Below are 72,089 nucleotides of genomic sequence, written 5' to 3'. Positions count from 1 at the left end.
GAACATAGACCGTCTCTATTCGCATTTCTCCACAAAACAAGCCACACCAAGGCACCCTCAAGCCCCCACTTTTTCACTGTCATCCTCTCTACCACCTCCAAGATGCCTCCTAGGTATACTTTAGCTTAGTATATTGCTTCAATGTTTAGATTATATGCATTTTTCTTGTATTTTTGTACTTATCTGCTTGTAAAAAAAAAATTAGAAAACAACGACATGCTACCCCTACTCCTAGTAATGCCCCATCTACTAACGACATATTCCCTACTTAGTGGCATAGGATAGATTTTACTAAGCATTCATATGTTCCATTAAAATGTAGATACTTGAGTAGACCCTTCTTTACTCAATTTTGTACCCCCATTACACAAGTTATTGAGCATTACTCGTTAGACAAGCTGGTTTATTGTAGTCATGTAGTAAATCATGATTTGTGTGCTTAATTTTATAATAACTTAGAAAAAATAGATGACATGACTTACTCCACTAGAGTTAGTGGAAAGGATTTTCAGTTTTACCCTATCCTATTATGTACCACCCTAGGACTCAGGTCATCTGCATGTCTATTTTTGTGTTAGCCTGGTAGGAATCTGCCATTTGGCGAGCCCTACTCTCATATTACATTAGATATCATCTATATGTATTTTTTAGGAGAGGAGAGACCACCTGTAGTGACTGACTTCAGGTCACTCTCTCTTAGGGTTCAGGACTATATCCTGTATCGAGTCCTGACTACCTGCATTTTGCCGATCACATCTCGCAACGTTGCAACGATGCTCCTTAACACTCTTTCTTTTTGTATACCCTATGTCAACATCTAGATATAGACATTGCATTACATATGTTCCATAATGTCATTCATGCATCCGGTCTTGTCACCAGACTTGAGGTCCACATGCCTTATTATCATATTTTGACATATCTCTTTTCGACCTTAAAGATAGACACGACCCAAGAGAGGATCACTTCCCTTAGTGCATATGACGAGATCGGTCGGCGTTAGCTAGCATTAGTACATATAGACATTACTGCTCAAGGGACCCTAGCTTGGAGAGGTGGGTCGCAGCCAGCTGCTCTAGTCGAGGATGAGTTTTTTGTTCCAACCGAGGGAGATGAGTGGCTAGAGTTCATGGCTGAGGAGATCTTTGGACATCCTCCCACTCCGGCACAACCCTCGACTTCGACCCAACCCTCGACTTCACTATCCATCGAGGATCGACTCGCTCGTCTTGAGGAGTCTTCCACGCAGATTCTATAGTCAATCTCGGATGGTTTCAGCACACTACGGCGGGAGATGACCTCCAGATTCACTTCTCTCCGAGATGACATGACCACTAGATTAGCTAAGATTCTTCAGACTCTGTGCACACCCGAGCAATCCCTACCTCCACCTCTAGCTGACGATGATCAGACTACATACATTACTATGCATTGTATATATTTGACTTGTTATTTATAGACAGTTCTTTTTTGGTCTATTTGATAAATTAGGAATGTGCTTAATAGACTAGGATTCTTAATTTCAAAATTGTTTTCAAATTTTTATTCAAAATTCTAGGATAAAACTTTTTATTTATATTTCTAAAAATTCCCTATTTTTAAAATTTTCAAAATTAGTTTTAGCCTTAGTATAGATCAAATCCTTAGAATGCATGCTCTTATAGACCTAGGACTTGAGCATCTCACCAACACATTAGGGCTACCTTGTTTGTGTATTGCTGAACTTAGAAGGGGGTGAGATGCATAGGCAGATTGTCTGGACTTAAAGATACTTATATCAGTGCATCAATACAAGTCTGGACGTTAAAACCCACACTAACAGAAATCAAGTTAAGTTTTTCAGCTTAGTCAAACACTAATTGAATAAATTAACTTAACATGATTAATCAAGTGAAAACTATTATTTTTTGATAGTCAGTAAGTAACTAATAGTTAGACAGTTAAGGACACTTTCTAGTTATTTTATTTTAAAATACTATCAGATTTAGGGGGAATATTAATATTTTAAATTTTGCAAACTGCTTGCATTTTTCTTTAAATATTTTGTAAAATTATTTTTGAAAACTGCTTTAAATTTTAAAGGGTTACTAAATTACTATCTTTAAACTTTTTGTTTACTTTTTTAACCTTAAAAGTTTTAAAGATAGTTTTTTAAAAATCAGTTTGACAAATGTCTAAATTTTTTAAAATGTCTTGACATTGTCTCCAAAAGGTTTTCTTACTTAAAATGTTATCATCTTATTTTTGAAAACCTTAAATTTTTTAGAAGACATTTTTTTGAAAACATCCCTTGTATCTTTTTCAAAATTCAATGCTTTTCAAAATGTTTTGAAAGTTATATTAAAATATTTTCAAAATTTAATTTTCAAAATGTTTTCCATTTTTTTTGTCATTTCTTTAATCATCTAACTTTGTTCTAGTATTTCCAAATTTCATATCTTTTGAAAATCTAATGAAAAGATAGTAAATTTTGTAAATTGTGCAGAATTTGAAAATTATTTCAACTTTATTTTTAGAAATTATGACATGAAGATTTAAGACATATTTGAAAATCTTTTTTTTTTAACTTCTTTATTGGATTTTTTTTTAACTTTGAAAATTTTGCAAACTTTATTTTTTATTGTAAGGTTAATTTCCCCCAGTAAACCTGCAAATTTTCTGTTGTTAAAATTTTATTTCCTTTACTTAACCACTTTTCCCAAACTTGTCTATGTTTATTATTTTTGATGGATGAGGGGGGTTAGGTGTATTAAGTTTGCAAAATACTAGATAAAACACCAAACTCAAACTAAATAAAAATCATCTCATTAGTCTAGTTATTTTTATATATTTTTCACTAACTTAACCCAAGTTGTCATTGCATCAAAAAGGGGAAGATTAGTGGTGCAGTTAGCACTAATGGTCTAATTGAGATTTTGATGAATAACAAAGTATGTTAATTTAGGTTCATTGTATTCTAACAATCTGATTGAGTGTGCAGGAGAAATCCAGCTAGGTCAACGAGCCGACCGAATAGCTGGTATGAAGCCCAGCTAGGTCGATGAACCGATCGGATAGCTGGCATGAAGTCTAACTAGGTCGACGGACCGACCGGATAGCTAGCACGAAGTCCAACTAAGTCGACGGGCCGACCGGATAGCTGGCATGAAGTCCAGATTGGTCGACGAGCTGACTGAATGTCTGGAAAAATGTAAGTAAAGGTAAGTCACTGGAGGAGAGTGACTGTGAGGACGTGCCCCAATTGAGGGGTAGTAGGCATCGATCTAGTTTAAGTCCATTTGAGATCCCTAAACTGAGACTTTGACTAGTTCCTAGTCCTGGGAAGACAAGAACTAATTACTCTATTTATTATATTTGTGCTAACACTTGTCTTACAGGGTATTTGGACTAACACATTTGCTGTTGGGCAAGAAAGCAAACAAAGAAGCAAAGTTGCTTTCGGGTGAACAGTACTCGAGGGCGCCTTCCATTGCTATGGAAGGCGCCTCGGTAATGTTCATAGAAGGCACCTTCCAAAACTATGGAAGGCGCCCTCCGAAGGATAATTTTTAGAATCGGTCGTAGATAAGTGCCGATTTTCTCAGGATAGGGTTTGCCTTATTGGAGGCACCTTCCATACTTATGGGAGGTGTCCTCCAAGCCCTTTATAAGACAGTCTCGAGTAGGCTCTTATACAACAACTACATACGAGCTACTGCGTGCACATTTGAGCCTCTGACTGCTCTCGGTTCCTGCTGCGGCTCTACTGCAAAGCTGCTAAGCCCGATGACTGCTCTGAGGAGTTCTGATCGCGCCTAATAGATAAGCATCAACACAAAGTGTCTCATTTCAATTCTAAAAAGTGTTGGTAAAATCTTGTTATTATAATTATTACTATAAAAGGACAAGTGCAGTGTGTTGCACTTGGCCTAACTTTTCTTGTACTCGATTCTCTCTTCCAGGGGTACCGAAAGAGGTTTTTAGTGGATTGCCCATCGATAGGTCCGCGGGACCTGGACCTTGGAGTAGGAGTCACCGAAGGCTCCGAATCAAGTAAAAATCGCTCATGTTTTTCTGGTATTTTCTTATTTACTTTTCGCTGCGTACTCGAGTTTTAAAAATCAAAAAAGAAGTATTTTGAAAACCATGTGATTCACCTCCCCCCCCCCTTTCACGTGCGCCACGATCCAACATTAGCAATTTGCTTGTTCCTTCTTGTCTTTAGTTTTCCTTGTTTATATTAGTTTATGTTTCTACTGCATAAACTAACATGTGTAGGAAGAGTGAACCATGGATTGGGGGCACCGACTATTCAACTCCCCTTCTAGCCGACCACCAATATCCAACAAGTGGTATCAGAGCGAGGTTGCACTTCACCGAACTAACCACCGAGAAGAGCAACTTCCAAGGATGGCCAGCTTGATTGTTGTGCTGAAGTATGAAGGAGGAGGCTTGTGGGACATCACCTATTAGATGATGAAGATGGAGGTCTTCTTTAAAATAGATTGGGACACCATGATGGTGGTCAAGGAGCCGTTCGAAGTCCCAAGAGACAAGAAAGGGAAAATACTCTGACGAAGATATTGAAATGAGGAGCAACAATCATGATCAAAGGTAAATGATAAGGTAATATCAATTTTAATAGATATTTTACCTTCTAACGTGATAAGTGATGTAGGAAAGTATGAGAATGCTCATAACTTATGGAGCAAAATAAAGTTGGGTCTAAAAGAAGAACCAAAGCCTACATAATAAGAAGAAAAATCTGAAGAAATGGATGAAGTGACCCAAGTGGAGGTGGAGCAACCAGAAGTTGTCTCACGTTCAACATCCGAGGAGGAGAAGGAAGAATGAGTGTCATCCACAAGTGTGGATGAGGAAACATCATCAAGGGTTGAAGAAGAATCCAAGACAAGTGAATTCCCAGCGGCCGCTCGGTGAGTTCCAGGCGGTAGTATCTACTTACTGCCAAAAAATCAAATTCCCGGTAGACGACTCGGTGGGCAAAGTCAAGGGCGATTAGCTGGCCACTCGACGATGCTACGTCGAGATGGTCAAGTCCGAGGTGAGAAGTGCTCGAAAGACTCCGCGACTGGAGGTAAACACGATCACTGAAAAATCGCCTACCTTGGTGTATGAAGAAAAAGAGGAGGTCCAGATCCACCCCAAGCGAGCGGAGGCAACAACCTTCATCACCGCCGACTTGGAGGAGGAGAAGAAGGCAGAGCTGGTCGCATGCCTTAAGTAAAATCATGATGTGTTCGCATGGTCGATACATGAGCTTCCCGGCATCTCCCTGAGCATAGCTCAGCACGAGCTTCATGTCCGACCAGACGCTCGGCTGGAGAAGCAGAGAAAAAGGGATTTCAGCACGGAGCAAAATGTGATCATTTGAGCGGAGATAGAGAAGTTGTTGGAGGCCGACCATATTATGGGAGTTTAATTCCCGAGCTGGATAGCCAATGCTGTGTTAGTCTCCAAGCCGGGCAACAAATGGCGAGTCTGCATCGACTTTCGTGATCTAAACAATTCCTGCCCAAAGGACTTCTATCCGTTGCCCAGGATAGACCAAATGATGGACTCAACAATGGGCTACGAGCTGATCTGCATGCTCAATGCGTACCAAGGATATCACCAGGTGTCGCTCGCCCGCGAAGACCAGGAGAAGGTCAGCTTCATTACGGCATGTTGGAACCCCAAGGTGTTTTGATATGATCAAACAAGTTAAGTTAGGTCCTGTTTAGTTTAACCCCTGTGTCTAAGTGTGCAGGAGTTTAGGAGTACAGGAAGTCGAGTGGAAGATGCAGCTAACAAGAAGGACAGCACGGGGAGAGAGCCGACGGGCTCAGTGCGTCTGAGGGACGAGATGCCGCGGAAGAGTACACTGGTGGACGAGAAGAGCGTACGCGACATTCGAGGGACGAGAAACTGGGGAGGAAGGCTGCTCGAGGAGAAGGCCGGAACTTGGGTTCGGGTGAGCCCTTTTCCAGATGGTCGAGATCACCCAAGCAAGCGGAGCCGGAGCGAAAGACTCGGATAGAGGTGGATTTTATCTAGATCACGGTCAAACGTGATCTATGCGAAAAGGGATAAAGTTTTATCCCCTCCTAGGCGCTTGGAATCCTTCCAGGCGCCCCCACCAAGGCTATAAATATAGCCTTGGTCCAAGAAGCTGAAAAGTAACTTGTAATCCATTTCTGTTTGTTCTACTTTTCTTTGTGTGCTGTTAACGCTGTAAGAGGCTACCCCCGCCCGAAGGAGATCTTCATATAGTGCGCTTCATTCTCCTTGGATTAGCAATCTTCTGATCGTAAACCAAGAAACTTCTTTGTGTCTATTTCATGTTTAATAAGTCTCTTTATTTTTAATTACAAGTATTCTTAATTTAGTTATAAGTCGAGAAAGGGTTGATTTATTTTTTCAGGGCAATTCACCCCTCCTCTCTTGCCGGCCTCCAAAGGGACCAACAAGTGGTATTATAGCGAGGACGCTTCAGAAGGACTAATCGCCGACCGAAGCAAAGCTAACAATGGTCGGACCAAGCATCGTTCCACCAAAATTCGTGGGAGACTTCGCACACTGGAAACGTTGTATGGAGGTATTTCTGAAAGAAGACTTTGAAATTCATTTAATAATAAAATATGATTTTGTAGCTCCTATGAATCAAAATGGAGAGGTAAAAGAAGAAAGTCTTTGGACAAAGAAAGAACAAAACGATTCCGTAGCAAATAACTGGGCAGAATATCGTTTGCTGAGCGTACTGCCGCCTCAAGAAGTCAACCGCATTGGAAGCTACTCGTCGGCCAAAGGACTCTGGGAAAAATTCCTGGAACTCCACGAAGGCACATCCTGTTAGAGTGTATACTAAAAGCCTAGCTTTTGTAAACATTTATTTGTTGAAATAAAAGAATCACATTGGTCAATATCTGCATTTATTTGTTAAATGTAATTGTTCAATTAATTTATATAGTAGACAACATGGAGTGTGGTGTCACACTCAGAAGATCATGTTATCGGTTCTCTATAAATTATAAATAAGTTGCTCATGACTAAAATGGAAAGGAATAAACCATCAAAATAGTCGTAGTGTAATTAAGTATTAGTTTATCTTGACTAATAAATTACACTGATACACTTTAAGTGTATTGAGTAGGATCATTTAGGTAAGTTCTTTTTGTACTGACTTAATAAAAGAACTAGACCTTAGTTATTATGGAAGTGTGTGCTCTTAATCCTAATATAATAACAAGCACATATATTTAATATTTATTTCTTTGACTTATCAATGGGTGAGGTTTAGCTCGATAAATCAATATACCCGATAAGTTGGGAAATGATATTACTTATAGTGTGTATTGTTGATTATAGAAGGAATCTGTGTCCCAGTTATCTAGGTTGAGAATGTCCCCAAGAGGAGCTCATAAGGATTATCATGTTAAACCCTGCAGGTGGACCTAGTCCGACATGACAATAAAGTTGAGTGGTACTACTCTTGGAGCTAGATATTAATTAAGTGAGTTGTCAATAACTTACTTAATTAGTGGACATTCGTAATCTTAAACACAGGGAGACTAACACACTCATGATAAGAAGGAGCCCATAATGTAATTTGGGATTGGTGCGGTAGTGTGGTAATAACTCTCTAGTGGAATGAGTTATTATCGATGAACTTGAGTTGTGTGTTCGGGGCGAACATGGGATACTCAAGCTCATCGAAAGGCCAAACCCAATTTCTCCTCTAGGTCCCTATCGTAGCCTCATTATAGCCTCAAGTCCATCCAAATGTAAGGCTCTTCTTGGTGTCCAAGAAGGGGGCCGGACCATTACTTGGTGACAAAGCAATGGCCGGCCACATCCTCTTATAGGGGCCGGCCCTATAGCTTGGTGACCAAGCTTGTAGGGGTCGGCCATAATAATTCAAAAAGGGAGGGTTGTTTTGAATTTTTAAAATCTTCTCTTTGTAGAAAACTATAAGTTTTAAAAGAGAGATTTTAATTTTTTAAAACTTTCCTTATTTGAATTAGGCCACATGTTTAAATAGAAAGTTTAAAAGATTTTAAAACTTTCCTTTTTTAACCATCCTCATGGTTTAAGAAAAAAAGGGAAAAGAAGTTTTAAAATTTAAATTTTCTATCACCATGTTAAAAAAGGAAATTTTATAAGAGAAGTTTTAAATTTTAAAACATGGTTTTAATTTTTAGAAACTTTCCTTTTTTAACTCCTACTTTAGGAAAGAGAGCTTGTAAAATTTTATAAGAGTTATTCTCTTGTAAAAATTTTTAAAAAAATTATTATTCCTTTCACATGGTGGCCGACCACCTTGCTTGGTGTCCAAGCAAGGGGCCAGCCAATCCCAATCCTAAACCAAATAGGATTGATCTCAACCATTGATTGGTGATTGATTCAATCAAGAGGAAAGAAAAGGAAAAATAAAAAGGGAAAAGGAAAAACTCTTGGATGATTTTATTTTTTGTAAAAGTTTTTCCTTATTTGCCTTGAGCAAGTAATATAAAAGAAGGGGTGAGGGGGCTTCATGAGACACAACTCTTATTCTTTTGCTTGGGTGATCTCTTGGTGTGGCCGGCCCTCTCCCTTCTTCCTCTCCCTTTGCTCTCTTCTCCTTGGTGGTGGTGGTGGCCGGATTTTAGAAGAAGGAGGAAGCTTTTGGGTGGTGTTCATCTTGGAGGATCGTCGCCCACACGACACCCAAGGCGAGGCGAGGAATACGGAAGAAGATCTCGAGGTCATTAGCATACAAAGAGAATGTATAATTAGCAATTATTTTCCGCATCATGCTAGTTTTTCTCTTTGTAAGAATTCTAAATACAAGAGGCAATTAGATCTAGTTTTTCGAGTTTGTGTTTTCTTCTTTTTCAAACTTGTGATTCGATTGTTCCTTTTGGTTAACCTAGAGTTATTTAAGGAAATAAATATTAGCTTTCCTTAAAAGTCTATGCCTAGGCGGTGGTGGTTGCTCCCATATCCAAGAAGGTCATGTGCCTCGCCATGCAGTCTTGGAAGCCAATTTTGGAAATTAATATTTATGGAATTAATAATCTAGGTAAATTTAAATCAATAGTGTTAAGTTCCGCTTGCGATTCAAATCTAAACCATTAAGAACAGATAAGTTAAATTTGGAATCAATGATGTTAAGTTCCGTCTGCGATTCCTGATTTAACTTCTAAAGAACACAATAGGTTATTTAAGGAAAGGTTCGACACTTGTACAAAAAATTTTGTACAGTGAAACCGGTACATTTTCCTAGGATTAACCAACACATCCGAAGCCAAACTTGCAAGGAGAGATATACTTCGGAACAAATTGATAAATATCCGTCTGGAAAAAGGTGAGAAGGTAGCCGATCTACATGCAAAGGTAAAAGAACTAATCACCGGACTCAAAAACCTCAGAGAAACTGTAACCAACCGGGACACGATACGCTACGCACTCAATGCCTTTCCCAGGACTCCAGATTGAACCTCAATAATCGACGTCTACTACATCTCAAAGGACCTGGAGGTAAGTACCCTAGAGGAACTTTTTTCTACTTTAAAATTACATGAAACCAGATGTGCAGGAACAACAAAAGAATCAAGTCAGATTATGGTGCTAATTGCAACCAACAAGGATGAACCTGAGTCAGACTCAGAAGAAGATCAAGAAGCTTATATGGTAAGGAATTTCAAAAAATTCTTTAGATCTAATAAATTTTAAAAAAAATATAGAATAAGAAAAATCCAAGAAATAGAAGAAGAGTTCATTGCAACCAGTGTCAAAAGGAAGGACACTTAAAAGAGGATTGCCCAGAACTCAAGAAGGATAAAATTAAGATACCCAAGAAGCACAAGAATCTGAAAGCTACCTGGGACGGTAGTTCATCATTTGAGTCCGAAATACAAGAATATGTTGGATTAGCACTGATGGCGAGCTATAAAGGACAAAGTACATCAGAAGCCAGCATCGATGAAGGGGGAGCGACTTCAGATGAATGCAGTGAAGTAGGGGGAGAGTCAGGCTTCAAATCTGATATGGTAAGTGAGGTATGCCTCTTACCTTCTGATAAGCTTTATTATGGTATTAAATCTATGACAAAATCTATGTACAAATTTAAAAGTAAAAAATTATAAATTAAAGAATGAAAACTTAGAAATAAAAAGAATTTTAGCAAAATCATGTCTGATAGAAGATTTTGATAAAGTAAGACTTGAAAATGATAAATTAAAAGAAGAAATAGAAAACTTGAGAAATTCTACTTATTTAAATATTTCTGCTTTTAGAAACTATAGAGGATTAAACTAGTACTATAGGTTTTACAAAAGTCAGATCAAAAAAATATCAAAAGCTTATGTACCTAGAAAATACCTAATTAACCCTGTCGAAAGAAACCTCTATTGGATTCCAAAAATGTGTTTAAATTAAAAGAATAATTAAAACTTAGGGCTTTCAGGTAGAAAATTGAATATTTAAATTCATTAAAAGATTTTGTCTAGAAGTGGTTGATGATCCAATAACCAAGAAGGCCTAGTGTCTCGCCACAGCTTGGAAGCTAATTTTTGAATTAAATATTTAATTGACAAACTGATAAGCATAAATTAGATAATTGCCTTCAATATTTGTCAATGGTTTAACACTTATTAAAATTTCTTATAAAAATTTCATTTAGAAAAATTCAATATTTAAATTATTTCTATTAAAAATATTTTTTAAATTATTTATTCCATTGCACAAAATTTTAATTTTTAACTTAGAAAATTAAATTGTTCTTACTTAGAAATTTTCTTAATTAGAAATTTTTCTATCTGAAAATTTTCTCACTTAAAATTTTTTTTAAAAAAATTCTAATTTATTGCAATTTTTTTTTTAAGTTAACCTTAGACTTGTTAAGAAACCCCATTTTTTTTATGTGATCAAAGGGAGAGAAGGATATTAAGTCTAGAGGGAGGTATGGTATAATCTAATTTTTTAAACTGAAAAATCTTTTTGCACTTATTTGCAAAATTAATTATTTTTACATTGCATTTGTTTACCCTAGCTTAACTTGGGTTGCTCACATCAAAAAGCGGGAGATTGTTGCAACTCCAAGGTATTTTGATGTGATCAAACAAGTTAAGTTAGGTCATGTTTGATTTAACCCTTGTGTCTAAGTGTGCAGGAGCTTAGGAGCATAGAAAGTCGAACGGAAGACGCGACTAGCGAGAAGGACGGCACGGGGAGAGAGCCGACAGGCTCGGTGCGTCTGAGGGACGAGGTGCCGCAGAAGAGTATACCGGTGGACGAGAAGAACGTACGCAACGTTCGAAGGACGAGAAACTGGGGAGGAAGGCTGCTCGAGGAGAAGGCCGGAACTTGAATTTGGGTGAGCCCTTTTTTGGATGGCCGAGATCACCCAAGAAAATGGAGCCGAAGCGGAAGACCCGGATCGAGGCAACCTAAACCGAAGCAGAGGGCCCGGACTGAAAAAGTCAACATTGTTGATTTTCTTGGTCCGGGCGACCGGAACCAGTCCGGGCGCTCGAAACCAGTCCATGCACCCGGAGTAGTCCGGGGTGCCCAGAACCCTTCTGGGCGCCTGGACCTATATTTTATCTAGATCGCGGTCAAACATGATCTATGCGAAAAGGGATAAAGTTTTATCCTCTCCCAGGCACCTGGAATCCTTCCAGGCGCCCCCACCAAGGCTATAAATATAGTCTTGGTCTAAGAAGCTGAAAAATAACTTGTAATCCATTTCTGTTTGTGCTACTTTTATTTGTGTGTTGTTAACGTTGTAAGAGACTACTCCGCCCGAAGGAGATCTTCAGATAGTGCGTTTCATTTTCCTTAGATTAGCAATATTCTGATTGCAAACCAAGTAACTCCTTTGTGTCTATTTCATGTTTAATTATTCTCTTTATTTTTAATTACAAGTATTCTTAATTTAGTTATAAGTCAAGAAAGGGTTGATTTATTTTTCAGGGCAATTCACCACTCCCCTCTTGTCGGCCTCCAAAGGGACCAACACGGCCGACAGAACATACTGCTACAATGTCATGCCGTTCGAACTCAAGAACGTCGGAGCCACCTACCAGAGGCTGATGAATAAGGTGTTCCGACGATAGATCGGTCGTAATATGGAGGTATACGTTAACGACATATTAATAAAATCCCTTCAAGCTACTGACCTATGCGCAGATATCAACGAGACTTGTCGGACATTGAGGACTTATGGGATAAAATTGAACCCCGGCAAGTGTCTGTTCAGCGTGAAGAGTGGTCGCTTCCTGGACTATATCATCACTGAGTGGGGCATTGAAGCCAATCTGAGCAAGGTCAAAGCTTTGCAAGACATGTCGCCACCTTGGAACTTAAAGGAAGCTCAACAGTTGTCCGGTCGGAGCACGACACTGTCCAGATTCATATCCAAATCGTCCGACCGGAGTCTGCCATTCTTCAAGGTGCTTCGCTGAGCCACAAAATTCCAGTGGGATGCTGAAAAAGATGGAGATGAGGAAACACAGAAGTCGAAAGATGCGAAATTAAAAGGTCGACAAAGGGAGCTTACTGAAAGTGGATCGTCGGTGACTGACTGAGTGTCAGAGGGCTAATGTGGAGACCCCTTCCCTGGCTTGGCATTGATGTAGTCTATGTTGTAGGTCCGCGCAGAGTCCATAGGAGGTCAGCGTGAGTACCACATCTCCATCTTTCCATCTCTTCGACTTTCAGATAGGATCATATAGTATTTTCAAGGATCCTACTAGACCCTTGGTTGCTATATCCTGTCAACCATTGTCTCTCATTCGTGGTTGAGAGAGTTGACAACAACCCTTGGTATATCATATCGACCATTGTCTCCCATTCGTGGTTGAGAGAGTCGTCAACGACTATTAGTATATCCTGTCTCCCCCGCGTAGTTGAGAGAATCGTTGGTGACCATTGGTATATACCCTATCTGCCCACGGGGCCATCTATGGTAGATCGTTCTCCCGTAAATAGTGACTAGTTATTTACCCTGTAGGTTGTTCATTTGACCTATAGGTTTTCCGGTCATCCTTTCCCTCTCTTCCTCTTGTGGTGGCCGAACCCCTCTATTCCCTTGGAGCATTGTTGGAGTGTATACTGAAAGCCTAAGCTTTGTAAACATTCATTATGAATAAAGAATCACATTTGATCAAATTGTCTACATTTTGTAGTTGTTCATTTAATTTATATTGTAGATAACATAGTATGTGGTGTCACATGCAGAAGATGATGTTATCAGTACCTTATAAATTATAAACAGTAGCTCACGACCAAAATGGAAAGGAACAAACCATTAGAAGGTCGTAGTGTAATTAGGTATTAGTTTATCTTGACTATATAATTACACTAGTACACTCAGAGTGTATTGAGTAGGACCATTTGAGGTCGTTTCTTTTATACTGACTTTATAAAGGAACAAAGACCTCGGTTATTATGGAAGTGTGTACTCTTAATCCTAATATAATAACAAGCATATATATTTGATGTTTATTTCTTTAATTTATCAATGGGTGAGATTTAGTTCGATGAATCAATAAGCCCGATAAGTTGGGAAATGATATCACTTATAGTGTGTGTTGTTGATTATAGAAGAAACTGTGTCCTAGAGATACTAGGTTGATAATGTCCCCAAGAGGAGCTCATAAGGATTGTCATGTTAAACCCTGCAGGTGGACTTAGTCCGACATGATGATAAGGTTGAGTGGTACTACTCTTGGACTTAGATATTAATTAAATGAGTTGTCAGTAACTCACTTAATTAGTGGACATTCGATATCTTAAACACAGGGAGACTAACACACTCATAATAAGAAGGAGCCCAAAAATGTAATTTGGGATTGGTGCGGTAGTTCAATAATAGTTCTCTAGTGGAATGAATTATTATTGATAAAATTAAGTTGTGTGTTCGGGGCGAACATGGGATGCTTAATTTTATCGGGAAACCAAAACCAATTCCTCCTCTCGGTCCCTATCGTAGCCTCTTATTTATATAGTACTATACCCACCTATACCCACCTTCTATACCCACCAATAAGGGGTCGGCCAAGCTAGCTTGGGAACCAAGCTAGGGTCGGCCTAGGTATAAGATTGGGTGGCCGGCCCTAGCTTGAACCCAAGCTAGTGGGGGCCGGCCAAATTAAATTAAAAAGGGATTTTAATTTTAATTTTTATTATGTGGAAGAAATAATTTATTAAAGAGAATTAAAATTAAAATATCTCTCTTGTAAAAGATTTACAAAAGATTAAAGAAAGAGATTAGATCTCTTTCCTAATTTGTAGATTGGTGAGATATTTTATTTTCTCTTTAAAATTATCCACATGTTGATAAAATTAAAATTATAGAAATTTTCTTTTATCAACCATGAAGAGATTTTTAAAGAGAAATTTTATTTTTTAAAATTTCCGCAAACAAATTAGGAAGTTTTAATTGTTGATTAAAACTTGTCTAATTTTTTCCTTCATTGATGTGGCCGGCCATTGGAGTTTGATTTGGGAAATTTTATTTTATTTTTCTCAATTAAATCATGCCAAGGAAATTAAGGAAATTTTATTATAATTAAATTTCCTAATTTGCCTAGGACAAGGAATATAAAAGAAGGGGTAGGTGTGCCTTCATGAGACACAACCTCTATTATTTTCTCTCCCTCTTTTGTTCCTTGGTGTGGCCGGCCATCATCATCATCATCTCCCTCTCTTCCTCTTGTGGTGGCCGACCCTCTCTCAAAGGCTTGGAGCTCTTGTGGTGGTCGGATACTACTTGGAGAAGAAGAAGAAGAAGGAGAGGAAGCTAGCATCTCTTGGAGCTTGGTTAGTGTTTTGATTTTCTTCCTTGGTGAAGCTTCTTTCTTTGTGGCCGAACCTAGCTAGGAGGAGAAGAAGGTGGTTGGTGGTTTCTCATCTCGGAAGATCGTTGCCCACACAACGTCCGAGGTTAGAAGAGGAATACGGTAGAAGATCAAGAGGTTTTTTTCTACAAGGTATAACTAGTAATTTTTCTTTCCGCATCATACTAGTTATTTATGGAAATAATACCAAATACAAGAGGCTTACATTCTAGAATTTCGAATATATTTTTCGATGTTGTGTTCTTTTATTTTTTCTTTTCCTTGTGATTTGATTGTTCTCTTTGGTTAACCTAAAGTTATTTTAGGAAATTAAATATTATATTTCTATAAAAGGTTTTGTCTAGTCGATGGTGGTTGCTCCCATATCCAAGAAGGCCATGTGCCTCGCCACGTCAGTACTGGGAACCAATTATGGAAATTAATATTTAATGGAATTAATAACTTAAGGAGACTTGGGTCAAACGTGTTAAGTTCCGCAGGAGATCTAAGTCAAAACCTAAAAGAACAAATAGATTAAGTTTTGGATCAAACGTGTTAAGTTCCGCAGGCGATCCAAAATTTAATTTAAAAGAACACATGGTAGATAGGAAAAGGTTCAGACCTTTGTACAAAATTTTTATACAGTGGAACCTATAGGTTTTCTGAGTAGCAACCAACAATTGGTATCAGAGCTAGGGTTTTACCTCTGTGTATTTGGTATTAGGTTAATTATGCACATGTCATACATAATTTAGGCAGGTTAATAGTAGGATGTGCTAACTTTGTGGATGCAGGATCCAACTATTATGGCTTTTAGTTATTATGTGTGTGATTGGACCCTTGGACATGTCAAGGGCATTTATATGTGTGTGCATGATTGTATTAAAATACAGCAGGAGCTGTATTTAGTTTTATTAGGATTTTATTTTTGATCTAGATACATGTACATTCCTTTTATGGAATATAGGATAAAAATGTAAAATTCTATTTATGTCGCGGATCGAATCTTGCAAAGCGTGGAACCTTCTAAGGACCAGAGGCGCTGCGGAACAAGGAGCAAGATGGATGCGACAGCTAGACCCGGTAGCGGTGGCCAAATATGGTAGCAGCTTGGGATGACAACACACGGAGGACAACTAGAGATAAAAGCCATAATAGTTGAAAATTAGATTTTCTATTTATTGCTTTTATATTGTGCTATGTGTGCATGATAGTTTACAAGTTTAGTAGGCTAGCATAGTTAAAATTCCTCATTTATAAATAACTAAGTGGGAGAGGGATTTTTAAGTAAATCTCATGGTCTCCATTACTGGTTTGTAAGTGATGCAAACAAGCTTGCGCGTTGGCTCTGAGTGCCTTCCTCCATAACGGATGAGCTTGTCTGCGAATCACTAGAACAGACTTCCATTTTTGGATGACTATAGGAAGTTAATTAAGAGCGTGTGATCTTCCCCAACGGAAGGGGCATAATCTTATTAATGGACTTAGTGTCAAGTAATGGTATACACTTAGACACATCTAATAGTATCCTCCCCATCGGAGTCACTGCTATTATTTGTGTGACCAAATAATACCAACTATTAATTTTATTTGTCAAAAGTTAGGTTGACAAGATAATAAAATTAATGGGTTAAAACCCTCCTTTTACAAATGTTGAATTTGTATACGTCCACACTAACGTGGCATACAAAATTCACGGTGTTATGAGGTGTTGGTTAATTTAAAATAGTATTGTTTGAGGAATCAATATTATTCTAAATTTAGAGTTCGACCAAAGTTATTTGTGATTCTTAGGATGACTTTCAACCCCATCCATCATACTTCAACAAAATAGACTTCTGGACCTAATTACATAGATTGGAAAAGGAACACGGACATTGTTCTTACTTATAAATTTGTCTGTGTTGAACCTTGTCTGATGCACCTGGGTGAATCTACCCAGAGGAGATTGAATATCATAAGAGATGGGTAAAGGCGGATGAGATGACGTGGTGTTACATTTTGGCTTCAATGTCAAATGTATTGCAACATCAACATCAAGATTTACCAACGTTATGATATTATGAACAATCTCAAGGAACTCTTTGGTCATCAGGATAGGGCTTCTAGACAAGAAGCTATGAGAAAGATAATGGCAGTCACATGCGAGAGGGTACTCTGTAAGGGATCATATCCTAAAGATGATGGCTTATCGGAGCGAGATCAGATCCTTGGAGGAGAAATTGATGGGGAAACCCGGATCGATATGATCCTCAAACGCTACCTAAGTTTTGAGCAGTTTCGCATGAACTATAATATGAATAAAAGTTTTATTCATTAGGGGAACTGACAGAACTTGAAGCGCGAAGGATTATTTCGTCACAATTCTCAATTCACTATCTTGAAAATGGTTCTACTTCTAAACGAAAGGAAGAAGAAGAAGAAACAAAGCGGCTCGACAAAGAAAGTGAATAAATCTCTAAAGCTGGGTGAAGATTCCGAAGGGCAAGTGCTTCATGCAAGCAGACAGGACATTGGCGGACTGTCCTCGTAGGAACAAAACAAAGGTATATCTCATGCTCTAGTTGTTGAAACATGTTTAGCGGTGTTATCTACCGACACTTGGTGGATACGGGAGCCCTTGATCATGTCTGCAATTCCTGCAGGGGTTCGAAAACCGGCGACTATCTGAAGGAGAGATTACAGTCTACATGGGCAATGCTACTAAATTGGCAGCAGTGGGAGGCGTCTACTTATCTTTTAGTAGAAATAGAAATTTGATTTTAAGAAATTGTCTTTATGTACCAGTTTTAGAAAGAATTTAATTTCAGTTTCTAAAGTTTTTAGATGGATATTCGGTTTCCTTTAATAACGATGTAGTTATTAAAAGAAATAAAGTGATTATCTATTCGGTGCATTAGTTGGCAATTTGTATACTTTAAATCTAATTTCTTCCACAAAGCATAACATGGAAATTTATAACTCATCTTCTAATTCTAATAAGAAAAGAACCCGAAATGAACCAAGCATATCTTTGGCATCTAAGGCTTGGTCGTATTAACTAGTAGGATTGGCTTATAGCCGATGGACTTTGAGTTCATTAGAGTTGGAAAATTTTCCAACTTGTGAATCTGCTTAGAAGGAAAAATGACCAAGAGGCCGTTCAAGCAAGGGGTATAGAGCAAAGAAGTGTTAGAATTGGTTCACTCTGATTTGTGTCCTATGTCTATCCAAGCAAGAGGAGGTTTGAATATTTTCTCTCATAGGCGATTATTCAAGATACGGATACATTTACATAATGCAGCAAGTGCTTTCATAAGTTCAAGAATACAAGGCTGATGTGGAGAAATGATTAGGTAAAGTATCAAGACACTACGATCTGATCGTGGTGGCGAATACCTCTTAGGAGAGTTTAGGAATTACTTATCGGAAGTCAGGATCCAATCTATGCACTGGAACACCCAGCAGAATGGTGTGGCGAGCGAAGGAATAGGACTCTTATGGAGATTGTTAGATCGATGATGAGTTATTGAATTACCAAATTCATTTTGGGGATATGCTCTGAAAACGATATCGTTACGAACTTAGTACCTTCTAAATCGTTCTTCTACTCCCATAGAATTGTGGAATGGGCGAAAACCCAGTCTAAGACATATTCGGATTTGGGGTAGTCCAGCACATGTGCTGAAACCAGATGCTGATAAGTTAGAATCTCGTACAGAAGTTCGCGTGTTTGTAGGATATCCCAAAGGAACAAAAGGTGGTTTATCTTATAGTCCTAAAGACCAGAAGGTCATTGTTAGCACCAATGCCCAGTTTTTAGAAGAAGACTATATAATGGATCACAAGCCCAGTAGCAAAGTTGTTTTAGAAGAACTTAGAGAGGACACGTCTACTTCAGTACCAACAGTACAAGATGAAGTACCACAAGAGACTGCAACACGTGTCACACATGATACATAACCACAGACTGTGCCTCGTCGTAGTGGGAGGGTTGTAAGGCAGCCTGAAAGATTCATGTTTTTGGGAGAGTCTTCGGACTTGATCCCGGGTAAACATGAACCTGATCCACGAACATATGACGAAGCACTCCAAGATATAGATGCAGCATCTTGGCAAAAGGCAATGAATTCTGAAATAGAGTCTATGTACTGAGTGTACCCTTTCGCAACAAGCCTAGCTTTGAAGGTTTCTACCTTCCCGTCTGTCCCTCTTTTCCTTTTGTAGATCCACTTGCATCCAACGGCTTTTACACCATCAGGTGGTTCTACAAGCTCCCAGACCTTATTAGAGTACATAGACTCTATTTCAGAATTCATTGCCTTTTGCCAAGATGCTGCATCTATATCTTGGAGTGCTTCGTCATATGTTCGTGGATCAGGTTCATGTTTACCCGGGATCAAGTCCGAAGACTCTCCCAAAAACATGAATCTCTCAGGTTACCTTACAACCCTCCCACTACGAAGAGGCATTGTCTGTGGTTGTGTATCATGTGTGACACGTGTTGCAGTCTCTTATGGTACTTCATCTTGTACTATTGGTACTGAAGTAGACGTGTCCTCTCTAAGTTCTTCTAAAACAACTCTGCTACTGGGCTTGTGATCCATTATATAGTCTTCTTCTAAAAACTGGGCATTGGTTCTAACAATGACCTTTTGATCTATAAAATAAACCACCTTTTGTTCCTTTGGGATATCCTACAAACACGCGAACTTCTGTACGAGATTCTAACTTATCAGCATCTGGTTTTAGTACATGTGCTGGACTACCCCAAATCCGAATATGTCTTAGACTGGGTTTTCGCCCATTCCACAATTCTATGGGAGTAGAAGAAACTGATTTAGAAGGTACTAAGTTCAGAACGTATACTGCTGTTTCCAGAGCATATCCCCAAAACGAATTTGGTAATTCTGAATAACTCATCATCGATCTAACAATCTCCATAAGAGTCCTATTCCTTCGTTCTGTTTGAATCTTGGTCTCTGATAAGTAATTCCTAAACTCTCCTAAGAGGTATTCGCCACCACGATCAGACCGTAGTGTCTTGATACTTTTACCTAGTCATTTCTCCACATCAGCCTTGTATTCTTTGAACTTATCAAAGCACTCGGACTTGCGGCGCATTAGGTAAATGTATCTGTATCTTGAATAATCGTCTATAAAAGAGACAAAATATTCAAAACCTCCTCTTGCTTGGACAGACATAGGACCACACAAATCAGAGTGAACCAATTCTAACACTTCTTTGGCTCTATACCCCTTGGCCTTGAACGACCTTTTGGTCATTTTACCTTCTAAGCAGGATTCACAAGTTGGAAAATTTTCCAACTCTAATGAACTCAAAAGTCCATCGGCTATAAGCCTCTGAATCCTACTTAAGTTAATATGACCAAGCCTTAGATGCCAAAGATATGCTTGGTTCATTTCCGAAGGTTCTTTTCTCTTATTAGAATTAGAAGATGAGTTATAAATTTCCATGTTATGCTTTGTGGAAGAAATTGGATTTAAAGTATACAAATTGCCAACTAATGCACCAGAACAGATAATCACTTTATTTCTTTTAATAACTACATCGTTACTAAAGGAAACTGAATATCCATCTAAAAACAGTTTAGAAACTGAAATTAAATTCTTTCTAAAACTGGGTACATAAAGACAATTTCTTAAAATCAAATTTCTATTTCTACTAAAAAATAAGTAGACGTCTCCCACTGCAAGAGCTGCCACTTTAGTAGCATTACCAATGTTGACGGTAATCTCTCCTTCAGATAGTCGTCGGGTTTCCTGGAACCCTGGAATTGCGAGACATGATCGATGGCTCCGTATCTACACGGTCTTTGTAGATAACACCGCTAAACATGTTTCAACAACTAGAGAATAAGATATACCTTTGTTTTGGTTCCTACGAGGAGACGACCCAATGTCCTGCTCCTTGCAGATGAAGCACTTGCCCTGGGATTCTTCACTCCGACTTTAAATCCGTACTCTGAGATTTATTCACTTTGCTGAGTCGACTTGTTTCTTCTTCTTCTTTCCTTCGGTTTAGAAGTAGAACCATTTTCAGCATAGTGAGAATTATGATGAAATAATCCTTCTGCTGATTGAATCGGTAGTTCCCCTAATGAATAAATCCTTTTATTCATATTATAGTTCAGTCGGAACTGCAAAACTTCAGGTAGCGTTTGGAGGATCATATCGATCTGGGTTTCCCATCAATTTCTCCTCCAGGATCTGTATCTCGTTCGGATAAGCCATCATCTTTAGGATATGATCCCTCACAGGAGTACCCTTGCATGGTGGCTGTCATTATCTCTTTCTCATAGCTTCTTGTTTAGAAGCCCTATCGATGACGAAGAGTTCCTTGAGATTGTTCATAATATCATAAGTCGTTGGTAAATCTTGATCTTGATGTTGCAATACATTTGACATTGAAGCCAAATGTAACACGCGCCATCTCATCTACCTTTACACATCTTATGATATTCAATCTCCTCTTGGGTAGATTCACCGATGGGTACATCAGGACAAGGTTCAGTCAAGATAAATTTATAGCTTTCAGCAGTCAGAACAATGTCCAGGTTCCTTCTCCAATCTATGTAATTAGGTCCAGTAAGTCTATTTTGTTGAAGTATGATGGACAGTGGGTTGAATGTCATCCTAAGAATCACAAATAACTTTTGGTCAGAACTCTAAATTTAGAATAATATTGATTTCTCAAACAATACTATTTTAAATTAACCAACACCTCATAACACTGTGACTTTTGTATGCCACGTTAGTGTGGACGTATACAAATTCAACATTTGTAAAAGGAGGGTTTTAACCCATTAATTTTATTATCTTGTTAACCTAACTTTTGACAAATAAAATTAATAGTTGATATTATTTGGTCACACAAATAATAGCAGTGACTCCGATGGGGAGGATACTATTAGATGTGTCTAAGTGTATACCATTACTTGACACTAAGTTCATTAATAAGATTATGCCCCTTCCGTTGGGGAAGATCATACGCTCTTAATTAACTTCCTATAGTCATCCAAAAATGGAAGTCTGTTCTAGTGATCCGCAAACAAGCTCATCCGTTATGGAGGAAGGCACTCAGAGCCAACGCGCAAGCTTGTTTGCATCACTTACAAACCAGTAATGGAGACCATGGGACTTACTTAAAAATCCCTCTCCCACTTAGTTATTTATAAATGAGGAATTTTAACTATGCTAGCCTACTAAACATGTAAACTAACATGCACACATAGCACAATATAAAAGCAATAAATAGAAAATCTAATTTTCAACTATTATGGCTTTTATCTCTAGTTGTCCTCCGTGTGTTGTCATCCCAAGCTGCTGCCATATTTGGCCACCGCTACCGGGTCTAGCTGTCGCATCCATCTTGCTCCTTGTTCCGCTGCACCTCTGGTCCTTAGAAGGTTCCACGCTTTGCAAGATTCAATCTGCGACATAGAATTTTACATTTTTGATCCTATATTCCATAAAACGAATGTACATATATCTAGATCAAAAATAAAATCCTAATAAAACTAAATACAGCTCCTGCTGTATTTTAATACAATCATGCACACACATATAAATGCCCTTGACATGTCCAAGAGTCCAATCACACACATAATAACTAAAAGCCATAATAGTTGGATCCTGCATCCACAAAGTTAGCACATCCTACTATTAACCTGCCTAAATTATGTATGACATGTGCATAATTAACCTAATACCAAATACACAGAGGCAAAACCCTAGCTCTGATACCAATTGTTGGTTGCTACTCGGAAAACCTATAGGTTCCACTGTATAAAAATTTTGTACAAAGGTCTGAACCTTTTCCTAGCTACCATGTGTTCTTTTAAATTAAATTTTGGATCGCCTGCGGAACTTAACACGTTTGATCCAAAACTTAATCTATTTGTTCTTTTAGGTTTTGACTTGGATCTCCTGCGGAACTTAACACGTTCGACCCAAGTCTCCTTAAGTTATTAATTCCATTAAATATTAATTTCCATAATTGGTTCCCAGTACTGACGTGGCGAGGCACATGGCCTTCTTGGATATGGGAGCAACCACCACCGACTAGACAAAACCTTTTATAGAAATCTAATATTTAATTTCCTAAAATAACTTTAGGTTAACCAAATAGAACAATCAAATCACAAGGAAAAGAAAAAACAAAAGAACACAACATCGAAAAACATATTCGAAATTCTAGAACGTAAGCCTTTTGTATTTGGTATTATTTCCATAAATAACTAGTATGATGCGGAAAGAAAAATTACTAGTTATACCTTGTAAAAAAACCTCTTGATCTTCTATCGTATTCCTCTTCTAACCTCGGACGTTGTGTGGGCAACGATCTTCCGAGATGAGAAACCACCAACCACCTTCTTCTCCTCCTAGCTAGGTTTGGCCAATAAAGAAGCTTTATCAAGGAAGAAAATCAAAACACCAACCAAGCTCCAAGAGACGCTAGCTTCCTCTCCTTCTTCTTCTTCTTCTCCAAGTAGTATCCGACCACCACAAGAGCTCCAAGGAAAGAGAGGGGTTCGGCCACCACAAGAGGAAGAGAGGGAAAGGATGGTCGGCCACACCAAGGAACAAAAGAGGGAGAGAAAATAATAGAGGTTGTGTCTCATGAAGACACCCTCACCCCTTCTTTTATATTCCTGGGCCTAGGCAAATTAGAAAATTTAATTACAATAAAATTTCCTTAATTTCTTTGACATGATTTAATTGAGAAAAATAAAATAAAATTTCCCCAATTGAATTCAAGTGACCGGCCACATCATGAAGAACAAATTGGACAAGTTTCAATCAACAATTAAAACTTCCTAATTTGTTTCCGGAAATTTTAAAAAATAAAATTTCTCTTCAAAAATCTCTTCATGGTTGATAAAAGGAAATTTCTATAATTTTAATTTTATCAACATGTGAATAATTTTAAAGAGAAAATAAAATATCTCACCAATCTACAAATAAGGAAAGATATCTAATCTCTTTCTTTAATCTTTTGTAGATCTTTTATAAGAGAGATATTTTAATTTAAATTCTCTTTAATAAATTATTTCTTCAACATAATAAAAATTAAAATTAAAATTCCTTTTTAATTTAATTTGGCCGGCCCCCACTAGCTTGGGTTCAAGCTAGGGCCGGCCACCCAATTTTATACCTAGGCCGGCCCTAGCTTGGTTCCCAAGCTAGCTTGGCCGGCCCCCTATTAGTGGGTATAGAAGGTGGGTATAGGTGGGTATAGAACTCTATAAATAAGAGGCTACGATAGGGACCGAGAGGAGGAATTGGTTTTGGTCTCCCGATAAAATTAAGCATCCCGTGTTCGCCCCGAACACACAACTTAATTATAATAATTCATTCCACTAGAGAACTATTATTGAACTACCGCACCAATCCCAAATTACATTTTTGGGCTCCTTCTTATTATGAGCATGTTAGTCTCCCTGTGTTTAAGATATCGAATGTCCACTAATTAAGTGAGTTATTGACAACTCATTTAATTAATATCTAAGTCCAAGAGTAGTACCACTCAACCTTATCGTCATGTCGGACTAAGTCCACCTGTAGGGTTTAACATGACAATCCTTATGAGCTCCTCTTGGGGGCATTATCAACCTAGTATCTCTAGGACACAGTTTCCTTCTATAATCAACAACACACACTATAAGTGATATCATTTCCCAACTTATCGGGCTTATTGATTCATCGAACTAAATCTCACCCATTGATAAATTAAAGAAATAAATATCAAATATATATGCTTGTTATTATATTAAGATTAAGAGCACACACATCCATAATAACTGAGGTTTTTGTTCCTTTATAAAGTCAGTATAAAAGAAACGACCTCAAATGGTCCTACTCAATACACTCTAAGTGTACTAGTGTAATTATACAGTCAAGATAAACTGATACCTAATTACACTACGACCTTCTAATGATTTGTTCCTTTCCATTTTGGTCGTGAGCTACTGTTTATAATTTATAAGGTACTGATAACATTATCTTCTGCATGTGACACCACATGCTATGTTATCTACAATATAAATTAATTGAACAACTACAAACAAATGTAGATAATTTGATCAAATGTGATTCTTTATTCAAAACAAATGTTTACAAAAGCTTAGGCTTTCAGTATACACTCCAACAGTCCATCCCCAGGACCATCCATGGTAGAGCGTTCTCCCATAGATAGTGACTAGTCATTTACCCTGACTATCCACAGGACCATCCGTAGTAGAGCGTTCTCCTGCAGTCAGTATTGGTTATGTGGTTGCTATATGGCGGTCATATATGTTAGGACCCTTGGCGGCTGGCTAGAGGGGGGTGGGTGAATAGCCCCTGCACAAGTTAAACAAAACAAATACCTTTCTCGGACTTATAACTTAGAATAAAATACTTGCATAAACAAAACAAGAAATAAACTCAAAAGATAGAGACACAGAGAATTTTACTTAGTTACAACCAAGGAGGTTGTTAATCCAAGGAATAAAGTCGCGCTAATTTCTCCTTTAAGTGGAGAAGCCTCTTTACAGCAATGAAGCACAAAAAGATGAAACTAAAACAAACAAAGAAGCGTGTACAAGTGTTTCTTGCATAATTCTTGTTGTACTTTAGTTTTGGGAGCAGGGCTGCTTATATAGCCCTGCACGGGGCACCTAGAAGGGTTTCAAGCGCCTGGAGAGGGATAAAATTTTATCCCCTTCCCAACGGATCACGGTCAAACGTAATTCGGATAAAATCCTATTCCGGGCACCCGGAAGGATTCCGGGCGCCCGAACCAGGAAAGTCAACCAAGTTGAAGTTTTTCAATCCGGGTCTTCCGCTCCGGTTTCGCTCGCCTCAGTCTGGGTCTTCTGCTTCAGTTCCTCTTGCTTGGGTGATCTTGGCCATCTGGAATAAGGCTCACGCGAACCCAACTTTCGACCTTCTCGAGCAAGCTTCCGCTCCTGACTTCTCGTCCCTCGGAAACGCCGCGCGCCTCCGTCTCATTGGCCCGCGTACTCTTCTGCAGCACCTCATCCCTCAGACGCACCAAGCCTATCGGCTCTCTCCCGTGCAGTCCTTCTCGCTAGCTGCGTCTTTTGCTCGACATCCTGTGCTCTTAAGTTCCTGCACACTTAGACACGGGATTAAACACAACAGGACCTAACCAACTTATTTGATCACATCAAAACAACCTTGGGGTACCAACAATCTCTCCCTTTTTGATATGAGCAACCTAGGTTAAGTTAGGGTAAACTAACATAAAGTAAAAGAAATAAATTTACAATTTAAAGTGCAAAAATTTAAAACAGTTTAAAGTATCTCCCCTAGACTTAATCTTCCCTTCTCCCCCTTTGATTACATAAAAAATGGGGTACTAAAAAAAATCTAAGGGTAATAAAAATGTTTTTAGTTTTTATAAAACTCTGATTTTCAAACAATTTTGAAAAACTTATCAAGTTTTTTGAAAATTATTTTGATATCATGTAGAAAATTTTGTAGTAATTTTAGAAACTTTAAGTTTTGCAAAAAAAAAAAATCTAAGTAAAAGTTTTCCAAGAAGAAAAAAAAAATCTTAGTTAAAAACACTACAAAATGTTTAAGTAACTATTTAAAGCATTATTTAGTTACATTTAAATGCTTTATCAGTTAGTCAATTAAACATTTTATTTCATTAATTGGCTTCCAAGCAATGGCGAGGCACTAGGCCTTCTTGGTTATTGGAGCAACAATCACTTTCTAGATAAAGTCTCTTAAGGAAATCAAACATTTAATCTACTCTCTGAAAGCCCTAAGTCCAATTAAACTTTTTAATTTATACAAGTTTTTGGAACCCAATATATGTTCCTTCTTACATGATTAATTAGAAATTTTGGGGACATATAACTTTTGGAAAATTTTCTAATTTAACCCCTGTGAAATCTAAGATACCAGCTTAGTCTTTTAAAATTTTGAGTTTGAACAATTTAACATGTATGGTTTTTCAAGTTTTCTACTTGTGTCTTCAATTTATCATTTTTCAATTTTAATTTTTCAAAATCTTCTAATAAGCAAGATTTGGCTAGAATTATTTTTAATTCTTTATTTTCTTTTTCTAATTTGTAACAGTCTTTAGATAATAATAGGGGTGTCAAAAATGAACCCGACCCGACGACCCAACCCAAGTCGACCCGAAAAAAATCGGGTTCGGGTTGGGCATTTTCGGGTTCTAGTCGGGTTCGGGTTGGGCATTTTCGGGTTCGGGTTGGAGGGTTGGAGGGTTGGAGAGTAAAAAAATTTCGGGTTGGGTCGGGTCGGGTTCGGGTTGACCCGGGTTGGCTTAAATATAAGGTTTTGTGGGTTTTTTTGGGGTTAAATCAAATTTTATTTTAAAATTTTAGATGTTTTTATGTATATTAATATCATGTTTGTATGATAAAGATGGAATATTGAGATAAAAGTGAAGAATTATAGGAAAAATAACCCAAAAAAGTCGTTTTAAATCGAATTTTCGGGTTATATGGGTCGGGTTCGGGTTGATCGGGTTGGTCGGGTTCGGGTTGAGGTGTTTTGGGTTGAACTCGGGTTCGGGTCGGGTTCGGGTTGGGTTGGGTTAAAAAAAAAAAAAACTCAACTCAACCCGACCCAACCCGACCCGACCCACCCGAATTGACACCCCTAGATAATAACTTAACAAATTTAAATAACTTATCGGGAGGAAGAGATTGTACCTAACTTACCTTGTTAATCTCGTTATTCGTAGCTCCCCCTGAACTGCTACTTTCTTCTGATGTCGCTCCCCCTTCATCGATGCTCATTTCGGAGGAGGTTTCTTTATTTTCATCATCTTGATGACTCGCCATTAACGCAAGTCTAGAAAAAGCCTTAATCTTTGATTCGATCAATGTTTCGTCCTATGTCGCCTTCATGTTTTTGTTCTTGTTCATTTGGATGGGCTTCTTGTTCTTACCCTTGTCCTTGTTCTTCAATTTAGGGTAGTTATCTTTAACGTGTCCTTCTTCATTACAATGGTAGCATCTGATTATTATTTTTTTTCTACCATGCAAATGGTCATTAGCATTTCATCGTCGTCGAGAGAAGATTCTGAATCCTGTTTATCCATCTTTGCCTTATGGACAATGTTGTGCTTCGACTCCTTCGCATCTTCATATCTCGTTTCATGGACTTCAAATGTTTAAAACATTTCTTCTAAGGTAATAGATTCTAATTCTTTAGATATATAGTAAGCATCTACTAATGATGTCCACTCGGTAGTTCTAGGAAATGCATTAAATGCATACCTTAACGAATCTCGGTTGCTTAACTTTTCTCCGAGATTCGTGAGTCCGGTGATCAGTTCCTTCATTCTCGAGTGAAGATGTGTAACAATTTCTTCTGCTTCCAGTTTTATGTTGCTTAACTGATTCCTTAGCATATCCCGTCTTGCGAGCTTGGCTTCGGACGTCCCTTTGTGTAGCTCAAAAAACTTCTCTCAAAACTCCTTTATGAGTCATAGGCGCCGATCCGGTTGACTTCTTGTGGTGATAGGATGCTCAGCAGATGAAACTCTGCTTTGTCGTTTGCCACGAAGTTGGCCTACTCCTTCATCCACTAGTATTCTTCGTTGCCTCCGAGTGCTAAAAAACTGAATTTCATTATTAAAAGTAATTCAAAATTGATTTTAAAGAATACATCCATTTTCTTTTTCCATCTCATGAATTCCCCCTCGAACTTCAATGGATAGATGCTTGGTCCGGTCATCTCGTGTCCTTCATTCAGTGATTAGTCCTCCTGAAGCGTCCTGGCTCTGATAACTAACACTTGTTGGAACAGCCAGCTAGAGGGGGTGAATAACCTCTGCATAAATTAAACAAAACAAATATCTTTCTCAGACTTATAACTTAGAATAAATCACTTGCATAGATAAAATAAGAAATAAACTAAAAAGACAAAGATACAGAGGATTTTACTTGGTTACAATTAGGGAGGTTGTTAATCCAAGGAATAAAGTCGTGCTAATTTCTCCTTCAGGCGGAGAAGCCTCTTTATAGCAATGAAGCGCAGAAAGATGAAGCTAAAACAAACAAAGAAGCATGTACAAGTGTTGTTTAAATAATTCTTATTGTACTTTAGCTTTGGGAGCAGGGCTGCTTATATAGCCCTGCTCGGGGCACCTGGAAGGGTTCCAGGCACCTGGAAGAGAATAAAACGTTATCCCCTTTGCAACGGATTGTGGTCAAACGCAATCTGGATAAAATCTTGTTCCGGGCCCCCGGAAGGATTTCGAGCGCCCGAACCAGGAAAGTCAACCAAGTTGACTTTTTTCGGTCCAGGCCTTCCACTCCGGTTTCGCTCGTCTCGGTTCGGGTCTTTCGCTTCAATTCCTCTTGCTTGGGTGATCTCGACTATCCGGAATAAAGCTCACCCGAACCCAACTTCCGGCCTTCTCAAGCAAGCTTCCGCTCCTGGCTTCTCGTCCCTCGGAAACGCTGCGCACCTCCTTCTTGTCCGCCAGCGTACTCTTCCGCAGCACCTCATCCCTCTGACACACCAACACGGTCGGCTCTTCTCCCGTGTCGTCCTTCTCGCTAGCTGCGTCTTTTGTTCCACATCATGTACTCATAAGTTCCTGTACACTTAGACATAGAATTAAACACAACAAGACCTAACCTAACTTGTTTGATCACATCAAAACAACCTTAGGGTACCAACAATATATTTGTGTGTGCAGATTTGGACGTACTGTATATACTCCCGATTTATGTTATTAATTATACTTTGGGTTAGCTGGTGATTATGTTGGGATACCTATGTTGGTTAATAAGTATTTTACATGAGCCTGCATCCTTTGATCTCTTGACAGTATATTATTTATGTGTTATTTTCTTCTACCCGCTGAGTTATTGTACTCACTATCCCCTTGCTTTTTTTTTTACTTTCAGGTTAACAGATAAAGGGGGTGTTGTGTCGCTCAGAGGTCCTAGCTGCCAGTCCCACTTGAGTTGGATTTCTGTTTCAGTTGTTTGAGTTGTTTTATTCTTCTGTTCTGCTGTCACTATCTATGTTTTCTTTACTTTGCCGAATCGATGAAATTTTATTAAAATGGTATAACTGTTTTGGTTAGTTTAATATGATTCACATGTTCATGGATGCATACACGCATTGCTATTTGTGACTTGATGTTATTATATTTCATTGGTGTTTTATGTTCGCTTGACTTAGTTCGATATCATATTTCCTATATTGTCACTAGGGGGTACCGTCTAATTTGGTGGACAAGTATACCCTCGGGGCGTGACATTGTCAAAAGGGTTATTTTACCAATTTTAACTAATGGTGAAAATGAAAATGGAAAAAAAAAAATTCAATGAGAAAAATTTGGAGGGAAGCGTATAAATAATTTTTTGTTTCCCAAAAGGTCCTCGATTGATGGTTTTACCAATTCAGAGCAGTCTTGTTTTGATACCAATTATAGGATCATTGCGTTAGAGGGAGTGAATAGTGCTCGTGACTTTCACATCCGTTTAAAATAATCGAAGAGCAATTGAGAGAAAGCACAACGGATTTAAGAAAAGGGAAACAAGACAATGCTAACATTTTGATTTACCTGATTCGGAGTATGTGACAACTCTTAATTTATAGTGTATATATATATATATATATAAGATTAAAATGAGAGAAAAATTAAAAGGTAAATGAGTGCTCTATATTTTTCTTTTGTCAACACTTATCATTTTAGTTATTTAATACCAAATACGGATTATGATAAAGGATTGTTCTGAGTTATAGCCTAGCCCAGCCCTGTTTTAATTCTGGATCAGTCCAATGGCCAGTCGTATAAAAGAGGTGAATTAGGAAATGGAAATGGGACTTTGACGACGCACTCTTTTAATTTTCTCTCTCTACTAATCTCCATCGTCGAAATCTCACTTAACCATCGGAGCTCTGCCAAATATTATCTTAATACTCCATTTTCAACCAAAAATTATCTTTAAATATTTTTCAAGGAAATTTTCATAAAATATCCTTGTTGGATTCATCTTACAATGTAAATATTTTGTCTTGGGCATCCAACAGAATTGGCAAAAGGGAGAGCGAGTTTAGCAGAACTACTGGTGATTGGGCTTAGCTTGATCAAATTGACAAAGACCTCTACTGAATGAGCCTAGTTCCATTGAGTTGCGAATAGGACATCTCTAATGCAAGATTTGTAGTGAGCAGTCTAAAATCAAAAATTGAAAAAAAAAAAAAAAAAAAAAAAACAAAACCGCTCGAATCAATATGAGAATGAGAATTGAGATTTTTTAATTTAAGAATAGTAGTAAAAATTCAAAATTATTTTTTTCTCTTAAAATTAACTATGTTGATGAGACTAGTAATTAATTAATAATAAAGTTTGAGATTGGTAAGATGATTCTTTTTTAAATATAGAGATAGTTTATATTAATATTAATGTTTAAGTAGGAAAAACAAAAGGTTTGGAAGGGCTTTACCATCGTAATCTCGATGTCTCAGGATTTTTGTGTCAAACGTCGATGTTTCTCTGTCAGCCTATCACCAGCCACCACATAGAGGGTCCCAATAAAGACATCAACTTTTTCATCCACCAGAAAAGCGAATCGTACTGTATGGAAGAAGGTACAAATATGGGTGAGAAGTTGTTGGTTTCGGTAGCGTCGAGAGCTCTGCGATTACCTTTATGTTGTGACCGGTACGGGACGCGATAGCCACGTCGGCAATCTCACATTCACACTACGGCGTGAGTCGTCGCGAGACGACTTCACCGCCCGCCCAAATAAAAGGAAGCTCGTCACCTCCCCGACTTCACACTATCGGTGGATTTTGAAATGGAAAGATGGGCGAAGGATCGGTCAGTCGACGGTCACCGGAGCCGGTCCTTTTCCGCAACGCTGCTCGCCGCCATCGACCGGTCCATCGATGTGTCCGACGGAGGCGGAGATCCCGACTCCTCCACCGCTCCGGCCTACCGATCCACCGCGAAGCTGAAGCGCGATCCGGCGAGCTTACCCGGTAGATCCGACTGCGGCGGTCGCTCGTTCTCCTCTTCGTCCTACGATCTGGATTTGATGGCGATAAGGCCAATCCGAACCGCGGCCTCCCTTCCGCCTACGCCGCGGGGCACCTCGACGGCGGCGCCCCACAGGCAGGAGGCGAAGAAATTGATCTCGACCCAGAGTAAGGTTCCAAACTCGGGGCGACGGAAGGAGCCATCATCGCCAGGGGCACGCCTGGCCGGCTTCCTGAACTTCCTCTTCGCCGATTCCGCCACAGGGAAGCCGAGGAAACCAAAATCCAAGAGTGTATCCGGCGACGGCGAAGCGCCGACCTGCTCCTGTGCGTCGTCGTCTTTCTCCCGGAGGTGCCAGGCCAAGACGTCGTCGACGGGGGGACAGCCGGCATCAGTTGGCATTACGCTGGACGGCCGGCGGAGAGGGAGCGAGGGCGATAAAGCCTCATGGGTGACGTCGGCGGAGGAGGCGAAGGGGAAGGGGAAAGTGAGAGAGGCGGTGCGGAAGAAGGTGGAGGAGCTCTTGAGGAGGGAAGCAAAGGAAGAGGAGGCAACGAGCGACTCGAGCTCTGATCTGTTTGAGCTGGAGGATCTGACGGTTACCAGAGGAAGAGGCCACGACAAGGAGTGTGCCAGATGACTCAACTCATCACTAAGCGCGCCATTTCTTCTCCCGTAATCAATTAATTATTTTTACAAATTTCAAAAGCAAGCATCTGTGTTTTTTTTTTTCTTGCGAATTAATAAAACATGCTATGATATGAACTAGATTGATCATTTTATATTCTTATGTTTTAATTTGTACAAATATTAATTAAAAATAATAATACCCTATTTCATTTGAATATAATATAGTTGGAGTCATTGAATTCATTATGAATCTATTCTTTCTTGTTTTTGGTTGCTTAGTCTGTTCATTCTATTGAATACACAGACTTTGTAGGAGAACATAAAGTTTACGGAGCTCATGTGTGAATTGTGACACGGAAGAGTAGAAATAGATGTTCATATTTTCAAGAGTCAAGAGAGCATGTGCACCGAACAGATTGAAGACTTTTATCTCTCTCAAAATTCTATACTCTCCTCTATCCAACTAATTAATGTGTCAGAAAATCCATGTGCTCCATTTTGTATCAAAATTTGGCCGAACTTCAGAATGAAACAATTCGATCAATATTCAACCTACAAAATATATATATATAATCTGTGCGTGGAAATTAAATAGGAAAAGGAATGCAATGATTGTAATCCCATCGGTAGCTTCCAGTTTGACATTAGCAGAGTAGATATGATTTCTTTGTCATCTTCTTTAGTCATTATCTACCAACCTCCTGCCATGCTCGGCCGGACACAGCAACCACTAATTATTATCCACTTGATCGAGCTCATCTTCTCCCAATTCTTCTGGCCAACGCCGGATGATCTTGAGGGTCTATCTAATTGCAACTGACGATAGCAACCCCGAATCCACTAAATCAAAAGTACACAATCCAGCTCTATCATCTATGGGTGGAATAACCTTCTCTAGCAGTACTGTAGGAAAACGATCAGGAAACTTTGTATATAATAAAGTAGTGAATAGAAAGGTCTAAAATTAGTTTAGTCCGGATCAATTCTAGTTGCTCCCTTGTGAAATCGGTGAAGCTATCCATCTCTGACCACAAGGGGACCATGAAGCGAGGGAGTCCAAAGTTTCAAGTTAGTCTGTCACGTCACAAAAGACAAGGGGAGAAAGAAACGTTAATAGACGGGCCAAGGATGAATTCCCGCTGCAGTTATTCTGACGCTCAAGTTAGTTTGAGGCTAAATCCAAGTAATTGTGAAAATAATAATGATGAACAATAAAAACGTTGGAGAGCTTACCTGCACGTGGAGAAGGGACTCATTATATAGCACCTTTGCCCTTGACCTATGTAACGAGGCGTCTCATCATGATAATGTAACCCCTAATGTAATTTGTCTTATCCCCTGCCTAAATGGTACTTGGTAGTCCTATCGTAGGGATGGTAGGAATGATCCAACATGGGTTGCAAAGATATATTTCAAGGATTTTTTGATAAAGTTCTGTGTGAGCATGCTACGCGAGTTATAAGTGAGCATGCTCTCACGCCTCCAGACTCTCGTCCTAGTGCGAGTTATAAATAAGTTTGCTCTCACAGCCAATGATCTCTTGATCGGGTTTCTAGGCTCTCACGACCAATGATCCCTCGGTCAGAATTTCGAACTCTCGCCCTCGCACCTCAACGCGAGCTATAAGCAAACACGCTACCACGCTTCATAACTGGCGGATCAGCCTTTCACACTCTCATCCCGAGCAAGTTATTAGCAAACGAAGAAGTGCCAGGAAAGCAAGGAAAAAGAAACAAAGATTGAAGGCTGACCATATTTACATTTATTTAATGGAGTACAGAGAACACCCCTCAAAATCATATTTCAACATTAGCAACATTCAGCAATCATGATTCAGTTCCGATGTCGGTAGCCAGTAGGCAGCTTGAGCAAGGGTGTTTTGCTTGGCCCGCCTGCTTCAAGTAAGAGCGCATCCGAGTCAACTCTGCCTTGGTGGACTGGATAATGTGACATTGCTAAGCCACGGTTTCATCTTTAAGCTGGTTTTCTTCTTGAAGAAGGGTTATAGAAGCAGCATGTTTCTCTTTCAAATAGATTATGAATTGTGCCTAGCTCTCCAGATCCGCATAAGCATTCTCTTTCAACGCTACTTCAGCCTGGACCCGAGATTTAGCGGTTAACCAAAGTTTCTCAATGTCTTGGCGGAGAGAAGACTGAAGATCCCTATTTTGTGTCATCACAACTAAAGTAGTATCCTTCTGGGCAAGTAACTTAATAAGATGAGCTAGTTGTTAGCGTAGGGAGGACACCTCATCAGACTTAGAGATAGATTCCATGATTAGAAAATTCAGTAAGAAAAGCATAATGGTGTAAGTGGACTCAACCCCTTTTAAAGAGGAGGATGTGAAGAGTCAGCCTCTAAAGGTCTATGAGGTTCTTCCCCCAAGGATGATGGGGTAATTAAACAAGTTACACATTCGAGGATCTGGGAAAAGGAGCAACATTTAAGGAAGTCATGGTGGAATAGGAAACCAGAGCCTGAGTCCAGTCAGTCGGACCTGAGCCTCCTTCAACTAGACTTGGGGGGAGGCTTGTGATATAGTGCATAATGGTGGGGGCCGATAACATAGGGCAGTCAAAAGTCAAGGGGACATGGCGGTCAGAAGTCAAGGAAACGTGACAGTCAGAAGTCAAGGGGACGAGACAGTCAATAGGTAAGGGAAGAGGAAGTAAGACCGGGTGATAACGTCAACAACCTGATTCTCGGTCGGGCTCTCACAGATCGAAACTCCATATCTGAGACACCTAGGTAGACAGTCGGGGTGATACCTAACCTGGATTTGACGGGTTGAGCTCTCATGGCCTAGTTGGACTTAGGCCTAGTGCTCTCAATAAGCTAAAAGACTCACGGTTAGATAACTTTCGGTCAGGTAATTCCCGGTCAGCTCTTGGATGAGCTTTCCACGACCCTCGGCCTCCCAAGATTTATGTTAGGTGTTGTACCTGGCTGATCATCTTGAGCTGTCCTACTCATTCTCGGTCAGGACAAAAGGCTACATGACAACAAGGTCAGGGAATCGTAACCGCCTGTCAGAGAATAACTATTAAATGTTGAGAATATTCCAACGGTCTGCAGCCACATGCGAATGAAACCTTCCTTCAGTCTACAGGAGGATGTCACGTGTCCTCCATCACCCGACAAGTCCTGACTCCCGACATTCTCTGACATCAGTCAGGCTCTGGACCTGCGCACTGTCATATAAAAAAAGATGTCCTCTCCCTCACACAGGTACGCTCTCTCGCACATTCGCACTTATCTTCTACTTTTCTTTCTCCTTCGTACACTGTTCTTCTGGGGAAAAAGTACCTGACTTGAGCATCGGAGGGTCTGCTCCGGGGACTTTTTCCCTGATTTTTGGCCTCTAACGTTCGTGTGCTTGTCCGAGTGTGCGCAGAGCTCAGGTACCATCGGCTCAGCCATCATCGTCATCAGCTCCACGTGGGGGTCCATCAGCGGAAGCGCATACGAGAAAGGTGTCTCGGTCACCCCTCCGTCAACGCCAGCAACAGCTCAACCGACCTTCATCTGACTCAGATTCCGACAGGATCACTTACTATTTATAGAGCCAACATGTGAATCATCAATCTGACTTAATTCCCCCAAATAATTGATTGTTCCATTAATCTCGAAATCCTATCCGCAATGAGGATTTCTCAACTAGACAACTCTAGTCTGCTATCAATCGACTAGTGTGTCATAAGTTGACGTAGACACCTTCCAATCAACTCTACTAGGTCTATCATTAACTTGGTCTTCTTGTCGGTCCAATCACATCTTTAAACGGTTTTGATATTTGGACAAAGGTTTAAGTTAGAATATGTTACATTTAATAATGTGGTGTGTCAAGTGTGTAGATACAATTTACTTGACATGAGTATTGCAGGTGCAATATAAGAAGTACCATAAGGTCAAGGTTAATCAGAATTGTGGCAAATAAATGTCTTGTCAATGTCGGGACCATAGAAAAATGACTGGAGCAGCTAGAGGGAGATAAATAGTGATTGTCCCTAAATTTAAACTTTATTCATTGGCTTATTTGCTTGAGTCGGCAACCTAGTCGACTTAGCCTTTATCAGTCAACTATGCCCAAGTCCCAACCTCAAGTTGGTCCAAACCTCAAATCCCAAATACCCTAAATGGAGTTTGGATTTACCAGTGGATATACTTAACTCACTAAGAGCTATACATGTGGCTTGAAGTCATCTGGCATCCAGCTACTCATTCCTTAAATGCACGCAAACACTCGGCTTGCTTTTCTTATCATCCTTCATGCTTTTGTCTATATAGCCTACCTCCTTGGCTTAGTCATACTCTGATGTTCCTTGTCATGTTGTCCTTTGTATGCTTCACTCCATCCTTTTTCTATCTCCACAAACCTTGAGCTATCGACCAACCCTGGTTGCACCAAGTTATCTCCATGTGTATTTTTATCTAAGCTCTGCACAACTCAAATATACAAATCAAATATCAACATAATCCTAACTTAAATACTTTTTCCTAAATATTAAAACCCAATGACTACTCCCAATCATCAAAGTGTTGATTACACCAACAAACATATAAAGGGTGACTAAATGGTTGGTAGACGAGGAAGACATACACAAAAGTTATTAGGATCAGTGTAGATGGTGGACAAAGTAGATAGGTGGGGAAATTGGCACTTGAAAAATTTTCTAAGAACTTAGAAAGGTTAATTCAATACAATTATGTAACAAAAATAAAATATGAGAACAAAACATGCTAACAATTGATTTAATGTAGTACACTACCTCATTCATACTCCGCGATTTATGATGCGTTAGTGAATCATTCCATAATGAACCACTATGTTGAAGAAACCTCTGACAAGTACTTGGATTGATTACTATGAAGCTCAAGTATTATAGAAGGGAGTGTAGAATTAAGGTTCAAAATCTCAGCAATTATGTATTGGAATGTTGCCCTTAAAATGTGCTCCTTGACTTATTTTTATAGCCTTCATTCAACTTCACTTGTTCTTGATTGCCCTTCTATGCTAACATTGACCAGTCAATTGCATTCCACCGTTTTTCAACTGATCTATTGTAGCCATTAGGTCATTTAACCATTGTGCGTAGCTTTTTTATATCAACAACTCTCTTCAACTATTTTTCTGTAGCATCAATGACTCCCTAGTCGAAATTCAACCATGAACAGAAATATTATGTTCTTTGTCTGATTTTCTAGAGTCCATTACTTGGTCAATTCAACCACTTAAGAGTTTACCTTTCCTTAAGGTCATGTCTCAACATGCTACCCTTCCCTCATATGCATTCAAGTCCACTGGTCACTCCATGTGTGATCCATCGCTCCTTCACCAACAAAATTCACCTTCTCTAACTCATCTTCACTTTGATGCTCCTCGTTCTATGTCGCTCAGGGGTTCCATAATATCTTTCTTCGATCTCCATGGACCACAAGCCATTGATCTTATCAAAACCTTAGTCTTGCCAAGTCTCTATGTATATCTTGATAAAGTCTTGTATGGCTTCACACACATATCAAAAATACAAATATGATCCTAACTCAAATTCTTTATCCAAACATCAAAACATGTGATTGATGCTAATCACGAGCATGAATGCACTAACAAAAGCAAGGTTTCATGGCATATGAAGTCTTAGAGGATTCTGTTAACAATATTTTGTAAAATTTAGAGTTGAGTGCAATTGTAAAAAGGGTTAACCTTGGGCTAGGTTTAGGCAAGGACTAAACCTTAGAAGTAATTTAGTTATTGATGTTGAATCATTGAGAGGTTAGATGGCGGTGAATAGTTGATCACTCATTCTCTTGCTTGTGTCTATAATCGTGTTAGTACATAACGGAATATCTAATAGAGAAAGAAAACCACAAATGCAATGTGAACAATTGTCGATGAGTCACTCCTAGAATCTCTATACTTTTTCATTCTATGATACCTTACGGAGGTAAAGAAACATCTTATAACCTTGCTTAAAATCAAGAAACTAAGATAAGATAAGACAATGAATTAGAGCATCTACAACGCCATTAACGCGTGACGCGTTAATGGCAATATATATATATATATATATATATATATATATATATATATATATATATATATATATATAATTTTTCAACGCTGTAGCCATTTTAACCTGTTCAATTCATTGAACGCGTTAATGCTACAGTGCGTAAACAGTACAACCACGTAATGCTATAGTACGTGAACAATACAGCCACGTAGATATTAACGCTGAAGCTTTAACAGCATTGCAGATGTTCTTACAACAATAAGAAATGATTACATTATTGGAGCATCTCTTTGGCCAGTTTACACTTGTTATTATTTGCTTTCTACCTCTTTTAAATAATCAAGAATGTTGCCCAAATCAGCTCTTGAACCTCTTCTTACAGACATCTTGTTTCCAATAGCTACTTCTTGTAATCCGCCAATCAATCAATCAATCAATTGTTAAGTTACCCCAATTAAATGATTGCATCAATTGAGTTAACTCAACCTTCATTTGATCGACTACTTGGCTCCCAAGGGATGTTTGAGTTGACTGATCCTATCAAATCAATGGCTCCTTTCTTGGATTTTTTGGTGTTCTTGCAATCGATTGATCTTTTCAATCAACTGATATTGCCTCAATTGAATGCCTAATTAAGCCAGTCAATTACTTGATTGAAACCTCCCTTCAGTCATCTAAAATGTTAACTTTGACTAACTATAGTACTGAGTTCTCACCTACATCAAGTCTACCCGAAACTCAAACTACAGATCACTCTTAGCTACTTGTTGTAATTCGCCCAATCAATCAATCATTCAATCGTTAAGTTACCTCAGTCAAATGATTACATCAATTGAGTCAACTCAACCTTTATTTGATCAACAACTTGGCTCCCAACGGATGCTTGAGTTGACTAATTCTATCAAATAAATAGCTCCTTTCTTGGATTCTTGGTGTTCTAGCAATCGATTGAACTTTTCAATCGACTGATATTGCCTCAATTGAATGCCTAAGCTAGTCTAAGTTAGTCGACTCAACCATTACTCGATTGAAACCTCCCTTCTTGGAGGATCAATGCTCTAGCTGGATCTACACTACTCTTGCTTTTGATAACAAGGTCACATATAATTAGCACAATGAAAATGAAAAGAACGTGTAATCAAACACTTACAAGCACACACATCAATGTAATGTGGTTCGGTATCCTCAGACTCCTACTCCATAATCTATAATCCGTCAGTGGATCACTTTCAGAAAGTGCACTAACTTTTTCCTTCTTGGTCAGTAGTAGAGATGAAGAAACCTCTTATGATGTGAGATTACACTAAGGAAATACAAAACGAATGGAGCAAGAAAGATTAAGGGGGTGTTTGATTGATAGGTTTGGAAATGAGGGAATGGAATGATAGTAAAAGATAGTGTTTGGATTGTGAATTTGGGAATGATATTTTGGGAATGATTACTAGATTTATGGGAATCAATCAAACTCATATAACTTGATGGGTTTCATTTTTATTCTTATTCTCATTCCACTCTACTATCAAACCCATATTCATAGTCATTCCCATCATTTAACCAAACGCCCCCTGATAATTCTATTAGGCTTGACCAGCTCTAATCCATCAACCTTCAATGTCTCTTAAAGCTCTCCTTTTATAGCATTTAAAATCTACTATAAGTTATGTCCACCACCCAACAGTCGACATCTATCACCATTGATTGACTACTCCTCATAATGTAATTGCTCAAAATGGATCCACTCATAGGTGGGTCAGGTTTGAGTTAGATCCAATACAAAATCGTATCCAAGTCAATGAACAATTACTCATTGACTTAGTCCAATGGGTCGGAATCGCAACAAACTCAGATAGAGATAGAATGGTTGTCGTTGCTGTCCAAGTTTAAGAATGGACTGGTGGTTTAAATTGCCAATTATTTTTTTTTTTTGGAAATGATGGTTGGAATTACTAATTAACTAATCATAGATTTGTTGAACGATCTGGATTATTTGATTATTTTGCATCAATAACTATGATTAATTAGCTAATAGTATTTAAACTCTATAAATTGAGGTGTCTTTGTTTCCATGTCAACCATCCTAATGCTCCAAATGTGTTTGCTGCTCAATTCTCAGGCTTTTACTTAGTATTTATCTATTGTAGCTTCTGACATTTGTTTATATAATATTTTTTATTTCTCAATGTGTGTGAGATGTAAACGTTGATGCAATTGTTGTTGATATATGTATTATTATTAACGGTAATTTACCAAAAGGTATATGTAAATTTATCAAAAAATGTATGTTATTTTGTTATTTATCAAAGGGCATATTTTTTACATTATTTTTTTCATTCTACTCTCTTGATAAATTTGACTACTTTTCTTTTTATTTTCTCTGTCATTTTTCTTTCCATGCAATATCTATTCTCTTTCCTCCGCTCTTTTGTCTTTCCTCTATTTTACACGTCAATTCTTCTAAAAATATTTTAACACTCCCGAGAAGCTAAAATAAATAATGGATAGCATATTTTTCCTTGCAGCCCTAGAAATCTACAGTAACTGAAATGGGTGCAATCGAAACCTTTTTGGTTTATATGTGGGTTTTGACCAAAATTCACTTATAGACCTAAAGAGCTCCGATTTCATCCATTTCAGTTCCTATGGATTTCTGATGTTGCAAAAAGTTCAAATATGATATCCATTATTTATTTCGATTTTATAGAGGAGTTAAAATGTAATAAGGAAGAATCGTCAAAATTCTTCATATTGGGCCTGTTATGGAATCATATCAGGCATAACATGGAGAATTTTGATCATTCTTTCTTATTATATTTTAACACTCTCGAGAAGTTAAAATAAACAATGGATAACATATTTGAACTCCTTACAACCCCAGAAATTCACAGGAACTGAAATAGGTGCAATCGAAGTTCTATAAGTATATTAGTGAATTTTGGTCAAAATCCACTGATGAATCTAGAGAACTTCAATTGCAACCATTTCAGTTCCTATAGATAGTAGTGGATCTAGGAATTTAATCATGGAGGGGCGGCCGCGTTCTGAGCACGGCGAATTTTTTTTGAACAGTTAATAACTTCTATGTAATTAAAAAATATTTTTTAAATAACTTGCATACAAGAGAAAAAGGTACAATATTATGAAAAGAAACTCGTACAATAATATTAAAATATTAAAACAGTCTACTAACAAATACATGACAATTGCATTCTTCGAGATTCCATGTTCTGAAAACGTTGTAAAATTGGCTCATTGTCGACAGTATTAAAAACATCTTTCTCGATATAGACTACCAAACTATCATTCATCCATTCATCTCCAATCCTGTTTCGCAAATCTGTTTTGACAATATTCATTACCGAAAACACTCTTTCAACGATTGCAGTAGCAACTGGAAGAAGTAAGGTTAGCTCAATCATCCGATAAACCAAAGGAAATACACGGTTCTTCATTGTTTCAATCATTTTCTTTGCAAGAGCTCCCAAATCTGAAATGCCTTCAAATCGTTCATCTGATCTGACGTCATCAATATATGTTTCAAGCTCTTGTTCAACCAACATACGCTCATTCCAAGAAAAATCATCCTCATAAAAATGAGCTAGACGCACTAACTTCTGTACATCAAATCTAGAGAACGAGTTCCTAGGATCAAGGCATGACATATAAATCAACAAATCTGTAGTTGTTTCAGAGAAACAACTATCCATCTCCTGTAGAATAATATCGATAACCTACAATTTAAAAATCAAACAACAAAAGTAAAAATTAATAAATATGTTACTGTTTAAAAGAATTTAATTGACGGTAAATAAAAAAAAATTAAGAAGTTACCTCACAAAAGATTTCAACATGGAAGTAGTGATAAAAATTAACATTTTTTCCATCTCTCTTCAAACGACTACGACTGTTGATGTTATCTGTCATATTAATTATTTCAATGGAATGAGTGTTACAAAACTTCTTCATATCCTCAAGTAAAATATCCCATCCAGAATCTCTCAACTTTTGTAATTTGCATTTCACATTATTGATCAAACGCATCGCATTCACAATATTTTGATCTTTCTCTTGTAGAACGGTTGACAAATGATTTGTGATTGCCAATATATGTTTCATCAATAGTAGAATAAACACAAATTCATACCTCTCCATTCTTTCAACCAAAGTTCTACTTAAACCCTTAGAAGAATGATCACCATCATCAATCAAATTTTGAAGAACCTCTATAACAGATTGCCACATTTGTTCAATACGACATAAAGTTGAATGATGAGACCCCCATCGTGTATCTCCAGGTCTAGCTAGACTAGTTTCTTGGTTTAGTCCTCTACCAGAACTAATCTCTCCTCTTTCAAGAAGTTTAACTTTTCTGTCATGTTCAAGTTGTCGAAGTTTGTCGGCCCTTTTGCAAGATGATGCAGATGTGTTTACAATCGAACCAACAATCCACATGAAATCACAAACATATTGATTTGCTTGAGCAACAGCTACAACCACTAGCTGGAGTTGATGAGCAAAACAATGAACATACAATGCATACGAATTTTCTTTCATTATCAGTGACTTTAAGCCATTAAATTCTCCAGACATATTTGAAGCACCATCATATCCTTGACCCCTCAATCTCGCCACTGACAAATCATACTTAGCAAATAAAGAGTCGATTGTCTCCTTTAAACAAGCAGCTGTAGTTGTTGCAACATAAACTACAACCATAAATCGTTCAATCACCTCTCCATGTTTGTTCACATATCTAATAACAACTGTCATTTGCTCTTTCACTGAACAGTCACGAGCCTCATCAAGTAGTAAAGTGAACCACCTATCTCCAAGATAAGCTAGAATAGCATTTGTGGTCTCAACTGCACAAGCATTCACCAATTGCTTTTGAATTTTTGGGGCAATCATTTGATTATTTCCAGGTGCATTCATTCCAACAACTGCCGCAACTTCTGGACACTCTGAGCTATACCATTTGAGCAATTCTAAAAAATTGCCTCTATTGGATGATGTCGAAGACTCATCATGTCCCCGAAAAGGCAATCCTTGTAACAACAAAAATCGAATTACTTTTAAAATGGAAGTCAAGCGTTTGCGATAAGCAACTTCAAGCTCATGTTTCCCCGATGAAAATGAATACTCTACACTTTGTCTTTGATTCTTGAAACCCTCAAACTGTATTCTTGCCTCATTGTGTGCACTACCAACTCCACCTACATGCTCATTGAATTTTTCAATTGCTTTTTTCCAATTAATAAAACCAGATCTCGTAAACACATCATCTCCTCCAAACCCTATATTACTAGGTCTAAAAAGATAACACCAGAAACAAAAGGCTGCATCCTTTGAAACACTATACTCCAACCAATCACGGTCTTTAAACCAAACCTCTCTGAAACATCTATTGTCTTTACCCATTTTTTTCTTGGAAAATTATGGCCTCGAGGTTGACAAGGGCCCATAGCAACATATTCTTTTCGAATACGATCTCTAGCACCAACATCATACTCTTCAATTAATTTTCGTAAACCAGGATCAGAAATAATTTCTACTTCACTACTCAGATTTTTAATATTTTCAAATAAAATTTGCGGAGGAGGTGGTGGTGGTTGTGGTGCAGGAGTAGACTCTTCATTCCGAACATTAGACGATTCAATTGAACTCCTAGGTCTCTTTGCAAAATATTTCAACATTTTCTACAAATTATAATGTATGAGAAAAAATTATCAACATATTGTAATGTGAACAATTTAACAATAACACAATTAAATTATTTAACATCATTTATCGACACAATTCTTTTAAAAAAATAAAATTAATTTAGCATAAATTATCAATATTCACAAATTACAATTAACTAACCGCTAATAAAAAAAACTAATTACATATTCAGAGTTTATAAAAAACTAAATTACAAATTATCCAATCATTAAATATACAAAATCTAAATTTTTAATTATCCAACAATCAAATATAAAAAACAACTAAACATTTAAATAATTAAAATTTTAAAGTATTACTTGTATCATACATTGTAATCAAAAAATAATCAAACAATTATTAAAGAAATAAAATAAAATAAAATAAAATCTACTTACTTGAAGGATGAAGGTTGAAGGCTGAAGGCCGAACCTTTGCCGCTTTGATCGGCAATCGGAAGAGAGGGAAAAATATCCTTTGGGCGCAGGACTTTGCCGCTTTGTCGTTTTGGTCGGCGCTTGGAGAGATAGAAGAAACAAAGGGCAAGATGCCAAGATCATAAGGTAAAGCCGTAAAGGTTTTGTGAGCGACGGCGGAAACAAAAAAAAATCGAGCAGAGATAAATAAAGGTATAAAAAATAAATCTTTATATAATTATATATGGAATGAAAACGTGTCAAACAAAAAATCGAGGAAACCTTTGAAAGCGTGCTCACACATATAAAAAAACCTAAACCTGTGAAAATGTGTTCACACATATAAAAAGCAACGTGTACACGCAGCTGTATTAAAAGGACACGTGGTTTACCATTAACAAAATGCACTGTTCGTCTCTTCGTTGAGCCTGTGACTGCGATTTCTTCTTCGTCATTGTGAAGAGTTCAAATATGTTATCCATTATTTATTTTGATTTCTCAGGAGTGTTAAAATATTTTTAAAAGAATCAGCGTACAAAAGAGAGAAATGACAAAAGAGGAAAGTAAAGAGAATAGATGTTACGTGCATAGGAGAAAAGAAAAATGATAGAAAAAATAAAAAAAAAATAGTCAAATTAATCAAGAGGGCAGAATAGGAAAAGTAACGTTAAAAAGTATATTTTTTTTTATAAAAAGCAAAATAGTATATATATTTTGATAAATTTTAAAATCTACATGCATCTTTTAATAAATTATCGTATTATTAATTGTGATATATTTCTAAATTATTTATTCACATCCAGAGCTGTTGTATAGTCATTTATAAAAATCTGTAATTACATTAAAAATAATATTAAATGATCTATGAATGACATGTTTTTTTTTCTTGAAGTGCGAGATAGATATGACATGTCCATTGCGATGTTTTAGATTGGCAGTGACAATTTTGTAGTAAGCTCCGCAGTCGGACTTAAGCCCATCATTGACCTGTCGCTGGTGTTTGTTCTCTTATATCAAGAATTGAATCAGACCGCGGTTGAAGTAAAAGCTGATAATACGGATCATCGATCTTTTGATACTAAATTAAGAGGGCACAACGATTCAGGAGAGAGGTCCAGCACCAATAAAGTATTTTACCTCCACTAAAAATTAACTCCGAAATTTATTAATGTAACTGTACAAACCCATATGATTGAATCAGTCCATTGTTACTTCCTTGGTCGGCTGTTTTTTAAGCTTCAAATCAGGTCGGCCGCCGTTGCAAGCGCCGCCTCTCTGGCAGATCGATGAGAAAGCCCATCGAATCCCATATTCCATAATTAAAATATATTTATATTATCCTCACAACCCTGTACGAGAGTACCCTCCCAATATACCCTAACCCTTTAATCTTCTTAAAGCGGATAGAGATTCAAGGTGAAAACAAAAGACTTCGAGATAGAGGTAGACTCAAAGTCGGTTTGGTTTCGACTAATCCATTCTTTGGATAAACGATGCATGCTAGGGATATTCTCTTTGTTAGGCTTAGCCATGATGTTTCTCTTGCTTCTTTATGCATCCATAACACTTTTCAATGTCAACATATTATGATTGATGCTCATCCATTGTTTGATATGGTGATAAAAGGTGAATACGTTAGCTTCCAGCATCCCCGTCAATTCATCTCAGGATCAACACGGAGAAAGTAAATCACAGACGACTATTAACCTTTGTCTCCCTTAACTCTAAGTTACCTTCTTCCTTTGCCCAACACGTCTTCCTCTAAGTGACTAATGGTTTCTTAGAGCCCAAGAGGAAGACTCAAGATAGTGTGATGATCTATTTTATCATTGTGGCAGATATCAGAAAGAAAGATGAATAGACATAAGTATTCTATTCCTTGCAAAACTGATTTTATCAATCCTACTCTAGCTAGCCAATATGAAAGAGTCTCACTCCTTGCAATACTGATTTTATCAATTCTACTGTAGCCATATATATATATATATAAAGAGTCTTGCTTGCTCACGCATTAATGTAAGATATAATTTTGTCCGTTAAGAGGGCATAGTGCATAATTAATTTTGCGTGTAACAACCACAAGAGTCATACCCAAGTAACAAAAAGACATTATCCCTCTAGGAAACCAATAATCCTTGTTGTATAAATAGTTGACTTTTGCACATTCACAGTTAGTCCTAAAATAGATCCAAACTCCCACAAGCACAGAAGATAATGCTCATCAAGGTATATATAGTGCCCTCTCGAGACATAAGCAGTAGGTCATCAGCGAACATATATCATATGTGCAACTTTCAACTATTCACACTTGGGATGGTATTTGTCTATTTGAAATACTAGCTTCTTGTTCTCAACTGCACCAATCTTTAAAAAAAGAATACAAACAAATAACAAAGAGTAACAGGGATACTAGGTCTCCTTGCATGAGTCCTCTCCTACCCTGAAAGTGATCATATAGACATCCATTTACTAAGTATGCTGTTATAGTCACGCATTGCATCATCCAACTCATAAATGTATCAATGAACGGTGAACCCCCAGACTTTGATACAGAAACACCCAACTAATTATATCATAATCCTTTCTCAAATTGAAAGAGTATACTGAGCCAAATCCTAAATAAGGTAAGGGTTTGCAGAGTCGTCGATTACTATGGATGAGAAATCGACTGTTGAGAAAAATCTTAAATCGGTTGGGGTTTGTGCACCAATCGACTGAATCAGGGTTTTATATAGTAACCCTAATAGTTAATGGTTGTAATATGCAATTGATTGTTCAACCTTTTTATGCAAACAAAATATTTTCAATTCAACTGATCAATTTGACTAAGTGGCATCAATCGATTGCTATCATAGAGCAACCGACTGATTGTCCATTTTGAACAAATAGAATATTTTCAATCCAACTAATCAGTTGGATTGAGTAGCATCAGTTGATTTCTATCATGGAGCAATCGACTGATTGTCCATTTTGAGAAAATAGAATATTTTCAATTTGACTGTTCAATCCGATCATTGGCTAGTAGTTGGTTGATAGTTTTGGCAATCAATTGCTATTCAAAATTTAGTAAAATATCAACCGTAGATCATAGATCAATGACCATTCAATGGCTGAGTCAATGGTTAAATCTCAACAGCAGTCGATTGCTAGGTATAAACAATCGACTAATGATGGAAAAAACTGCATAAACCATCATGATTGAAGCCTCTTTAAAAGGGGGGTTTTGATTGATTTCTAGAGAATGCTTGACTCTTCTTTTCTCCTGCGTGACTCAAGTGATCAAAGCTGGAACTCTCAACATTCTATAAGTGAAAGGAAGAAGAGGTCTTGTGCTTAAGGTTTCTTCATTCTTGTCTCTTCTCTTTCACTATTGTATTGAGTCATACATTGTAACCCATTGCTATAAGAGATTTCTTCATCTCCGGATTTGATTTTAAATGGAGAAAAATTATTAGTGGTAATAGAATGCTAGGCTTAGCCTTGAGTGTAGCATCCCTGGGGCCATAAACCAAATAAATCAATCGTGATAATGTTGTATTGATTTATGTGTGTCAAAGTCTTTGCACTGTAAAATCTCTCATTTAACGCAAAGGAGCTCGCACCAGTCCTAACAAACACAAAATAAAAGGGAGTTAGTCTTGTGACCCTCTTATGCTTAAGTGAGACTTTGAGAAAGAAAAATAGAGATGAAGTAGAATAAAGGAGATGATTTTGCTAACTAAGCATACCCTAGCCCTTGATTATCACTTTTCTTTTATATCTCTTGCCATATAATGGCGCCCATTATGACATTCAGATTCTCCTCCGGTAATGACTGCCGACAACCATTATTGCCTGCCCATTTAGTAACGTGCCCCATGATTTCCTCCTTTCATAACCATCAATATTTGTCCATATTGATAGTCTTTATTACATGCCGCTTCCTCCTCAAAGAAGGTATGATCAAATCAAACGTACACACGCATCTCTTTCTAGAGCCCAAATCTTCAATATCGAGCACCACCTGACCCCAAATTCAAGTCTCAAACACCCTCCTCCTACTCTCGAGGAATGAGTGTTGAGCCCAATAACTTCCTATAATCCCTTTCCCTCCGAGCTCGACCAACATACCTTGGCTTCATGGGTTATCTCAACTCCTTAATTTCTCATTATTTTAGGAGTACCAGTTGAAATTAGCTTGCCAATAGTACTCAACCTGGAACCATCTTGGATTTACTAACACTTTATCCAATTTGTATTATACTGAGTTGTTTGACCAATTGAGAAAGAAACCCACTGAAGATACATCTACAAGTTCCAATTTGAACATACTCTCATGTAAGTAGTGGTATACTCAGCCTCTAGAATTTTGATGTTTGACAAGCAACATGAGCTGACCTAGTGTCCAAACAAGTCAAGGCTGATTAAATGCTTGAAGTAAGTGAAAAATCCAAATAAGACTAAATACTTGGCAGTTTAGGAAGAAGTTCTAATAGGTCAAGGCTGACTTAGGTAAGAGAGAAGTCTTGAAAAGTTAAGTCTGACCTAGGCAAGTGAGAATTCCTAAGAGGTTAAAACTAACCTAGGCAAGTGAGAAGTTAAGTTACATTAAGTTTGATCAGATGATTGGTAAAGGAGGTTTGGTCGACTGATCCTAAGAAAATAAGCACAACCAGAATTGCAATTCAAATCCACATGGAAATAAAGGTTCAGCTAACAGATCAGAAGATCCGTCAACCAAATATATTTGGAAACTGAAATCAGATACAATTGGATCAAGTCAGAGTTCAGTAAACTAATCAAGAGGACCAATCAACTGATCAAGCGGATTGCACAAGATTGATCTTATTAGATCAACGTAAACAAGGAAAGAATAGGGGTTCAGTCGACTGATAGGGCATTCAGTCGATCAAAATGCCCTAAATTCAAGCACAGAGATAGTCGGATCTGATTGGGATTAGTCAACTAAACAGGTGTTTAGTCAACCGGATAAAAGCTATAAAAGAGTCTTAGAATCCGAGACCAAGAAAAAAAATTCTCAATGATCTCACTCTACTGCTCTGCTCATGCAAGTGTTGTCGACATGCTAAAGCTCTCCAACAACCAACGTCATAAATTCTACATCTTCGTGTTGTCGGTATTATTATTATTGCATTTCATTTTATTAGGAAATTAATAAAGTTGTTATTGTAACGATTTCTCTCCTTACCGAAAGTTTTCCGAAGAAAGATTTTAGTGGATTGTCTATTCAAAAACGGTCAAGGGATCGTAGACCTTAGAATAACAATCACTAGACTATGAACCAAATAACCACTTGAGTTCCTTGGCTTTTAGTTTTCTACCTCATCTCTGTATTGTTTTCTTAAAAGAAAAGAAAGGTTTTAAATGAGCGCATCATGGCATTGTTAAAATCTCCAAGCACAACCCATGGAAGTTTAGAATCAACACCCCAACAATGGAGACAGTCCCATAACAGCCTCGCTCTTGCTTACAATAATATAATAACCATGGAAAAAATTGACTTGGAAGAAAATAGAGTTTGCCTTACAAGTTGCCTTGTAGCGTATAGCTTGTTGGTTAATTCCCAAAGGCTCCACTGTTGCTTTATCCGAATTCCATATTCTCAAGATTCTTCCTCCTCTATTGCCTTACAAGTTGCCTTGTAGCATGTAGCTTGTTGGTCAATCGCCAAAGGCTCTCCACTGTTGCTTTATCCGAATTCCATATTATCAAGATTCTTCCTCCTCTAATAGTTTGGAAGTTGTTGATATATCTTCATCCAAGGAATTTATTATTCATAACAAGCTCTAACTTAGTTTGACTCAGTTTGGTCTCTATGACTCACATTATATCTATGTGATGTTCTTTAATGAGGTTTCTCACCCCCCATTTGTTTAAGGGGCCTGTTGAGGTTCCTTATGTTCCAACTTGCTATTTTCATGAAAGCTATGCAGTGGATTTGTGCCCTCCTTTAGGAATTTTTCCTAGTTAAAACTTGTTGCATGATCATCTTATCTTTCAATAATAGCTTTTGACTAACAATCGCTTCTACTTAAATAGGATGCACATGCTGTGCTTGGTTTGGCTCCAACCATTCAACAATTTGTTCATTATTTGTTCAAACTGACTAGAAATCCCAGTTGCCAAACAAGAAGTCCCCTTCCCATAAATACTCTTGTCTAGATTTTTGCTGTTCTTACTGGTGTTGGGCATCCCTTCTAATTGTTATTGCTATTCCATATATATATCCCTGGTTGTATTTGGTAGAAGCTTAGTGTTTATCCCTATTTTAGCGTTCTCTGATAGGTTTAGTGGCCCTTGGGTCTACTAGGAAGATTGTCCTTGTGGCCCTGGTATGTCCATGGGATCTCTCTGTGTTGACACTTATGTCCTTGTACAATTGCTCTTTAGGTCTGGTCTATATACAATAGCAACTTTCTATTGAGTAGCCCAATTCTCCTACAATTTCGATCTTAGCCAACCGGTTGCTTATGATTATCCTTGAACAAATTTGCCCAAGAACCCATTGCTGGTTTCTCTCCATTTGTTGCTTCGGCATCATTTCAACCGTAACCTACCTTCGATATAAATCCCTATCTTGAATATTCATCTTATCATTTAAACCACTGCAAGGAATTAGAGTTTAGATCCTCGTCATTAGATAACGATAAATTGTTAGAAGAGTTTAGTCCATAATCCTTAATAACCTCCTTGTTGGAACCGAACTTGGTTTTCTTTTTTTCTTCTTTAAGTGACCTTTGCTGGATCCATAGCCACAAGTACTTTTGGGTCAACCCTAATGATCCCGTCCGGAAGCTGAGTCGGATGAAGACTGGCCTTGATGTACTGGAAGTTGACGGAAAGTCGCCGCGGAGTCAGATCCACCTAGCACCCCCCGAGAAGGCTGACACGAGCGACTGACGACGGAAGATGCTCAGGACGATGACGCTGCGGCTCTGCGCACACTCAGACGAGCCCACGAGTCGTTAGAGACTAGAAACCAGGGAAAAAGTCCCCGGGTCAGGCCCTCCGACGCTCAAGTCAGGTACTTTTTTCCCAGAAAGTACAGAAAAAAGGACGAAAAGTAAAGACTAGTGAGAAATGACGAGTGAGCGTACCTGCATAAGGGACAAAGCATCCCTTTTTATACTGCAATGGTAGTTTCTGGGTCTGACGAGTATTAGGGAATGTCGGCTGTCAGGCTTTGTCTGACGGTGAATGATACGTGGCACATTTTCATAGGCTGGCGATGGAATCAAAAGGGGTAATGAGCCCCGACTGTGAGAATATTCCCTGACACGTTGATTGCTTTTTGACATTTTCTGACGATCAGTTACGATTCCCTGGCTTGTTTGTCCTGTAGTGCTTGAACGCGGGATCTGTATGCTAGGCTTGCATCCTGACCTGCTTCTGTCCATGCATCCCAACCTGCCTCTGTATACTTATTTTCCCTCGACCTGTACACTGAGTCTGTATCCTGATCCGTTCCTATATATCTGTTATTCTTGGCTAGTATGTCCCGACCTGTACGCCAGGTCTGTGTCCAGACCTGCTTATATCCGCTGTTATCCATGGCTGGCGCTTCCCGACCTGCACGCTAGGTTTGTGTCCAAACCTGCCTCTGCATACTTGTTATCCTTGGCTTGTATGTCCCGACCTGCACGCCAGGTTTATGTCCAGACCTGCTTATATCCGCTGTTATCCATGGCTTATACGTCCCGACCTGCACGCTAGGTCCGTGTCCAGACCTGATGTTTACTGTACACTTGATATCCATGGCTTGTACGTCCCAACCTGCACGCCAGGTCTGTGTCCAGACCTGCTTATATCCGCTGTTATCCATGGTTTGTACGTCCCAATCTGCACGCTAGGTCCGGTCCTTGACCGCTATCAGGGCTGGTCCTTGTCCGGCTTATAATCTCATCCTTTGACCGTCCTATCAGCTGAGACTTCGACCCTGTCCACGTAAGCTTGACTTTTTGTAGGACCGTTAGATTCGATAGAGGGGGGGGTGAATATCGATTCGAAAAAGACGAGTATAAACGCAGCGGAAAAAGATAAAGTAGACACAAATATTTTTACTTCGTTCGGAGCCTGTGACGACTCCTACTCGAAGGCCCGTGGTCCTTGACTACTTTCGTTGGGCAATCACTAGCAAGTCGAAATATGATTACAGAAAAAGTACAGGAGATGCTAGTAATAATAAAGCAATACCGACAAAGAGAAAATTAAGCAAAAACCGGAAGAGCACTTTTGTCGGAGCATTGTTGACGTCGCACTTGAACGTCGAGCAGCAAGATCAGCAGAAGAGTTCTCAGTCAAAGTTAATTTTGAAGCTCCTGCCTGGGGCTTCTTTTATATGCTGTTCCGGGCGCCTGGATCCCTTACGGGCGCCTGGAGTGTGACGTAACTGCTCAAATCAAGATGCTCCACGTGGCGACGAATTGTCTGGATAAAATTCGCCTTCCGGGATCCGGGCGCCCGGACCACCTTGTTCCAGAAAGACTCCTTTTTCCTGCAAAACAAGGTTAGTCCGAGGCAAATATATATCCTGTTAAACAAATGGTTAGCACAGTTAAAGTTCAACAGATAGATAAAGAGAGTATGACTTAGATTCCGTCTTTCCGAGACCGGAATCTAGTCACGATCTCGACTTAGACATCCGAAATGGATCTAAGCCGGATCGACGCCTAATGTCCCTCGGAACGCGTCCTCACAATCACTCCCTCCAGTGACTTACCTCACTTACCGCCAGACGTCCGGTCAGCCCGTCGACCGTCTGGACTTCTCGCCAGCGTCCGGTCGACCGCTTGGACTTCTCGCCACTATCCGGTCACCCGTCGACCTGGCTGAACTTTTCCTGCACACTTGATCAAAGTGTCGACAACAACACAACTAACTTAACCTATTTGTCATTCATCAAAACACAGGTTAGACCGTTAGTGCTACCCGCAACAATCTCCCCTTTTGATGGAATGACAACCTGGTTAAGTTAGTGAAAGCATATGTACGAAACAACATGCATTTGTGTGGTTTTAAAGTTAGTTTGTGTTTTCAAATTGGTTTAGCTAACTTAACCACCTAACCCTCCTCCCCCTTTGACATTCATCAAAAAAAACAAGGGAAACAATCATAGTGTAGAGTTACTGAAAATAATAACACTTAATGTTAAAAAATAACTGAGTTTGGTTCAGAATTCAAGGAAAAAAGTACAATTTTTAAATCCAAGAAAAGATCAAGTTGACTTGGGGGAGTATAAAGTTTTGAAAACTTGTATAAAGCAGTAGCTTTTAGCTTTTAGAAAAATTGCTAAGTTTTAATTTTCAAACATAAGTGTATAAGGTCTAAATTTCAAGATTAAATATTCAAAACAAGTTTCAACTTTGAAACGCTTTTCAAACATAAGTTTTCAAAACCAAAATTCCAAAACTAAGTTTGAAAAAAATCTATTTTTCAAAACTAATTGAAATTTATTTTTCAACACTAAGTTTGTAAAAGATTCAATTTTCAAAATCAAGGAAAATGAGTTTGAGAAGCTTAGTTTGTAAACTAATTTTTTTGTAAAATTTAACCTTCAAATCAAAATGTCAAAATTAAGTAAAATCAGATTTTAAGAACTAGATTCAGGACAATTTTCAAAGTAAAGTTAAATTAAATTTAAATCTTTACTTTTAGTTTTCAAAGGAGTTTGGTAAAAGTAAGATCATATTTTTAGAATATTTTTGTAAAATTTATTTTTCAAAATCAAATTTTCAAAGTTTAAAAGTATTAGATTCAAAACCTTTCAAACTTTCAAATTTTTGTAAAAAATTTCACAATTTTAAACAAGTTGTTTTTAAACTTTGATTTTCAAAATTAAGTTTAAAATTCAATTTGAAAAACTAAAGTAGTTTTATTTCTCCCCCTGAATTTGATACTTAACTTTAACCAGCTGTCTAACCAATTAGGTACTAACTAACTATCAAAAGATAGTAGCTTTCACTTGGTTAGTCAGATTAAGTTAATTATAATCAGTCAGTGTTTGACTTGACTGATGAACTTTAATCTGATTAATATCTGAATTGTATTTAACGTCCAGACTTATGCTGATGCACTGAAATAAGCATCTTAAGTCCAGACAGTTGGCCTATGCATCTCACCCCTTTCTATGTTTATCAAACACAAGCAAGGTAAACCTAAGGTGTTGGTGAGATGCTCAAAAAACTAGTCCTATGGGTACATGCTTTCTAAGGATGTAAAACTAGTCGAAGGCCAAAACTGTTTTCGAAAGTCTAAAAATGGAAAGTTTGAAAACAAACAAGTTTAGCCTATAAGTTGGTGAAATCAATTTTGAAAGTATTTTTGAAAGATCCTAGTCTATTAAGATAGAACATATTCAGTGTAAGGTTGAAATGCTACTAGATAAATCCACAATATTTTACAAGTAGTGTAGCTACAGAAGTAGGTCATCACTAAAGCTACTGAGATGATGAAGGGGGTGGTCCAGATCCCAAGGATCAAAGAAGTGCCATCAGCTCAGTGTGTCGGGTGTCCCCGGCAGCTCGTAACTCGGCAACCTATGAAAATCGAGTTCTCCTGCTGGAGACTCGCCATAGCTCTCTCTAGTCCGGTCATACGGTCGGCTAGAGTGCGGGGACCGTGTCGTGGTGCTCGAACTGGGGGTGGTGGTGGAGCCGGTGCGGCTTCCTCCGGAAATAGTGCGAGCATGAACTCGTCCACCTGTGCGTCTGGATCGGGCTGGTGCTGTGCCCCCCTCCCCCAAGACATAGTCCCGTCATCTCTATCTATCTGGATGCCGGCTAAGGAAAAGTTCCGAGAGGATATAACATCGAACTCGGTCATATGGGCAACGTCTCCTCTAGTGACATCAATGTGCAACGAGGACATATAGGCTGTCAGAATGTGACCAAATGGCATATGGACTCGACTGTCAGTCACGAATCCGGCTGAGTAGATGATGGTGGAGAAGATATGTAGGCTGATGTCAATTTCTAACCTATGAATCAGGGCATAAAGTAAGAACGAATGGAATGGACGCATCACAGCGATGTCCCGAGTAGTCAATGGTAAAATGCAAAGAACTACAACCCTATAAAGAGCGTAGTCCTGGACTCGAAGTTCTACTGACCTAAACTGTGTCACAGTGGGATCTCTCTCTCCCTCAAAAAAATACGAATACATCGTATCGAGAGTAATATGTGAGTAGGGATCTTCGAACGATAGATCCCTCGGAGGATAGCACAAAAAGGAGCAAGTAGATGGACGCAACTCTAAAAACTCTCGGATAGTCCTAGGGGAAAATACGATATCAGTGCCTGCTGCCCTAGTGGTATAGGTGAAATCGTCTACTTTTACTAGGTTATTACAAAATTCGGCATACAGACTTATGTTTATTGGACTGGTACATTCGACAAGGTTCCTTAAATTATAGTGGCCTATAACCTCTAAAGCAGAGGGACATGACCTTAGGAAGAACGATCTATCTATGCAGGTAGTCCTAATGGCCTTATAAATGGTGGACTCAAATTTAACCCTAAGTTCGTCTGTGGGAAACCTAGGGTCTGTACTAGCATTGGAGGGTCCAGCACCAGTATTTGTTCGTTTTCTATATAAATAAAAGAATATTCAAAAAAAATTGAGAAGACAAAAAATACAATTTTAGAGAGGGGAAGAATTTTTTACCGAGGAGCCATCGAAAAATATAGATTTGACGACCTCGGTTGAATCGCAACAGCGTCTTCACCGCAAGAAAATTTTAATTTAGAGTACTTTCGCACTGAGGTTCAAAGTGAACCTTGGCAAAAGTGAGAATGAGTGGGGCAGAGGTTGGGGGCGCATGCTGCCCCTTATTTATAGGGGACTCCGGGCGCCCGGATCCCTTCCGGGCGCCCGGGGTTGCTGGGGCGGGGCGCCCGGAACCCCTCCCGGGCGCCCCCGAGGAGAATACCAGGGGCGCCCGCCCCTGGTTTTTGACCTTTTTTTTTGTTTAAAATTTTGAAAAAAAAATTTGAGTTTAAAATTTTGAAATTCTTTTAAGTTTTAAAATTAAAATTTTAAAATTAATTTAAGTTTTAAAATTAAAATTTTGAAGTTAACTTTTTTAAGTTTAGAATTGAATTTAAGTTTTAAAATTAAAATTTTGAAGTTAAATTTTTTTTTTTTTTTTTAAGTTTAAAATTAAATTTTGAAATTAATTTAAGTTTTAAAAATTAAAATGTTGAAATTAATTTAAGTTTTAACAATTAAAATTTTGAAGTTAATTTTTTAAGTTTAAAATTAAATTTTGAAATTAATTTAAGTTTTAAAATTAAAATGTTGAAATTAATTTAAGTTTTAACAATTAAAATTTTGAAGTTAATTTTTTAAGTTTAAAATTAAATTTTTAAAATTAATTTTTTTTTAAAGTTTAAAATTAAATTTTGAAATTAATTTAAGTTTTAAAATTAAAATTTTGAAATTAAAAATTTTGAAGTTAATTTTTTAAGTTTAAAATTAAATTTTGAAATTAATTTAAGTTTTAAAATTAAAATATTGAAATTAATTTAAGTTTTAAAAATTAAAATTTTGAAGTTAATTTTTTAAGTTTAAAATTAAATTTTAAACTTAATTTTTTAAGTTTAAAATTAAATTTTGAAATTAATTTAAGTTTTAAAAATTAAAATTTTGAAGTTAATTTTTTAAGTTTAAAATTAAATTTTAAAATTAATTTTTTAAGTTTAAAATTAAATTTTGAGATTAATTTAAGTTTTAAAATTAAAATTTTGAAATTAATTAAAAAAAAATTTGAAAATAATTTTTTAAGTTTAAAATTAAAATTTTAAAATTAATTTTTAAGCCTAATTCATCTCACCCGATCTATATTATCAATCAGGGAATCCTATGGTTTTGTGAGATGAAATTGGTTTGATTACAGAGTTTTGGTTTAACTAGTGTTAGATTCAGACTTAGCTTTGGTTTCCACAAATAGGCATTCTTCGGATAAACTTCTAAGCTTGGTGAGTCACAAGGACATCATTAGAAGTAACCAACCTTTCGAGGTTTTCCGAATAGTCCTATCAACGGAACTTAGTACTAAATCTTGGTCTAACTGGTTAGAATTCGTTTAAGGGTAGCTTCGGTCAGTTCCACTTGGCCAAATGCACCAGATCGAAACCATATCTTTCTAGACATGCGATGCCCAAGTTTCCTAACGTCTATCATCCAAAATTTCACCAATACCATGTTTCAAGTTAAACTTGGTCTCTTTTAACTAATCCTAATTACCCGGTTGGTAAATTTTGGGTTACCCTATCGGGTAAGTTAGTTTTGGAGGTGCCGGCTATTCGGAGCCTCCTCGATTATTGGCCATTAATTTAAGTTTTGATTTTAGGCTTGTGTCGATTCTTTTATAGTTATAGTTAACTTGGTGATAATTTGTTTAGATTTTGAATTTGATTTAGGTTTGTATTTTGGATTTTGGTTTGGTTTATTTAATTTTATATAATGTATTTTTTCTTTAGGTATATAATATTGATTAAGTCCTACTTGCGTGGTCAGACACGCTTTCGGAACCCAAGCTAGATTGGTTGACTTGTATTGGGTTATTAATGATTTGAAGGTTTTATTTGAATTCGACTTATATCCTAGTCCGATTTTATTATAACATGCTTTTTGATTATTTAGGATTAAATCTAAATTTTTTGATCTTGTTGTAAATTTTTCTAACATCTCTTTTAAGTTGTTTATTTCATTTTTTAATGACAAATTCTCCTCCTCAAGTGTTAGATCTTGAGTTGGATTTGAATTCTTTAATTGTTCCTTGAGGTTTTGATTTTTCTCAAGAAGTGATTTGTTTTCATTTTCTAATTTAGTTAATTTACTATTTAGACAGGAAATAATTCTAAAAAAAAATTTGTTTAAATTAAAGTATACCTCATTCGGGCCTTCGGAAACGAGTACGGACTCGTGGCTTGTTTCGGGTTCAGACCCGTCGTCATCTTCCGACTCGTTATCTGTTTTGGCTTCGCGGGCCATCAGTGCTAGGTGGCTTTGATGTTTCTGCTCTTCTTCCTCCGATTCGTCTGAGGAGTCATCCCACGTTGCTTTGAGTGCCTTCTTTTTGGTTGGCTTTGGTTTGTCGAACTTTAGTTTTGGACATTCGTTCTTGTAATGTCCCTTTTTGTTGCAGCCGTAGCAAGTCACGTTCTTTTGTTCTGAGGGAGAGCTGATCTTTTGAATATCCTTTTTGCTGAAGCTCCTCTTTTTCCTGGTGAACATTTTTCTTACCAAGTTCACCAGGTGTTCTTCGTCTTCGGAGTCTTGGTCGGAGTCTTCTTCAAGTTCAAGTTTGCCTTTCTTTTCTTTGGAGGAACCTGCAAATAGTGCTATACCTTTCTCGGCTCCGGCATTAGTTTGTTCGTGTAATTCTAATTCACAAAATAGCTCGTCTAATTTTAAGTTAGAAAGATTCTTAGAAATTTTGTAGGCATCCACTATTGATGCCCACAAACTATTACGTGGAAAAGCGTTTAAAGCGTACCTTATTAGGTCTCTGTTCTCCATTTGGTGGCCTATTGCATGAAGCCCGTTGAGGATGTCCTTGATCCTCGCGTGTAGTTGATTCGCTGTTTCTCCTTCCTGCATTTTTATATTAAAGATTTTGTTTAGAAGCAGGTCTCGTTTTGTTACCTTAGCGTCGCTCGTTCCGATCAGCTTGTCCCATAGCTCTTTAGCGTTTTGTGTGGACCGACTGCTCAGTTCTTCTCTTGTCAATCCACACCGTAGAGTGTTGATCGCTTTATTTTCTGATGCTTTTTCTTGAGATCTGCTGTCCGGTCTTGAGGATCCACTAGATTCCGGCGTTGTCCACCGGAATTTTGTAAGGTTTCGTAATACTCATCCACCGGTCAAGTCTTTTTGAGGTAGACCTCCATGCGCTTCTTCCAGTAAGGGAAGTCGTCCCCGATGAAGAGTGGAGGTCGCACTGTGCTGAATCCTTCTTGTTGGGACATTCTGTGCACAGGTAAATAACCAAAAAATATCCCAAGACTTGGTCTTGGATTAGTAGTGCGGGAAGAAAAAGATAGAAAAAGAAATCTAAATTCGTGTTGAACTAATTTAAATTGATTAGTGAAATATTAAGTTAACGAAACACCAGTTTTTAAAATTAATTAAAAATAATTCACCCCCTGTTTGATTGGTGGTTGCACCAAATCAGAGCGGTACCTGCTCTGATACCACTTGTAGGACCGTTAGATTCGATAGAGGGGGGGGTGAATATCGATTCGAAAAAGACGAGTATAAACGCAGCGGAAAAAGATAAAGTAGACACAAATATTTTTACTTCGTTCGGAGCCTGTGACGACTCCTACTCGAAGGCCCGTGGTCCTTGACCACTTTCGTTGGGCAATCACTAGCAAGTCGAAATATGATTACAGAAAAAGTACAGGAGATGCTAGTAATAATAAAGCAATACCGACAAAGAGAAAATTAAGCAAAAACCGGAAGAGCACTTTTGTCGGAGCGTTGTTGACGTCGCACTTAAACGTCGAGCAGCAAGATCAGCAAAAGAGTTCTCAGTCAAAGTTAATTTTGAAGCTCCTGCCTGGGGCTTCTTTTATATGCTGTTCCGGGCGCCTGGATCCCTTCCGGGCGCCTGGAGTGTGACGTAACTGCTCAAATCAAGATGCTCCACGTGGCGATGAGTTGTCTGGATAAAATTCGCCTTCCGAGCGCCCGGACCACCTTGTTCCAGAAAGACTCCTTTTTCCTGCAAAACAAGGTTAGTCCGAGGCAAATATATATCCTGTTAAACAAATGGTTAGCACAGTTAAAGTTCAACAGATAGATAAAGAGAGTATGACTTAGATTCCATCTTTCCGAGACCGGAATCTAGTCACGATCTCGACTTAGACATCCGAAATGGATCTAAGCCGGATCAACGCCTAATGTCCCCTTCCCGGGAACGCGTCCTCACAGTCACTCCCCTCCAGTGACTTACCTCACTTACCTGCCAGACGTCCGGTCAGCCCGTCGACCCGTCTGGACTTCTCGCCAAGCGTCCGGTCAGCCCGTCGACCCGCTTGGACTTCTCGCCAGCTATCCGGTCAGCCCGTCGACCTAGCTGGACTTCTTGCCAAGCGTCCGGTCAGCCCGTCGACCCGCTTGGACTTCTCGCCAGCTATCCGGTCAGCCCGTCGACCTAGCTGGACTTTTCCTGCACACTTGATCAAAGTGTCAGACAACAACACAACTAACTTAACCTATTTGTCATTCATCAAAATCTGGGTTAGACCGTTAGTGCTACCCGCACCAACACTTTTGACTTCCTTGACCTCCACGTCAGCTTGATTCTTGACCGGCCACGGAGGCTTGACTTTTGACCTCCTTGACCTCCACGTCAGCTTGATTCTTGATCGGCCACGGAGGCTTGACTTCTGACCTCCCTAATCTCCACGTCAGCTTGACTCTTGACCGGCCACGGAGGCTTGACTTCTGACCCTCTTGTGGTCTTGACTCATAACCACATCATCTTACCGACCCCACAAACATACGCCGTATCACCTAACTTCCTTGTTACCATAAGATACCAGTTAATATTCCCCTAGGACAATGATACAATAGTAAGATATTTATTAGTCATTCGCTATGATTGTTTTTTGATTTATCATGATAACATGTAAAAATTTTTTTAGAACCAAACTGATCACTCCTAAATAAATACCTAATACCAAAATAAATAAAAAATTACTCGGGCAGCCAACCTTCTTTTGTCCCATTGATATTAACCTTACCAATCCAAATAGCAAATAGGAGGTAAAGGACATCCAACAACTAGGATGTTGGAGAGTGACTACTCTTCGACCTCCAAATACAATAAGGTTCAATTAATGTCGGAACAATTTTTTCACGGAACCAATCTGACATTGAGATCTTCGACATCGGAAAGGCTAGCAATTCCGATCAACCTTCCACCTTGTGATATTAAAACTCGGCCCCCATCCCAGATTCGTCGATTAGATGATCTCCAATCACAAAATTTATTTTGGTGTATTTTCAACACTAATTTAGTGTCATTTGAGCACCAAAACTTTTTCTAATTCTAATCAATGAACATTATTTTCTACCCTAAAAAAAATATTCTTTAGAATATTCTATTTTCCATCTTATAATTTATTATTCAACATATATATTAATTTGTTAAATATTTTTATTACGATAATAATTACTATTAATTTTTATGATATTATATTTTTAGTTATAAGAAAATTAAAATTAGTATTTTTATAATTTTATTAGAAATAATTTAATAAACATACTAATATTTAATATTTAAAAATAATACACCATCATAAACAATTTAGATAATTTTTTTAAAAATATTTTCACGACTAATAACACCTAAAAATATTTTAAATATAACTTGCTTATTAAAATATAATATATTTTAAAAATCTGTACTTACATCAAATTGGTGCAAGTGAACAGTGCAGCACCATCTTATAGCATCATCTTGGTGCTGCACTGTTCACCTGCACCAAAATGGTACAGGTTTTGGGGTCTTCATTGGAGGAGATCTGATGTCCCTTTTATACTAAAATGATTTAAAAAGGTACCGATCAAAGTTGGTCTTAGTAGCGGAATGAGATCAAAGTAGAGTAGATGCCAGCTGGCTAACGGTGAGGAACGAGCAAGAGGTGTCTGACCCTGCTATTGGGACCAGATTGTTAGACCTCGCCACAAAATCTATGGTCCTTTTTTTTTTTATTTATCCTCAGTTTGATTTAAATAAGTGGATAAATAAAAAGAAAACTTTGATAAATTGAAAAATAAAAATGCAAAATTTTAGATATTTTTAAAAGATACAACGTGGTTGGATAAATAATCCTTTGCGGGGAACTCGAGACCAGATGAGGATGTACCACATTGCCAGCCCCCCGATTCGGCACCAGCAACTCGTATTGCTAAAAAACCGTTTGCTGGAGGCCGCGGAACGGGATCTATATCACAATATCAACTTAGTTATAAATATGCAAAACAAAACAAACAGCGGGACTGCGACCCTCTTTCTTCCTCCTCAACAGCTCAGTGATCGAATAGAACAGAGGCGCTAGCTTATTTAAGCCCATGCTGTCTTGTCTGTGAATGCAGAGCTTGTAGTATAGTATATTCATTCCGCCTGAAGAAAACAGAGAGCAAGGGAGAGTGGTGCTGTGCCGAAAGCTAATTACTTAATTGAGGCCATTCGTGGAGCTTAAAGCCAAAATGGTGAGGTTTACAGCAGCCGCAGCAGCGGCAGAGGAGCAACGAGGGACGCCTGACGTTCTGCCCTTGCCGGCCGAGGTGGATTGGGAGATGCTCGACAAGCGGCGGTTCTTCGTGGTCGGCGCAGCCCTGTTCTCCGGCGTGTCCGCAGCGCTCTACCCGGCCGTGGTCCTGAAGACGCGGCTGCAGGTCGCTCAGCCACCGTCCCCGTGCCTCCGCGCGGCGGTGTCCATCCTCCGCCACGAGGGCCCCCGGGGCTTCTACCGTGGCTTCGCCACCTCCCTAGCCGGCACCGTTCCCGCGCGGGCCGTCTACATGGGCGCGCTCGAGGCCACCAAGAGCGCCGTCGGAAAACTCGTTATCCGCCTCGGCGTCTCCGAGCCCACCGCGACGGCTGCCGCCTCCGCCGCCGCCGGAGTCAGCGCGGCCATCGCCGCGCAGCTCGTCTGGACGCCCATCGACGTGGTCAGCCAGCGCCTCATGGTGCAGGGCTCCTCCGCCTCCGAGTACCGCGGAGGAATCGACGCCGTGAAAAAGATCCTCTGCTCCGACGGCCTCCGCGGCCTCTACCGAGGCTTCGGATTGTCGATCCTCACCTACGCCCCATCCAATGCCGTGTGGTGGGCGTCCTACATCATCTCCCAGAGACTGATCTGGGACGGAATCAGCCGCCAATTCGGAGGAGTCGGCAGCCGCGAGATAAGGCCGAGACACGGAGCGGCAGTAGCGGTGCAGGGTGCGAGCGCGGCTGTGGCCGGAGCAGCGACGGCAGTGGTAACCATGCCGCTCGACACCATCAAGACAAGGTTGCAGGTCTGGGAAGGTGGCGCCGAGAAGATGACGGTGAGCAGAACAATCAAGAGCCTCCTACAGGAAGGGGGGTGGAGGGCGTGCTACCGAGGGCTGGGGCCGCGATGGGCTTCCTCATCGCTCTCCGCCACCACCATGATCACAACCTATGAGTTCTTGAAGCGACTTTCGACCAAAGACGGAGGCTGTCAATCTTGTAAACAGATCTCAAATCAAAACAAATAAAATTTCCTACTCATTGGAATTTCTCCATGAATCTATGTCAACGTCCAACTCAAAGATAGAGATGTAAATTCAATTTTCCCGATAGAAAGCTGTATTGTTTCTCCAATATTTAGTAGCAGAGCCTTCACACTCACTTCAACTTTCCAATATTTTGAAACTAGTCTAAGGCTGTGTTTAGGTTCCTCTAAGTATTTCAAAAGATGGTCTCTAGGAATGGCATTAGGATGACCGAAAGTACGATAGAAGAGTTTTGAGCTTTGAAAGATCGAAATGGGGGTACTAGTACTATTAGGATTCCATGAACTCAAAAGGAGATAATTGAAGAAGCATTTGAAGAGCCGACAACGTTCATGGTTTGTCACAAGAATAACATAAGATTTTGAAGAAAAAAAATTAAAGAAGAGGGCTTTATTTTACATGCTTCGAATAATAAATTATTCTTCGGTTTTTAGAAGGTGACACATGCAAAAATTGCACATGAAGCTTGGTGCTTGGGTAATTACAGATTGATTATCATAATATATATAAATTATCGGTACATGTTTCGATCATCTAGGAATATTTTTTAAGAATTATCGTAATCATTCAACTTCTTTATCATATTTATCAAGAGCAACAAACTCATATTCCATTGTGGATCTAGTTGTTATAACTTACTTAGAAGATTTCTATGAAATAGTTGCACTTTCTAAAATAAATACATATCTACTTATGAACTTAGAGTATTTTATATTCTATATCCAATTTACGTTGTTGTGTCCTTCGATCACAGTAAGATGACTCATGTAGAGCAGTCCATAATCACAAGTATACCATAAATATCTAAGTATTATTACTATCCATTTTTAGTGTTCTACACTGGAATTACTTGTGTATCTACTCCACTTGCTTACTGCATAAGCTATGTCTGGTAATGTACAACTCATTAGATACATCAAACTTTCAATCATCTTAGAGTACTATAGTTGAGAGATACTCTAATCTTGATTTTGTAATAGATGTTGATTCATATCTATCGGAGTCAATGCTAACGCAGTATCACTCTTATTGAATTTCTCAAGAATCTTGTCCATATAATAAGACGGACTTAAAATAAGTTTTTCGATTTTCTAAGAATTTAAATCCCTAGAATTACATCAGCTAGGTCCATGACTTTTATATCAAATCTTAAGTACAACATAACTTTAGTGTATTTGATTATCTTATCATTACTCTCAATGATAAGGATGTTATCTACATATAGACATAACATGATAGTCATTTTATGTAGTTTTCATGTAGATGCATTTATCACATTCATTGATCTGAAATTCACTTTCCTTTATGACATTATTAAATTTTTTATATCATTACTTCAGAGCTTGTTTCAAGTCACACAATGACTTGACTAATCTACAAACTTTATTTTTCTGCCCTAGCACAGAAAACCCTTCATGTTGCTCCATGTAGATTTTCTTTTCTAAATCTCTATTTAGAAAAGCGGTCTTTACATCCATTTGATGTATCTCCAAATTCTATAGAGCAGCGATAGACAACAATACTCTAATGAAGGTTATTTTTGATATCGGAGAATGTGTATCAAAGTAATCAATGTTTTCTTATTGTCGATAACCTTTAATTGCCAATCTAGCATTGTACTTATCAATCGAGTCATCTATTTCCTTTTCTTCTTGAAAATCCACTTTCAACCGAATGGTTTATTTCCTAGAGGATGAACCACAAGTTTCCAAGTGTAATTTTGCAAGATAGAGTCAATTTCAAATGCAATTGTCTCTTTCCATTGAGATCTCTCATAATAGCTTACTGCTTCTGAATAACTTTAAGGATCACTTTCCAACAAGAAAATGATAAAATTTGTTTCGAAAAATTTTTCCACCCGAGCTCTTTTGCTTTGTCTGAGTTCAACCTCAATGGGTTCATTAGTTTCTTCTTTTCTTTGTGTTTCGTATGTCCGTTTTGAGGAGTTAGCTTCCTCTTGGATTTTATACAGAAACACATGTTCAAACAACGAGGCATTTCTCGATTCAATAATTGAGTTCTTATGTATCTTCGGTCTTTTTGACTCAAACACAAGGAACCTATAAACACTGATGTTATGTGCATATCTAAGAAATATATAATCAATAGTCTTTAGTTCTATTTTAATCTTCTTCGGATCAGGAACAAACACTTTGCCAAGACATTCTCATATTCACAAGTATTTGTAGGATGGTTGTCTTCCCGTCCATAACTCATACATGCTCTTTTCTATTTTCTTTTGGGGTATCTTATTTAAAAGGTAATTAGTCGTGAGCACAGCTCCCCCCCCCCCCCTCCATTTGCTCTGACACTCCAGAACTCAATAGAAGAGCATTTATCATCTCTTTCAAAATATGATTCTTTCACTCAGCAACACTATTCTGTTAAGGATAATAGGGAAATATTGTTTCGTGTCTGATCCCATGTTCAGCACATAGCTCAGCAAATGGTGATATATATTCACCACCTAGATCACTTTAAACCACCTTAATTTTCCTATTAAGTTAGTTTTCAACCTCACTCTTATAGAGAATGAATTTCTCTACAACATCATCCTTACTTTAAAGAAGATACACATAACTATATTTTGTGTGATCATCTACAAAAGTGATGAAATACTTATTCCTACCACGTGTTGATGTCCCTTTTAGGTCACATACGTCGACATGAATTAAGCTGAGTGGTTCAGTACTTCTTTCAATGTGTTAAAAGGATGACCTTGTCACTTTGCTTCAATACAAGTCTCACATTTGGGTTCTGAGTCAAGGTGGAAAGTAGGTGCGTTATGTATGTTACTTATTCTATTTAATAAATCATAGTTCACATGTTCTAGTCTACCATGCCACAAACTGGAAGACTCAAGCATATACATAGAAGAGCTTTTGACTTTATTTATTTTAGACTAAATGGTCATTACATTGAGCTTAAAGTGCCCATCATTTACATAGTCTCTTCCTATAAATATTTCATGTTTAGACATCACAACCCTATCTGACTCAAACACAATCTGGAACCCATGCTTGTAGAGAAGTGATCCGGATACTAAATTATTTTGAATCTTTAGAACATACAACATCTTGTTCAAAGTTAGCTCTTTGCCAAAGGTGATCTTCAACACCACTTTTTCTTGGCCCTAAATGCCCGAGATTACTGAATTTCCCATGAACACCATGTCTTCATTTTTGACTTCTTCAAAGTTATGGAATAGCTCTTTATTGTAGCAAACATGTCTGGTGGCACCAGAATTGATTCACCATTGTCGAGAGTTGGAATCTATCAAATTCACTTCAGAGATCATTGCACAAAGGTCCATGTTTGGTTCCTCATTTAAGTTGGCCTCCTACTTCTTCTTTAGCTTTTTACACTCTGAAACTTTGTGACCAACTCAATTATGGTTGTAACATTTTCCAAAGACTTTTTTCTTAAAGTTGTCTCCTTTAGATGTCATCTTAGAAGATTTTAGATTAGAAAATTTTAGATTCTTTCATTTCAAGCTTTGACTGTGCTCAACCACGTTGACTTTTATAATAACCTGAGAGAACAGTTTCCTCTTTGAACTCTTGTTATCTTCCTCAATTCAAATTCTTACAATGAGTTCTTCTATATTCATCTCCTTCCACTTATGCTTCAGGTAATTCTTGAAATCATTCCAGCCAGAAGCCAAGTTCTCAATGATCACTACTGTAGGATCGTAAGAAATTTAGATATTTCCACAATGACATGATATTGTCCACTTTGGGTCTAAGCCCTCATGATTTTGCTCTTGGGCTCTCCCCAAAAGGCCTCATGCCAAATGGAGATATCTTTCTCTTATAAACCCATGATCTTTCCCATGTGTTTTCAATGTGGGACTATGTTTGCAACCTTGCAACTCCAACAATCCCCCCCCGGTCAAACAAAGGACCACAGGCTTCCCATGTCTGATCCTCGACCCACCAGGTCTTCCTGCCCCTCGATCCACCTGACCTACTAGGACTTCCTTGCCTAGCCGCAACTAGGACTTCCTGCCTGGTGTCTAGTCCTCTTGATCCGAACATAGGAGCCCCCAATTTCTTTGTTCAAGGTCAATATTGTACCCACATGTCTCAATCAGACTATAGCTCTTGTGCACAGTCGGTGGTTAAACCTTTTGGCAGTCTAGGCTCTGATATCAATTGTAGGATCGAAAAGAATTTAGATATCTCCAAATTGTCCACTTTGGATCTAAGCCCTCATGGTTTTGCTCTTGGGCTCTCCCTAAAAGGCCTTATGCCAAATGGAGATATCTTTCTCTTATAAACTCATGATCTTTCTCATGTGTTTTCCCATTGAGGTGCCTCCTACTCCTCTTCGTAGCTAGCTCACAGTCTGCACCCGAGGCGCCTCCAAGCTCAATGGAGGCGCCTAGGATACTGTTCATTCGAGGCACACTTGGTTCTTTTTGACCCTGCAAGACATGTTAGTCCAAACATACATATATATCCTGCAAAACAAGGTCAGTACATCATAATAACATATTTATAAATGTTTGACAGTCACTGGACTGTCCGGTTCTGACTTTGAATTTCCGACCGGAACTCCTAGGTCGAACCGACGCCTATTGTTCCCTCTTCCGGGGAACGCACCCTCACCTACTCCTCTCGGGAGAGCATACCTGATGCCAGTCCGGTCCTCCAGACCGACTGGACTTTCTGCTTAGGGTTACCACCCCCTAGGACCTAGGGTTACCACCCCCTAGGATTTTTCTCCACCTAGAGTTACCTCCCCCTATGACCTAAGGTTACCCCCCCCTTAGGATTTCTCCTCCACCTAGGGTTACCACCCCCTAGGACCTAGGGTTACCACCCCCTAGGACCTAGGGTTACTACCCCCTAGGGTTTTTCCTCAACCTAGGGTTACCACCCCCTGGTGACCCTAGGACCTAAGGTTACCACCCCTTAGGATTTTTCACATGTCTAACCGCAGTTAGGACTTTCCTGCAAACTCATACAAGTATATTAGATAACAATTAAACTTAACTTTGAATACCTTTTGCCATTATCAAAACTAAGGTTCGATCGTCGAATGCTTCCCGCACCAACAATTACCACCTGAAAGGTTTCACTCAACATCATACCTTCTAAATGAATTTCTAGCAAGATCACCTGAAGCTCCTAGACTTGACTAATTACTAACTTGGAGTCAACCATCTTATAGTCTAGGAAGAGACCAACAATGAACTTTTTGGCCCCAATATCTTCTGATTTGTATTTCTTATTTAGAGACTCCCACCGCTCCTTTGTCATTTTCTTCTTATAGCACATGATCCTATCCGAAAAACATGGAGATGGCAAGCTGGGGATGTGGCTGCCACGTTGACTGGATATAGACTCCGCTCCACTCTATAACACAAGAAACGTCATTGCCAAGGCAGGGAAGGGGTCCCTGACATTCACCCTCCAACACTCAAGTCAGTCACCGAAAAGAGGGAAAAGATGGAGCAACAGTAGACACAGGCATGAATACTGAATAACGTGTGTCTCCGCTGGTATATAAACTCCCTTTATATAGTGCCTTGGTGTGCGACATGTGCACTTCTCTTGAGGCGTGGGCACGTTCTCCAATAGATTGTGGGCACATTTTCTAATTTATCCTATGAAAGGATATGTTGGAAAAGTACCTCTAGCATCATATCTTAACAGGACATGCATATCCCTAACAAAATAGTAGAACTTTCCATCGTACTATCTCTCAGAAGGATATTGAGAGATATGATAGTGATCTCGTTGTTCGACCGAGTGAGGTAGCTGCTCGGCTGGGACTCCTTCGCTCGGTCGGCCTTGGCTGTTCTTCCTTATGGTCACTGGGTATAGTAGCTTATCTTCTTCCGCTCGGACAAGCACTTCAGTGACCTTAACATTTTGCTAATCTGTAGTGAGCATCTAACGATCTTGCCCTATTGTTCCGAGCTGGACGGGGGTCATCTTGGACATGCCTCTTGTCGATTGGAATTTGGACACTGCCCATACTGATCGGCCATTGTAGTCGACCTCCGCTTGGCCACCATAGGTGAGCCCTTTGACATCCTGGCGTTGACCACCTTGACTTTGACCTCCACGTCGACTGCTATCTTTCGTCCTTTGACCCGCACTTAGTGGGTCTCCTTTATCACCGCATCAGTACACAACGTACAACGAGTCAATAAGACTATTGAGGATGTAGTTTCAACATGGGAACTCAAACTCGCTCCATTTGTCGATTATAGTGATGGTTTTCACATCATTTATACCATCAGTAAACTTGGGAGGTTCCTCAGTCAAGATCCATGTCAGATTCATAAAAACATCTTTTACTGTCATCGCTTGAAATTCAATCCAGTGAACTTCTCTGGCTTTTCTCCATCTGTGATTGGTACATTTCCAATCGAGGTGGAGGAAGTCGAGTCATATTAAGCCTGTTGCATCTCAACATCTTCTGTTGTCATTTCAATATATTGAATCTGCTTTAAGATTGTTGGATCATTATCCATAATCTACGGGAGGGATAGTACTTACTTATCTGTTAAGATGGTTTGAGCTAATAATCTCAAGTCGTCGACCTGGCTAAATAGGTAGATTGCTAAGTTGTTGCATCGGCGAGTACTCCGAGTGCCGAGTTGGGGATGCTGGTGTCAACAGCTTAAGATGGACACCGAACAAACATTGAACCTTTGTCTGAGTAGTGTGAGGAGTATCACTTGAGGAACAAAAGATGTCGAGTCATGCAGCGAGGCAATCTCCTTAAAACAAATTCATCCCCTCCTGTGGTGCTAAGAGGTCACATTTAGACATCTATTTCCTAGGATAAAACGGTGAGACCACGACACAACCTATCATAGGTTGACGTGGCAAATTGAGTGTATACCTAAATGCTATCACGAATGTCTGCTGAGCGAACAATTGCATAGTTGAACAAAAGGAGAATGAAATGAGGGAATCACTCTTCTCTTTTGCTTTCCCTTTTTATAAGAATTCTTCTCAAAATTCTGCTCTCTAATTTACTTCCACAACTCATTTCACAAGTTCTCTGTGTTCATACTCCTGGCTCCTTGCTCCTTCTTATAAAGAAGTGTTGAGTAACTTGTCATGCATGACACTTGTGCTTAACATGTACTAAGTGTGTTTGCTGCATGCATGCCACTTGTTCTTAATATGCACTAAGGCATGTGTCATAAGCAAACGTGGCTCGTTCATGTGGCAAGAAGCATGGCACAACATGTGACATGCCAAATGTCGTATTCTATTGAGCCACACAGGCCGAGCAGGAACACGCAAAAGAGAATCATGGCAACTTCTAACTGATTCATGTGGGAACACAGTGCCCCGACTGTGGTCCAGTTTGTGCAGTAGTGTTCACACAAGAACCCTTTGGTTTGTGCAATCCGAGCCCTGGATTCACATCCCCTCTACACAATCTAGTAGCAATGTCACTCAACTAATGTACCACATTCACATTTTTCCAACAGATTTGACAAGACAGACATGAAGCTTGTCAAGCTTGTGACTCAATGAGGTTGAGTTGTGTCATTTGGCACGCCAAATTCGTGTGGTTCATTGACTCAAGGTCTAAAGATTAGAGAATGATTGAAAGGGGCATCCGAGGGGTAGTTGGATGATGAACATCGAGTTGATCGTGTTGATGACAACTAGAAGGCGCAAACTACATAGGTGAATTATGAAGGATTACATGAGAAGCGAGTCATGGGCTCGATGTATCCGAGAGGTAAGTAACCTAGTGGGAGGCTACCTTGGATGAGTTGTAAGAGTCAAGTGACCTATACTTCTGGGATAAAATTCAACTAAGAAATAATGTGTTTTGGCTTATAGCTGATGTTTTAGTGGATTAATGGATTGAGTCAACTAGGAGTCAATTAAAGATGAATTAGTTGCAAACATTATGTTTCAATTTGATTTTTGTTCAACTCAATCGATTGGGTGTTACTGCAATTAGTCCCTAAGATGTGAATTAAGAGGGAGGCTATTGATGTAGTCATACTTGTATAGGGTTAGTTTTGATGTAGTTAGAAAAGCTATTAGTGGAATATTTAGGTTTGACATAATTAATATTTTGACTAATGTCAAGTATGCAAATATAGGATCTTGATAAAAACTACTATTGTAGTTAGGTGAGAAGTTTTAGAGGAGTAAACTCCTGACAAATGAAAGTTCAAGAGGATCTTGGCAAACAAACAATTCCAAAGGATTGAACTCCTAATAGGTGAAAATTCAAGATGATCCTAGCATGTGAGAAGTCCTAGACAAT

At 38.6% G+C, this 72,089-nt stretch overlaps 3 protein-coding genes across 3 annotated transcripts; 2 read left to right on the top strand and 1 right to left on the bottom strand.

The window, feature by feature from the left end:
- The first annotated feature begins 31,469 nt into the window (after positions 1-31,469).
- Positions 31,470-32,532, top strand: LOC122049326 (protein BIG GRAIN 1-like). Its single transcript, XM_042610720.1, has one exon. It carries the CDS (start codon positions 31,616-31,618, stop codon positions 32,435-32,437), a length of 822 nt encoding a protein of 273 aa, XP_042466654.1. The 5' UTR covers positions 31,470-31,615; the 3' UTR covers positions 32,438-32,532.
- Positions 32,533-41,624: 9,092 nt separating this feature from the next.
- Positions 41,625-43,857, bottom strand: LOC122048484 (zinc finger MYM-type protein 1-like). Its single transcript, XM_042610046.1, has 2 exons — positions 42,313-43,857; positions 41,625-42,170 (listed from the first exon to the last, which is right to left on the bottom strand). The coding sequence occupies exons 1-2, from the start codon at positions 43,855-43,857 to the stop codon at positions 41,625-41,627; spliced, it is 2,091 nt and encodes a 696-aa protein (XP_042465980.1).
- An 18,726-nt stretch (positions 43,858-62,583) lies between these two features.
- Positions 62,584-63,945, top strand: LOC122049325 (solute carrier family 25 member 44-like). Its single transcript, XM_042610719.1, has one exon. It carries the CDS (start codon positions 62,778-62,780, stop codon positions 63,810-63,812), a length of 1,035 nt encoding a protein of 344 aa, XP_042466653.1. The 5' UTR covers positions 62,584-62,777; the 3' UTR covers positions 63,813-63,945.
- Positions 63,946-72,089: the final 8,144 nt, after the last annotated feature.

This window comes from Zingiber officinale, chromosome 2B, assembly GCF_018446385.1.
Source record: "Zingiber officinale cultivar Zhangliang chromosome 2B, Zo_v1.1, whole genome shotgun sequence".
Taxonomy (NCBI): domain Eukaryota; kingdom Viridiplantae; phylum Streptophyta; class Magnoliopsida; order Zingiberales; family Zingiberaceae; genus Zingiber; species Zingiber officinale.
This window is presented reverse-complemented; position numbering and strand designations above follow the sequence as displayed.

Coding starts and splice junctions, on each gene's coding strand:
- LOC122049326 (XM_042610720.1), top strand. CDS start 31,616: ATGGAAAGATGGGCGAAGGATCGGTCAGTCGACGGTCACCGGAGCCGG.
- LOC122048484 (XM_042610046.1), bottom strand. CDS start 43,857: ATGGGTAAAGACAATAGATGTTTCAGAGAGGTTTGGTTTAAAGACCGT. Junction 42,171..42,312: donor TGAAGAGAGATGGAAAAAAT/GTTAATTTTTAT, acceptor TTTAAATTGTAG/GTTATCGATATTATTCTACA.
- LOC122049325 (XM_042610719.1), top strand. CDS start 62,778: ATGGTGAGGTTTACAGCAGCCGCAGCAGCGGCAGAGGAGCAACGAGGG.